Source organism: Ixodes scapularis, unplaced genomic scaffold (assembly GCF_016920785.2).
Source record: "Ixodes scapularis isolate PalLabHiFi unplaced genomic scaffold, ASM1692078v2 PGA_scaffold4__175_contigs__length_147842914, whole genome shotgun sequence".
Lineage (NCBI taxonomy): Eukaryota > Metazoa > Arthropoda > Arachnida > Ixodida > Ixodidae > Ixodes > Ixodes scapularis.
The window spans coordinates 125,488,073-125,560,161 of record NW_024609879.1 but is presented as its reverse complement, the minus strand read 5'-3'; the positions used below and the strand labels follow the sequence as shown (position 1 = coordinate 125,560,161).

The 72,089-nt window shown below is 44.9% G+C and overlaps 1 protein-coding gene across 1 annotated transcript; it reads left to right on the top strand.

The window, feature by feature from the left end:
- The first annotated feature begins 22,654 nt into the window (after positions 1-22,654).
- Positions 22,655-65,147, top strand: LOC8036162 (thyrostimulin beta-5 subunit). Its single transcript, XM_029991772.4, has 2 exons — positions 22,655-22,868; positions 64,745-65,147. The coding sequence occupies exons 1-2, from the start codon at positions 22,662-22,664 to the stop codon at positions 64,958-64,960; spliced, it is 423 nt and encodes a 140-aa protein (XP_029847632.1). The 5' UTR covers positions 22,655-22,661; the 3' UTR covers positions 64,961-65,147.
- The last annotated feature ends 6,942 nt before the right edge of the window (positions 65,148-72,089 follow it).

Genomic DNA, 72,089 nt, shown 5'->3' with positions numbered 1-72,089 from the left:
CCGTATGCACGTGGAGCTGACGAAGTTATTTCTAAATACCTTCCGTATTTGCTCAGCCGATGAACTGCGCAACGAATCTTCCTCACTTGGAAAGTTTGAATTGCCGCCGAACATTTGTCCCGAATCCCTCGTTTCCCTAGATAGGGAAACTCGTTGGGGAAAACACAATGTTGCCACACCAGAACTTGCGTCAGTGGGGATGGGAAAGGGTAAGCTGCGATAGTTGGCAGCCTTAACGATAGGTGGCGGTGTTGCCCGTCTCGCGGGTTGGTCAAAATCGCTCGGAGGTGCGCGCGCGTTATAAAAAAAGAACGAAAAAAAGAAGAAAGTCCGTAGCGTGCGTCAGTCTTTGTGCGCGTGGGACGACGCTGGCTCCGGGCGAAAGTTTGCAACTCACCGACACACGAACGCACACAGTACGCCCGCCACAAACTCACCGGTGTGAGCATCGCGTGGGCCGCCTCGTTCGGCCAATCAGAGAACGCCTCGACGTACGAGCCCCGCTCTCCCTCTCTCCAAGACCTTCCAACAAATACTCTCGAACCCCCCACCCCCATCGTAGGGTTTCCCCCTCAAAAATCTCCGTTCAACGGAATATACCAACCCCGCAACAGGCGGCCGTTGTTCAACGCGAAGAAGCCGCCACGCATCGCCGTCAACTTTGAATTAGTGAAAAGAAGAAAGAAAACAAAAGAGTTGATGTCGCTGTCGAGTGAGATTGCCGGGAAAGTTGGGAACCGTTGCTGATGTCGTTCTCCAGGATTTGTGTTTGATCGGCTCCTCGAGTCTTTTGGTCCTCTGGCGGTGCGTGTTGGAGCACTTGACCAGTTGCGCGTCGTGAAACGACTTGGTGAAGTTCGTGAGAACTTTGAACGCTTCGACCAACTCAACTGAGAAGTCCATTCGATTATCGCCGAAGTGCGGTGTCTTCTAGTTACTGGCATCTGACGGACGTAAGTATGTTTCTTCTCCTTCACGTATTGCTCAATCTATATGCCATTCTCGCTTAAAATTAACGCTCACCGTTAAAATGGCTTTGCATCGTTATATCATTTCTGAATTGATTATTCAAATTATCCGGTTATGATCACCTTTATTATAAACTATATCGTCCTCCTATAAACGTACTTCTGTTGAGGTTCATAAACTAGTATTCAAGACAGCTTAGTATACTTGTTCCCGAAAGTGTGCCATTGAAATTAACTGTAATTTTGAAGTTCGTTATGTTATTTTCATTATAATATGAATACTGACTGTTTTGTCGGTCAGAGCACATCCGGTTTGTTATACATGTATATGTGTTTATATAGCGCAATGTTTCTAATGATTTAATTTCTGTATAAGGCGCTGCAATGAATTCAACAACGCAATTCTCGTTGGAGACATGGGTGTTTTTCAATTGTTTTCGCAGCGCATTTTATTTCACAAAAAACATTTTGTGCTGGCGTCAAAACCGCGACGAAGTTCTTGCGCCGTGAAAACGTATTTAAGAAAAAGAAGGAAAGTTGAGCGGTAATAACAATAATAATAATAAGAATAATAATCCTTTATTTGTATCATGCCCCAGAACAACCTATTGGTTACAGTGTGGTGGCATATAAAATGTTTAATAAAAGGGAAAAAACAGACATGAAACAGTAAACAATCTCAAACGACATATGCTCTCAAAATTAAAACATTTCACAAATCAGAAACCAAAAATATGCATATCAAGTAGTCGTTTGAACGCAGCCAAATTAAAAAAAAAAAAAAAAATGTCTACAGGAGTCGGAAATTCATTTAAACAAATTTTCATTCAAGCCAAAGGAGACGGTATCGTTTGAATAGGTGTATAAAACACACTTGAGTTTCTAACGACACGGACCGGTACATAAAAAGTTTAAAAACGACACAAGATTGCCATCTCTTTGGCCGTGAACCACTCTGTATAAAAGTATAATGTCACGAGCAATCCTTCTTTTTGACAGGTTCTGTAGTGAAAGTTCTCTAAGAAGGTATTCGTAATTAAAATAACATTTTCAATCAAAATATCTATCGTAAACAAGGCGCAATATAAATCGCTTCTGAACTCTTTCTATCCATCGTTTCTAAAGTAAGTGGTATGTCTTGCATGATCACTATGAATTAGTTTTTTTTTTCTGTTTTTGTTGAAGAAAGGGAGGATAACTGGGATAGCTTTTCGACTGGCTACTGCTTTTCGAAGGTAATATGGAAAAAATCGAGCTAAAAAACAATACAAAAAAGAATACAGGGTAGATGTTGTCCACACTCGCATAAATCACACGCACACATACTCTCATGCGTGACATTTTTGATCATAAACCTAACCTAAAAACTTCACAAGCGTTTTTTTTTTTGTTTTTTTTTTAGCAATTTGTTTGCGTTGACATGGTCGTGGGCGAAGAAGCTTTATTCGAGTGAAGAAACGTGAATTTAATCGTTTGAGGGTATTTCCAAGATATCCCACCGAGCTCTTTAGGTCTTGCTCTCCATTCCTCGTAGGCATCGTTTAATGTTCGGGTCATGTCACTTTCCCGCTTACCCGCATTTAGATCATGGCCCTATATTAAAACGAGATTAGGCGGTTTATTGATGATCTCGAAGTGAACGAGATTTAGTGAAAGTACTGATCTTCCGAATTTCGACTTCTTTTGAGTTTGTTGCAGTTCCCTCACTCGATTGACTCCGTCGGATAAGACATATCATCGTCTCAGGTATATTCAACTGTCTTAGTCATGGACAACTTAAGAAACACCGAGGGTCACTTATATATATCTTCACATCTTATTGCTTTTTGATTCGTTCATCGGCATTTCAGTGTGCCTGGAACGCGTCTTACCGACTGGGGTGTTTTTTTCACCTCGGCTTAAAGACACCTGGACCCTCGACTTCCCCCTCATGACGTATAAGAAGTGTCGCGCTGTCGTCAGCTGCGATCCTGGCGGTGTATAACAGCAGCGCTAGTGGTTGTTCGTCGCAGACGCCTGTGTTCCGCTGCATGACGCGATCGCTCTCCGGCTGGAAAGTCCACGGAAGCCTCGGACGTTGCCCCTTTGGAACCACTTCCGGTGTATGGGTACATATGACGCGAGACACACCAGTCGGAGACGCGCGTGTCAGGTACCGTGGTTACGACTAGAAAGTCGGTTGGGACTCGCGGCAGGCCCTGAATTTATTAATCCGTCAGTGATTGGAGGGAATGAATCTAATTGAAATCGAAGACAGTTCTTACGCGATAGTCACGAAAGCATAAGATGATTTTTATCGCTACCTCCCAATCCCGAAGATTTGTCCGCCCGTTCCTCAGTGCGATCTACGCTAAATTTAGCGGTTAAAGTAGCATCACGTGATGTCGCGTGACCTATTCATATTGGGCAAATTAATGGGCCGGGGCCTACGCGTGAACTCAGTTTCCCCGCTAAATTTAGCGGGACATTTTTGTGTCTTGTGGCAAAAAACTTTGATTCCGTTTCCCCCCGCTGAATTTAGCGGGAAATTGACGTCACGGGACTCATACACCCATTCAGTTACTGGCTACATGTAGCGGGAAATATTCGCGTCTCGAGACTCGGACACAAATCCAGTTTTTTGCCGCTAAATTTAGCGGGGGAAATCAACGTCGCGTGACCGGACGTTACGCAACCTATGTACGCGATCATTCAGTTTCTTCCCGCTACATTTAGCCGGAAAAAAATGGTCTCTGTGACACACCGATTCCCCCGCCAATTTCCCTAAAACGCACTTCTGGCATTATATGTAACTTCGAATGCAAAGGTCTAATCTTTTCAATCAATCAATCTTCGGTCTAATCCAATATAGTTGATCTCGTTCTAGCAGCGCTGGTAGATTTAAACGAAACCGCGTAAATAAATACCGAAAACGAATTTCGCAATATACGCCGTAAAAAAAAAAAAAGAAGAAAAAAAAAAAAAAAAGGCACGCAGCTTTACAGTCGAGGACAGCTCGATAAATGCGGGGCGTGGCCTGTCCCGTGCATCTCACTATCTCTCGGCAGCCAATCAGATGGCGGCATCGGCCGATAACGAACGCGGAATTATACCAATCACGAAGCAGGGAGGATGAATGTGAGGCCACGCCCCGTGTTTATTCAATTGTCAGTGACTATATAGGCTGTGAACTTGTTTCGCGCGAATATCGGAGCGAAGTCTTGACCCCCTAAAATGTGACGGCAGACACTGCATGGTTTCGAGATAAGCTTTTTCTTTTTTTTTAAAGCGCAGTTTTTAGGTGCCCGTTTCCGGCTTGAGCGCCGTCACCGTTGGCGTAACCGCGCGTTGCATTATGGGACGTTTCCCATATTGATGTCACACGTGACGGCAACTCTGACGTCAGACATGACGTCAAACGTGACCCTCCCCTCCTCCTTCTCAAGAACTGCGCTCTAATTCGGCATTAAAGATAATTGTAAACGTCTTTCATTTTTTTAAATATATATATCAAAGTAAAAAAAAAAAAAAAAAAACTTTGATCCCCCTTTTTCGGTTCTTCGAATTTGTATGCGTCTTACTTTCAGATATTTTTTTTTTATTCTCAAAGTGCGATTTCACTAGACCGCGACTGTGTAATTCCTCTTTGTGTAATTAACGACAGACGATTTCGTTTTTATAGAAATGACTCTAAATAAATTCCTTGATATCCCGCAAGGTTCGTCGCACAAAAACTATCTCCAGACGCGTTCGAAGCACACATATATCTACGAAGGAGACGTGCTTGGAAAACGCTCGAGGGGTGATAGCAGATAATTTTGGCGTCATATCTGCTGGCGACCGCCACGTCTTTTGCACGATGTTTCAGCAGCGTTATACTGCGCACATTTAGGCTCTTTGTTAGTAAAGGTTGAAATACCCAGTGGAATCTCGTTAATTTGAACCCAGGGGGGGGGGGGGGGGGGGCACAGACCTTTGTTTGAATAATGCAAAGTTTGAATAACCTGGAGTTTCCTTCCTGGAAACAGATCGGACGGGACCTGCGTGTTTGTTCGAATTATCCGCGAATTCGAATTAAGAGACCTTTGAATTAACGAGATTCCATATAAACCGACGCATAGCAGGGGGGGGGGGGGGGGGGGGGCGAAGCTCGCCACGCTATCGCAGCGCACACGCGGATGCTGACTGGCCGCACGATCTCGATCACGCGCACGTAGTAGGCCAATGAAAGCCCGCGCTCGTTGTTGGAAAATAAACGAGCTTCACGCGGCGAGCGAGTGCTGTCAAAATATACTCCGGCCAAGCGGCAAAACGTAGAGGGCGCGTAGAGATAACGTGCGATGACGGGGCAGCCAAGCTCGACTCGCCATTGGTTGAGGTTGGGGGTAAACAAACGCACAAGGTGCACAAGGAGCGCGGGCCGACTTGCACGCCGTATAGTCAAAACGTGCGTTCCTTTTCATTTTTTTTTTCCCGCAAAACGAACAATGGTATACTCAGCTGCCGTTTTGTGGCATTGGATACTTCGATACTTTTGCAGTTTCTTTTGAAATCTGTGGAATCTTTCTAACCTCATTGGCAGAAAAAAAGAAAAAAATGCCACATTTTTTAGTCTGCGAGACGCCCACATTTACTTCACCTCGCTGTATCTTCGCTATACTGTGGTAAACCTAGACTCCCCGATTCTTCGACAAGAAGTGGTTTACGCTTCCGTTCAGTGTGCATTGATGGGCTAGTTGGTTCATGACTAGATGGAACAGCGCGGAACATAGGACAGAAAGATGGAACAGCGCTCGTGTTGTCCTGTTCTTTCTGTCCTATGTTCCGCGCTTCCGTTCATATCTGAGGCGCACGTTTATCTCGAAAAAATGTGAGACTTCTCCGCGACTGAAATGTATGAACGTCCGCGGGCTACACAATTTCACACATGGAGTTTTTTTTTTGTTTTTGGTGTGCTTTTTTGGGGGGTAGTTTTTTTTGTTTTTTTTATTCTTTGCCGTCTTTTTCATCGCGATGGATAATAAAAAAATGGTCCTATAAAATAACTAGGCAAACGAGATCTCAGCCAGATATATTGGTCTAACCTTTCCCGAGAGAGGAAGAGGGAAATACGAAACATCGATGTCGTCGGGGAGTGCAGACCACATCGATCATGAGTAGCAGCAGCGGCAACCATCCAGCTCCGCTTTCGAACAAGCAACTGCGCACTCTCCACTAAGCAAAGGGGTTAAAGCGCGAATATTCCACAGGTGTGGGGAATAGATAGGTAGTAAAAAAAAAAAAAAAACGACGACAACAACAACAACAAGACAAACATCATAGCCAGGTCTTAATACTCGTCAGTATTCCGGATTTCTCGATCGAAAATCTGCGTTGGGTAAAAGTATAACAGCTCGGTTCCCGCGAACGCCTTTTCAAAGGACAGCGACAAAAAATAAGTATTCATTTCAAAGTTCGCGCGTCCTTTTTTGTTTTTACTTTTTTACTTTAGTGCACATGATAGCACGGTACATCGGTCGAACGGACTGACCCGAGAAAGAGATATTAGATTTCAAGAAATATAAATTTTCTATCTTTTTTTTTTTTCTTAACGTGGCTATTCTATGAGTGAAATTGGGACGATAGCGCAGTTGTATAAGCACTACGTGTTTAGATGAAATTCGTTAGATATCGACATCGACGCTCAAACTTCATTTGTCGCAGTTTTGTTCTTGTTTTTCTTTTTGTTGCTGTTTTTCTATTTTTGTTTTATCTTTTCATCGAGTTTTGACAGTCGATTTACTTTATTTTCTTCACACTTATGTGGTCCGTGTCCGTAACGCCGGGATGGGGTGGTAAACCGGATGTACAATTTCGGATTGAAATACGCAAACATTTTGGGCCTTCTCGAAATTTGCAGTGCTATCTCCGAGTTGCTGTTGTTGTTGAGGTTCAAAAGCGCGCGGCCGTCTGACCGTGCACAATTCGTAGAACTCGCCGGAATACTAATAATAAAAAAAGTGTTCACATCAAAGGAGTGCGAACCTCTTCAGAGGACGAAATTGCGGTGTAGTTTTTATCCATACTTGTAAATGCACTTTTCGCGGCCTCGATATTTCACAAAATTTCGCCCGCACGAATGTTCGCGATTGCGAGTGATGTTGTGTACTCAGTAGCAAACTATCGAGGTAGAGTATTCGCGGGTTAACTTTTTGCAATGTGGTTTATAAAAAAGAAATTGCGAAAATTTAGTCGTTTTCAGTATACAAAACTGCATGTTCTTGCTGCGAATTAAAAAGGAAATAAAATATAAAAATAAAAAGCAACCCACATAAGCGAGGTTCTCATTGTCCATTGAATAAAAAAGTTGGGCTTCAGGGTCCGCCACCCTGAGCGTAACTTTCGACAAAAACAGGACAATTATGATAAAGCGACAATAATGTCACGGAAAAACAAAAGCACGAAAGGAAGCATTTCTGTAAAAAACGCAGGTATGAAAACTTTTATATCACTATATATATACGTACTATCTGTGAAGTATGAAGTTGCATGTAGCTCACATCAGGCACGCAGTTTTTGCTATAGTTACAAATAGTGTTCTGAAGACGTTTTAGGTACCCACCGGGCAATGCAGTTTAGTTTCGTAGGTTGCGCCACATTATGCGGTGTTTTATAACCACATTTCAGCTGAAACCCAGACCACGGTGACCCAGATGCAGTCGAGGCTACAAGCGCAACCTCCGGGCTTTCAGCGTCCCTGCTAAGCACGCGCGCTCGTGCAGTGCTTGCGCTATTCAGGCATAGCCTCCTGTATACTGACAAATCCTGGCAGATAGCCACAGAAAGCGGCCGCCGAAATGGAAAAGTTGGAGCGGCAGACAACGGATGAGTGGAGAGCCACGTGATTGGCGCCCCGCTTCGGCGAGACGCCGAAACCGACACTTCTCCCGAGCCAACAAGTGTGGTTCGGGCCCTTGCCGCTGCAAAAGCTGCGCGCTGACGTCCAGGTTCCCCCGGAAATAGCTGTTTGATGCTCTGTGCTACCAGACCCTCGCGCTCCAAGTCTGCGACCGGGCACTTTTTGCTTCCGTCGTCGAACTGTCAGGGATATGGTTCAGGGTCACATGCTCGTGCTGGTACCATCGCCTGCGTTTGAACGTAAGCTGACACGAAAATATAGCAACTCTGAGACGGCCCGCGGCCGCGATCAGTGGACGCGATCTCGAGCTGAAAATCTCCGAGCACCCTGCCGAACTCTGACGCAGCGCTCGTTCGTGTCTATATACCGTTCGGTGGCCCAAGGCCTTCCCAAGGCTGCCCATATTCGGCCAGCTGCCGCGCTGACCATGCGGCGCGCAAGTTCGTCTGCTTCTTGCACGGGGGTTGCTATGATGTCAGAATGCCGACCTCTTATTGGCTGATTGAACGAAATAGACCTCAATGCATCTAGCATTGAGGTCTACCTAGGGAGCCTTCATGTGCGCTTTGCTAGGGTGGTGCCACCCTTTGTAATACCACTCGCCGACAAACCAGGAGCCATTTTGTTCTCGGCGATAATCCGTGGGGCTTATAACCCACCCGGAAACAAGCACTTTATCTCACGAGTTGGGAGCAGCGTTGTGAAACCCACGGAGGGAGGATTAGCATTTCCCTCCTCGGATGGAGGGACCGATGGACACAAAGGCCACTTTCCGGTGCACGGGAAACGCACGGGGAAACAATGAGCAACAAAATGGCGGCGGGGGAAAGAGAAACAGGCAGTTGTCATCACTCTATGCGAAGCGCGCATGAAGGCACCCTAGGTCTACCCACTGTCCTTTCAATTAAAGCGTATCAGAGCTCGGCGCCATTTTGACGTCGCCGCAACTCCGGCGCAACAAGCAGACGAACTTGCGCTCCGTATAACCTCTGACAGCTTACGAAACGCAGGGCGTGGCCAGTTTCGAACATCTCATTATCACTCATGGGCCAATGGGGGTGCGGCATCGGCGGACAACAAGAGCGAAGAACCAATCACAAAGTGTGAACGTCGAAAGCCACGCCTTTCGTTGCTTAAGACGTCAACGAATATGAACACCGGTCAGGATGGCGATTTTTAGGGACAAAAATTTATATCACTGGCCGTTACTATACTTCCGGTGCCGTGAGTTGCGTAGTATTGTTATTGCCGCAGCTAAACCCGTAATATACCTTGACCCTAATCCTCCCATTAAAGGGACCAGAAAAAAAAAAAATTGCTAGTCCCCATTGAAATGTTTCGTACAAAAAAGAAGGACAACAGTTGGCTCTCATCCCAATATAACCTAAATCTGCGGACTTAAAAAAAAATAATAATAATAAAAAAGAGAGAGAAAAAAAAAGATTGCACAGGAGACAGCGAGGCGTGAAAATCGTAAATTTCACCCCATAGAATCCTCCTCTTAAACAGGGATAGGGAAAATAAAGGCAAACGAGGCGTTTGCCGTTATTTTCTTTATAAGAAAAAAAAAAAAGAAATATTTCCCGCTGCGCGCAAAGTCATCAACGTTAGTCTGCTCCCGCCTCTGATATATATATATATATATATATATATATATATATATTTACTTATCTCCCTTTCTCTCGTGACAATCGTAAGTTGGCACGTCACGTGGTGGGTATCGTGACCGCTCTTTCCAGGCTGTTTTGTTTTATTGCTATTGTTGTATGATAAAGCCGAGCTAGCGGGTTTAACTTAAGCCGCCTCCATCAAAGCGCGGCATCTATCAAAATAGTAAAACCCAGACGTAAACGGACACACACAGGCACACACAGGGAAAAAAAGAAAAGGGAGGGGGGAAGAATACAGGAACACGGGGTGAGCTCGTGTTTTTCCCATTTTTTTGTTCACCCCTGTTTCTTTCCGGGATTGTGGATTGTGACGATGCGGATAAACTGACGTCGTTTGTTTACCGGCTGATAGGAACGGCGTTTATTCGGGATAATGGATAAACACGGGCGTACGTCCCGAAACGTGACGAAACAGCGAAACTCGCGTGGCTGCAACATCAGGACTAATGGTACGTTTACACTTGAAAAGATGCCGCGGGACCGGATTCGCTCCCGGCGGCGACGAGCGGGTTGTGTTTACATCTGTTTTTTCGAGCGGCGGCGGCGGCGCCGGCTGCGGCAGCGGTTCCCGTAACATCCCGTCAAATATGACGAGAAGGCGCGAGAGTCCCCACCTCGGCTCTCTCTCCCGGTCACTGCCGGAAACGCAAAAACAAGTATATATATATATATATATATATATATATATATATATATATATATATATATATATATATATATATATATATATATATATTTTTATCGTTTTGCGGAGGGTTTGTTGAAGGTTGTTTGTGTCCAGTGTTTGGGCGGGGGGGGGGGGGGGGGGGGGGGGAGGCGGCGGTTGCGGTGTGTTATTGTTGAAATGCCATGCGCTAAGGAACAGAGGCCAGATTCACGAAACGATCTTATGCCAAAAATGTACGTATGACAACAGCTCCGGAATCGTCTTTCTGTGATCAAATCAACATGGCCGACAACGTCGCTCAGTTACTTGGTCGCGACGACCAACGGACATTTATTTTTCTACGTGCTCTTCTCGCGGGATCCGATATCAAGCAGCAAGAAAAAAGATGGAAGTACTGGAAACCGGCCACGACGAACACAAACGCTGGATCCACAAACACCCGGGAAAATCTACGACGGCAACCATGACACCGACCGAGCGACCTCGGCAGAATTTAGGCTTAGCCGGCACTCCGACTCGGTGCAGCATTGCTCCGTCGGTCCTTGGCCAACACCGCCTTCCCATGACCGGCTGGTTTGCTGAATGGAATACGCGCCCGCGCAACCCTTGCGGACCCTTCCCGTATTATAGTTTGATCACTGACCTCAGTTTAAGGTTAAGAGGTCAATCTCTTCCCCTTGTCATCTCCTTGTTTTCCGAGGCAGCGGTGACGAACGCTGTCGTAGAAAATGGACTCTCATCGATTCTATCTCCTTGTTTTGTGTGATATGGAGCTAAAATAAAGGCCGTATGAATTACCTTCGCAACACGGTATGTATATACGTACACTTTGTTCTTAGTATGCCATTTTTATTCTGACATGACTGCACGTCACTGTCGAGCTATTACAGTTCGTGGGAGCTATACGCAATGCCATTCCCACCTTTCTTTGCCGAGGGTCACGTCAGTATCGAGTGGTAATCGTAAAACATTGGTCCCGAAGCACTTCGATGAAACGCGCGCGTCCGCTCCGAGTGTGCGCAGGTATTTACGTGGCTCTTGTTGACGCTCTCGCAGTTAAAAATTTTAACGTCGGCTCGCTCCTGCATCTCCGAAACCGCAAAAAACGCCGCGGCGATATGTTTCCATTTACGGTATACGTCGCTCTGCAAACGACTGGCACGGGCCGTATTTTACTACTCTGTTTCACCTTGTGCTGTATCGCAGGAAAGGCTATAAGCGCGAGCTCCTTACTCTAGGGCACATCTCGGCGACACAAGCTCTCGTACACCGAGGGCAGCTGCCAACGTTTTGAGCTCGCGCCTCTAGCCGTCGCTGCGGTACAACATAAGGTGAAACGAAGTATAACTATGACAGTTATGTTGACTTCGGAGGAACGAGCTGCGAGTACACACCGAAGGAGTGCGCGAAGTGAAGGCAGTGAAGAGGTGAAGATGTCAAGGTAACAAAATAGGTACAAATAGCTCTATTTTGACGAAAACCGGGCATGCGTCACAGACGTCAAACTAATACGCTGCTTTTTTTGCTCTGCCCCGTATCGACCTCCGAAAAAGGCGTCCCGTCTCTCCCGGGCGTTGCTGCTCCCGGAAGAACGCGTACTCGTGACGTAGGCAGCGTCGCGCTGCGCAATAATGACACTTCCGGTCAGCGAAACGCCGACCAATACGGCTCGCCGCCGCGTTTTCCGCCCAGCGTTTCGCCCCAGCGGCGAAAGCTGGGAGGATTCGCTAGCGGATCCGCAAGTGTAAACGTACCTAGATAATCTTTTGCTTCCCGAAAACACCTGAGAATTGCCATAAAATTAATATCTATATTTCTTTTCTTGACGCGCAATTGCGTATTTTTTTTTATAAGGTTCATTGTCAACTCTGTGGCACTACGTACGGTGAAAAAAAGTCATACAGAAAGGGACTTTAGATCTACGCTTAAGTGTCATCCACTTTATGCCCCCGAGCTCTTTCGGTAGATTTCAGCAATTTGGTCTCCCAAGCACTCTTGGCGAGAAACTATAGGCGCTCCAGATTTTTTAGAGTATCTGCGCTCTCTGCCAGTGTCGCCGATAGCTTAAGAAACGCAGAGCGTAGCCTATTATTTTATTTATTTATTTATTTATCTATTTCGAATATAATGCCGGCCAATTTTCGATCTATGTGTTCACGCCTGTAACGCTGCGTTCACGCCTATCGCCTAACGCCAAAGTTTCACTGACTGCGGAATGATATTAAGATGTCCAGGATTCTATACGCCCCGCGTTTTTTAAGTTAATGGTTACTCTAGTTATTTCATGTTTTACCTCGAAAAGTAAAAATATAAACAACAACAGCAACAGAAGAGCGTCAGGTTTTAGCGACGACCGTTAAGAGACGGTAAACACAACGTACCACAACCCTCGCCCTCTCGCCTTCTCAGTTGTACAAACCAGCTGTCGGCCTTGGTTCCCGGACAGCCAATGCTTTTGTTCTATATCTTTGTGCCATCCGGCGACCTATCTAATGATTTGTCTTCTTTGCTTGTTTTTGTCAGCGGAATATACCATCTCTGCATTTTTGCGACAGTCCAAGACAACTAGAACGCCATGCGACTAAAAGTACATCGGTATAGAAAATAATCCAAACAATACTGAGTTATAGATATCGTACGAGTTATGGTTTTATTAGAGGATACGACTATACACAATAATAAATTTTTACTGTCAGTTGTGCACGGTTTTTTGTTTGGTTCATCAGTAAATGAGAATGCGATAGACGTTTCCATTGTTTACGAAAATCACAGTCCACGCGGGCTAAATCACAGTCCAGCCTGCGCTCGCGCGCAATTGCGGCCAGCCACAAAGTGCGCGTGCATAATATACAAGCACAGCAAGGAACGCGCCCTCGAACGCTTTAATGGAGAAAAATGTAATAAATCACACCGAAAAAAAAGAGCAGCGAGCTGGTGAATAGACCGATCTCACCAAGCGTTCCGCGCATGTGTGACGCCGCCATCACTGTAGTTCGTAGGAGGCCAAGGACGTTTAAACAGACAGGACCCGGCATGACGTCAGCCTGAGTGAAGCCGGAAGAGGCGTTTAATCCCAGACTGCCTTGCGCACCCGTTCCGAGGCCGTGGGGTTGCGCACCGGCGGTTCGTCTGCTTTCTAATCTGCTCCGGCGTGTGCTTCACGAGGCTAACTTTCGATGCGCTCGGCGTCCGCCGTGGGTGTCCATGATGCAAATGCTTTGCAGCGTGAGTGTTTATACTTAGTTCCACATTATGTGCGAGCGAAGTCAGAATTGGAAGCGCGAGCCCGTTGTTCTTTGCGCTCCTGGCTTGCATGCGCGCTCGTGCGATCTGCTGCTGCTGTTTATTAAAAAATGCTTTGCGCACCGCCAAGTCCTTCACGGTGCGTCGTCGAGAGCGTCTCAATTCTACTCACTTACTTTCTGCGGGGCAACCAGGCGTTCGTTTATAATAATCTCATCCAATTCCGACCATACCGGTTTAAAAGTCTCCCGTTAAGCGCTGTTTCAAATAACGGTGGGTGCCGCCATTACTTTCGGTGCACGCAGTCGTGTTGCCACGGAAATGTCATGGCAACGCGGTTGTTTGCACCGAAATTAATGGCGGCGCCCACTCACTAGGCTTCCCATTGGTCAAGAAATGTTCGTTGCGGCTCGTGGCCACGCCTACGTCCGTTGTTACACTTCGCTCCATGCATTGGGGATAGGGACGCCACCTCCTGCCCATTATAACCTCCTTGTAGGAGGCAGACGCCAGTTCACGAGATAGCTCATGCCGCCTCGTGCTCTGCTCGCGCAGACCTCCAGCAGGGTTGTCGCGCGTGCAGAAAGACTACAGCTCCCACGATGCATGGCGGCAGCGGTGGCGTATAGACCAGTGTCCGCGCCAATTCCAGGGCGCCGCCATGTTTATCTACGCTCGCGCCACCACGCGGAGAGAACTGGCAGGCAGGAGGGGGGGCTGCGTTGGCGGCGTTGCTTTGAGGAGCTGGATGCGGCAGGCTGTCCGAATGCACCGGCACATCGTGAACGATGTCTTCACCAGAAGCCTCCGCGGCCCGTTCTTCAACAGATAAGATGTCGTGAACATTCGAGAACCCATCTGAATCAAGAAAACAAGAGAAAACCTTTCTTGCCTTAAATGTTCTCGGTGTCTGCTGACCCTTGACATCCGCGTTTCAGTCCGGGTTCATTGCGTAGTAAATATTTCGCTACCGCTTTCTTGTAGCTTTCAAATGCTTGATTGTTGGCTTCTTGTATACGACATTACGTTCGTGGCACGTTTGAGACCGATTTTCGCGATCTGCTTGCCTTTCTGCGGCAGCGCGGCTCTGTCGTGCCGAAATAAGCGGGAGGCGTTCACTTGATCGAACGCCGTTTTAGCGAATGAAAACGAGACCACGACGTTTCATCGAATGACTAGAGAATGGGTCTAGTTACATAGACAGCTCGGATTAGCTTTCTTTTGGAATGTGGCGCCTTGTCTGCCGCTGCGAGCGGCGTAAACGAGGTCTCCGAGTATGTTAGCACGCGTCCCCCCCCCCCCTCACACACACACACACACACACACACACTGCGAGCGTCTGGGTTCGAAAATATTAATTGCCAGTTCTAAAGGGTACTTACTTGAAGTGGGAGCTGGAATTCTACGAGGTAACAGGAGACACTTACTATCGGGCAACGAAGCACGGTGCCTGTGGGGGCGGAGTCTAGGAACGCTACTGATTAATATTGTGACAGGCGATCAGTTATGATAGCAGACGAAACTTCGACTCGTTTGTTCAGAAGTTCGCGGTGATATTTTATTAGCCCTCGTTACAGCACACCAAGGATCTTAGGCAGTGAAATTCACATCACGCAGGCTAGTCCGTCGTAGTCAAATGAGCGCAGTCCCCGATGAGGTGTAATGAGCTACTGAGCTTCACAAGGAAAATGCGCGTGAGAAAGAGTTTTGAGGAAGTCCAAAACACCGATCCAGCAGATGCACGTACGTACGTTTACTCCGGACTTCATGAACCCGACGGCGCAAGATCAAAGAGCACCGCCGCCATCGCCACCCGGTTTTCTCTGCACTTTGCGCGACGACGGCACTGCAACGGAGGGCACTCGTCGGCGTTAACAATCCGCGAAATAGATTAATTTCCCACTCTTGAAGCCATTCCAAATGATAAATAAAAATACCTCGGCGTTGTTGAACATCTGACGACACAAACAACACAACTGTGCCGCTGGCTGCGTGAGCCTGACACAACTGTGCCGAGCGCCTGCTCAGCACCGTTGTTGCTTATGAAGGCCTGCTTATTTGTAGTTGAGACGATGATTCCACATCTTTAGTGGTGCTTGCAATAACTTCGAAGGGCAGGGGAACCTTCTCACGAGGACGTTGAAGACACTCAACACCGGAGCCACCAAAGCAATCGCACAAACCGTCGCCATGTTTGCTTCTTCTTCGTCACTCGCGGCGCGGTCAACTCGTCGCGAGATGTTTTCTGGCTCGGCTAGATGAAAACCAACAGCGGCAAAGTGGCGTATGGACACACGGCTCTCACATTACGGGCACTATACTCGCATACTGCGGTAAACAGGACCGATGCCGGCGAAACGACAGTCGGCACACCACCGAAGAAGCCCTCAACAGGAAGCGGCGGCGCAGGCCGACGCAGGCCGACGCAGCCGACGCAGCCCCCCCTCCCTGTGAGCGTCTGGGTTCGAGATTATTGTTCGCTTTTGCTCCTTGCGGTCGAGGCTAAAAACAGCACTTCCGGACAAAGGTCTATACTCAAACTAGCTAGTGAGATCGGTCTATTGGGTCAAGTCGTCACATAACTGGTCGCTAGCATCCTCACGTGGTCACGTGGCACTTTGTCCTGACGTCACGTCTCTTTCACCACCTCTTTCGCGTATGCTCTTCATATCTTTACTCGATCCTGGGTTTTCACAAGGTAAAACACCCACTTTGTTAACACCGTTTTATTTATCTTTTTTCTTTTTCTTTTTTACAGCGAAGCTTTTATTGACTTACAGGTCGGATTTTTTGAATTTTTTCGTCTCGTCGTCCTTCGGAAAAAAAAAAAAAAAGAACCTTTTAGCGATTGAAGCGTAAAGTGCATATCACGCATATACAACATACAGCACAGCATTCATTTCAATGAAAAACGAGCACAAAACAACCATCCGAACTAAACAATGGATGATAAGGTGCTCCTGATAACAATGCGAAGCACGTAGCGCTCACCGCATACGTTTCTCGGTAAAGATTATTTTGCGCAGGCTGCCGCGGCGACGGCAGCTTGCGACGTGGGGAGTGACGTCACTAGCCTTTCATTTATAACACATTTTGGTACAGTGCATTTCCTTTTCTTTTTGCTGTTCACAAACATGAACTGCCGCTTGATTTCCCGAGCGACTTCCGGTAGCATCGTCTTCGCAAGCCTGTTGAGCTTGCTTATGTCACCAGTGCTAGAAAGCCTAAATGCTACACGGACAACAAAGTTGGAGATTTAAAGAGGGCCTTCGGCTGTGCAATATTACATCTTGAATGAGGCAAGTTGGTTTGTAAGAATACTCGAAACACTTAAACAGATCTCGCACTCCTTTGTTCTTTTGGACTTCACCAGAAGAATTGGTGGTTAAGGCGGCGGTCCCACGGCCCCAACCATAGGATACCGGTGACAGTTGTGCGAACGCTCCTGTTTGTGGTGCGAATGACACGTCCGTGCGCGTGTTTTTGTAAATAAATGGCCAATTCATCATCAGTGTGTTAGCGGAGAATGAGACATGCATTTGTCAAACCTTAATGCAAAATAAAACAAAAGTACAAGTTTTGACATTTTCAATGCTTGCTAAGTGCTAGACTTGTAATGCACCCAAGTCGGGATCTTATTTTTTAATGAATAGACTATGGTTCTTTACTTATAGTTTTTGAAATAGTACACTCACATTCTTTTATATATTTATTAAAAAGTATTTTTTATAGGATTTTGAAGTATAGTAACTCTGTTTCACATCATAATGAAGCAACGGCATTTAAGGGCACGCTCCTTGTAAACATAGGAACTCAGCATAAAAAAATATTAAAGGTGGAACTCCAGGAGCTTTTTCGTAAATACAACTTGAATATAATAAAATTTCAAAAAATTCCTTTCATGTGTTCTTGGTTTTCTAAAATAGCATTCTAGCATCTGATCTACTTCTTTTTCTTTTCAATTGTATGCTAGTAGAATTTAGCTGGTTCTCTGTAGGACTGGCTTGGTTGTATTCATATTCATATTTGTCTAAAATAATTTTAAATCATGGGGCTATTTCGAAGCTCGACTCTACGCAAGAAACCGGTTTTAAAGATGACAGCTATTGAAACAACGATTCTTTAATTCGAGCTTTTCTCGTTTTAATCAGAATCACTTTCCACGATTTTAATTTTTTTTAAAGCATACTGATTGTCCTAAATATCAAAAATTACTTATGTTAATTGTAGCAGACGACGCGCACTTGCGCCATCTTTTGAAAGGTGGCTGAAATTCGAGCTTGAGAAGTTTAGGGATATTTGTCTCAAATATTTTTTCGCGCTTCTTCCTCGTTCTTGTGGAAAATAACAATTTGTCTGGCGGCAAAAAAAAAAAAAAAAAAAATTACGTGAAAGGGGCGTTATAAGGGTCAAGAGCAAGTTCTCGAAAACACATTGTGCCTATAAATAAGCTATTCAATGCTGCCCGCCATGTTCCGACAGCACGAAACGTGCAAATATTGAACTACATATGATAGAGACGACGAGGTAGAATTTTTTTCCATTCACTCTGAGATAAACAAATACAGTTTTTTTTTAATGTTCCTGCTTTGCAACCGCGCCGGTTCTGTTTTGTGCACTATCGTGCAGAGATTCGAGATCTTAAGTTTTAAGGTTACTCTGCTCGTAGACAACTTACGGAGAGTGTTATGTCCAAATCGCGCCGTGACTGGGCCTCACTGTAAAGGCCCCACAATCACATTTGCGTTTGATGAGAGCGTTTGAGTTCCTTTGACTGCTTTGCGTCGCGATACGAAAGCGAGTCACCAGCACATCTATGCTTCGTATGAGGCGCAGAACCCAATGTAAGGGACAGCTTGGCACGCAACACAAGACGCAGGGGTGTCCTGGTTTCTGGCAGCCGCGACGAAGTCAAACGCACTGAAACGCAACTGTGCGTATAGGGCCTTTAGGGAACAAAAAGCCAGTCATCATGGCTCAAATCTGACGCTCAGGAAAGGCTATAATAATCCCCTTTCCCGTGAAGCGCGCTAACGAAAGCGTTGCACACTGGCCAAAACACTCCCTAGGTCGTCTCTCTTTGGATAAAGTTTTATTTCGTTCATTGGAATAAGATTAATGTCAGACGATCAATGTTCACGGTATTGGTTTAATAATGTAACGACTCCCCAAGCTTCCACTTTGCGTTTTACACCCACCATGACTCCCGTCCGTTGCAACTAATGATAAGCGGCCTGGGCCGACTTGATAGAAACAGCGTCTCAGCTGAGACCGGGGGAACGAAAGCAGTACCAAAGTCTGAGCGGGGCTCAAGTCGCGTCTCTAAAGCCCCTGTATACTGGGAAAACTGGCGCCATTCATTGTTCTGGAAATGCTCGAGACACGTGCGGCGCACCACTTCTGGGAAGAACATGGCGTCTGAAATATATAGTTCAGTGCTGCGCTGTGCCTCCATGATCTTCCGAAGGGCTGCACGTTGAACGTGCCTCGTGCATCGACACACCTTGCGCTACTTTAACAGCATGAAGGGGCTTTACGCGTCTCAAGACGCTCGCGCCCCCCAGTGTTAGCAATGCTTTCCTTCACCCAGCCTCAGCTGAGACGCTGCTCTGGCAAGACGACTGAGGATCACAACTCGTTGAGTTTCCTCGCGCTTCTCTTTCGTTCTTGCAAGTGCTCTCAATTAATGTTGCCAAATGAAAACAAGCGAGACGCTCAGTGCTGCCCTGGAATGTTCTTCTATGGCCCAGCTAGAGAATGGTCTACATGGCGGGCTTCGCTCTCGCCTAGCAGCGATGGGACATTTTTAGCCGCGTAAGGGCGCGACCACACTACTTTGCCCTAAAACCCCTCTATCCTGAAAAAAAAAAAAAAAAAAAATGGCGCCATTCATTGTTGTGGAAATGCTCGACACACGTGCCGCGCGCCACTTCTGGGAAGAACATGGCGTCTGAAGTCTAGCTCAGTACTGCGCTGTGCCGCTATGATCTTCCCAAGGGCCGCACGTCGCACGTACGTGCCTCGTGCATCGACGCACCTTGCGCTACTTTTGAAACATGAAGGCGCTTTATACCTTGCCCAACACCACCTGAGCCATCCCGAATAACTGTTCCCCGACCACTGCGATTGAAAATATGTGCCATTATACTTACTTGATAAGTTGATATAACTGTAGGGAGTCGATTGAAACAAGTTTCGGCTTACGATAATTAAATGTTTGTCTATACAAACTCGTTTTTGAGGAGACAAAAAGAATGAGGCGTTCCGCATAAGTTCCTGCAGACAGACGGCCTCATGACTTGTGGGTCTAAATACTATAGAAACTTCTCCAACTCAATCCAGGATCAAAAAGGACAACACGGTGAGGAGGTGGGGCGCCTCAAAAGGAATTAAAGCGCTGCATAAAAAAACAAAATTGCAAAACAAAAATACAGAAAGCGTGCCGTTTGCGTTCTCTTTCATTGCAAGAATAAACCGAAAAATGACATATTTTTGTAAAAGTGAAATTGTCGACCCTACAATTGTGCTTGAATTCAGATGAAAACATCCAGATACTTTTTACACTTTGATAGCACTATGGTATGCAGCGAAGTATCGAGTATAGTCATCGGAGATATCGGAATGATCTACTCGAACTGCCTAACTTAGACCTCACCTAAAAAAGTACAGGTGTCTGTAGGTACAACTCGTATCAAAGCACTTTAACTTAACCAGTATGCAGCGCCTTCCCGCGAAACAGTGATTTTAGACAAAACTCCGAGACGACACAACAGACAAAGTCCCTCGTGTTTTTTCTCCAGTCTCCGGGTTAGGGGCGGTGCAACGATTTTATGATTAAAAGAATTTGCATCTCGTCATTTTTACGTTGTTTATCGTGTCCCGGAGGATAGAGAAAACACCGCCTTCATAAAAAATGTCGCGATTCCGCTGCATAATCGCAAAGCAAAAGTCGAGCTCCCCCCCCCCCCCCCCCTGCAGCCCCAAGTGGCAGCCGAAGGAACTAAGGCGAAAATATTACGTGACCTCGGTCGGCTCTAAGCTGCAGCATAACGCCCGCTAATGTCAGCAGAGAGAGGAAGAGGAAGCGTCCTCCGAGAGAGCACGCGGGAACCTACACGGCACTCCGAATGACGTCACTAGGAGGGGGACCAGGTGTGACCCTGAAGGCTGGGAGTGAGTTGAGGGGTGCCCGAAATGCCAATATTTATCTTTTCTTTACGCAACAACTAGGACACGCAGGCGAAATCGGTTTTCTGTTCTTTGCTTCAGAAGTGTCAGAGGGCAACTTCCAGAAATCTTTGACCGAAGTCCGGAAATCGTTGCACCCCCCCTTTAAGATATGTTCAACCATCCCCAGCTGGTTTGAGCCCTACACTCTCAGACATAGGGGGTGTTACATGCAATTTGGTATCTTCGGTTCAACGTCGCGGTGGACTGAACGTGGAATTGTTTTTTTGGGGTGTTACATACGAGACAAGTTGTGTGCCCCCTGTACATCCTTGTCCCCATATGTAACTCCCCAAAACAATAATTCGACGTTCAGTCCACGGACGTCAAACCGAAGATAACAACTTTCACGAGCGGCTTGATAGTCGACCGGTACAACTTATTAAAATAGCTAATGCAGTTATTAAAGGCTACAGTAAGGCACTCAAGGTTTTTTTGTCCTGCTGCAAAAACCTCAGTGTTTTTTTTTTGTTTTTTGTAGTCATTGATACGGCACATTAGCTATATATTACGTTATATCCAACAGCTACCAAGCTCGCAAAAGTTGGTATCGCCAGCTGGACGTCAGTGGACTGAACGTCGAAATGTTGTTTTGGGGTGTCACATGTGGGACAAGGGGTGTACGCCTCTACACCCCCTATTTCGGAGGATGTAAATTTTTGTTAATCGAGACAGTATTTTATAACACCCAGTCGCTTTTCAATTGTTATCTTGTTGATTAAATAAGTCAATGACCAAGCGTCGCTACCTTTCTAGCAGATGCCTTTGTCAACCAGCGTCTTAAGGGAGCCTGCAAAACGTTTATGACAAGCCATCTTTTTTTTTTTTTCACCAAAAATTGACAAGTATATTCGCAAGATCTTTTTCTTACTTTGTGATGTTACTGCACCGCAGTTCAGAAGCCCATAGCAGAGAATAAAAGCCACCCTGTTTGGTGTCCTCCTATAGATGATCAGGTTGGACTAGCTTGTTTTGCTTAGCAGCCGAGTAAACTAGGCAGCGCTAGCACCACGTGACGCGGGCGAGATCACGCGGTGAACATCGGTGCCACGAGCCATACCACAATTTCTCGGCCACACGGATTGGTCGCATCTAGGAGTTGAATTTTAAGCTTCTTCAAGATAGCGGCCGTGGGACCTCAGCCTTGAACGTGACTTTGTTCGATATTTTTATAAAACGGAAGTTCTCTGGGACGTTAATGGCTGGAACACCACCTGGTGGGGTTTGTCGTAGGAGGGATCTATAGTACAGGGGGAAATCGTTGCAGGTGATACCACAGCTTTGCTGTCCAACTATCTTCACAGCGTGGATTCGAGCCCCCCCCCCCCAACTTTTTTCCTTCTACTTCTTTCTCAAATCAACGCTCTAAGAAGATCCAGTGCCCGTAGTGTCATTTTCCTTTTCGTAAGGTACTTCAGAACGACAAATGTGCGGAGGGGAGTTTGTGGAATGACGAGGCGAAAAACAAACCTAACCCTCCCCCCTCCCCCCGCGAAAAAAAAAAAGAAAAAAGAAAAACAGTTTTGTAAATGATTGGCTGCACCAAATGCTCTGCGGGGAGTAGTCGCTCCAGATTTTTGAGAATATGAGTAGATGACACGATTCGTTCTCCCCCGTGCCTTACAAGGAAGTAGAGACTCGTCAGATTTCTTACGACTCAAAAACACTCCTTACATCATGTACGAAAGACACTGCGTTCGCAGCAGACACAATGCCAAAATTATCTGCGAACTCGTCTCAAGAATGTTTCAAAGCCTCCTTACTTCATTCATGACCATTGTGACAGGAGCGACATTAAAAAGAAAACACAACCCATACAGCGACATACAGGCTAATTTTAGTGCGATGCCTGAGCGGTGCGTGATCGCGGCTTTTGTAGATCGAATGCACCGGCGGTTCTCACACTCGCTCCGCGCTCCCCGCAGACTCGGCAAGGACAGGCGAGCCCCCCTGCAGAGTCTCCGAGGAGTGAGCCCGAAGCCATCGGGAGACCCATGAGCACCAGCAGGATGCTACGCGCTGCCCTCGCCGTGGCCGTGGTGGTGCTCTGTCCCCTGTTCGGGGACGCTTCGGTCGGCGTGGTCGACACCCAGACGACGCTTGACTGCCACCGGAGGGAGTACACCTTCAAGGCGACGCGCGTGGACACCAAGGGAAACCGGTGCTGGGACGACGTCACCGCCATGTCCTGCTGGGGCCGTTGCGACTCGGGAGAAGTGAGTCGGAGCTCGTGGGTTCCCTTTTAGAGCGCAGCTCTTAGGCGCCCGTTTCCGGCTTGAGCGGCGTCGGCGTCGGCGTCGGCGTCGGCGTAACCGCGACCCCCCCCCCCCCCCCCCCCGAGAGCTTGACCTCGGGTTCCTTCGGGAGGACCCCGGGAGGACCTCGGGGAGGGGGGGGGGGGTCACGTGACCTCCCCAAGGTAACATGACTCTCCCAGGTTACGCGACCCTTCCCCCCGAGGTCACGTGACTCCCCCCCCCCCCCCCCCCCCCTTAGTACCTTTCCCTACTTCTCCGAAAAGAGCTGCACTCTAATTCGGCGTTACAGGGAGTTAGTTGCAAACGGTTTTCACTTTTTTTTGGCGATAGTCACCGATTTTTGAAGACAAAGTTAACAGAACAGGCGAGCTGAATGAAACCGAGATCACACCGGCTGCGGTTTTTAGAAACCCAGGGTTGTAGCGAGTTCCCGAGCATCGCATTATCGCTCTGTAACCTATAGAGAGTTTGCGTAGATTGTTACGATATCTGCGGTAGCGATACCCGATAACGTTACGATGCGCGTGCAACGGCGTCGGAGGAGTATCGCTGTACTAGTTAACGGATTTATCGAAAGGATCTTTATGATGAGTTTGAGAGCCCTGGTTTAGTTGGTGTTACCAAACGCGCCAAGAGGATGAGCGCCGATGGTTGGGTGGATGGATGGTAATGGCTATACCCATTGTAACGGGCGGTAGCTAGCGCCACCTAGCCTATGTCTGAAAAGCCCCAAAAGTGCATCGCCGTGACGTTGCCCTTTTGAGGCTGCTGAATTGGCTCCATTGGGTTGTAGTGTACGCCACAGTCTGACTTGGAGTGACACCAAGTCCCACCCTGGGGTCTTTCAGCTGTCGACGTCTATGAAATAATGAAAGCCCGTGCACTGGAACCTTAACGTAGTCAAATTGAGATTTTTATTTATTTATTTATTTATTTATAAATACTACATACTCCAATTTGGAGACATGGTAAGAGTGAAACACTTCAAATATACAGAAAACAACAGTCCAACAGCCGACAGTGCCTAAAAAAAAAAAACAAAGAACAATGGGCTCTCATGTAGATACAGCTAAATGCATAAATACAAAGATCAACCACGCCAATCATATAATAGAGCAACAAGGTACACAAGAAAGAAACAAAAGAATAGGGCCTACATATCACAATCACAGCTCCTAAACATAACACACACTGAGCAGCGGAAAAATAAAATTAAAGGTAGTTGTTTAAGCGTTTTACAAATTCTGGCGAGCTGCAAGAATTAACAATTTCCTCGGGTAACTTGTTCCACTCATTCACCGTTCGCGGAAAAAATGAGTACTTAAAAGCATCTATTCTGCAGCTAAACTCGGCGAAGGCTCTGATATTTCGATTTCTGGAAGGATATCTAGGAACCCCAAGTGGTGTTATGTACAAAGTTTTATCCAGGTTTACATGACCGGAACTTAAACTGAACATAAACTTCAATCTGTCCACCTTACGTCTATGCTGCAATGTAGGCAAGCCTGCAAGGTCATAAAGGGCTGAGACTGAGTCAAGACGACCATATTTGTTAAAAATAAAACGGAGTGCTCTTTTCTGTACACTTTCAAGTAAGGAAATATTTTGTGCAGTGTAGGGATCCCATACGATTGCAGCATATTCGAGAGTAGAACGAATAAATGTCTTGTAAGCGGTCAGTTTAATATCCACACTAGCTTGTTTGAAATTTCGACGCAAGTACCACAGTTTCGACAGCGCCTTACGCACTATGTAGTTAACATGAGCATTCCAACGTAAATCGTTACTAATTAGAACTCCAAGGTACTTATAGGACGAGACTTCTGAAAGGATATGACTCTGCAATGCGTACTGATAAGTTAGGAGGTTGCGTTTGCGAGTGATGTGCATGTAGACACTTTTTATGGGGTTTAGTGACATTTGCCAGGTCGAGCACCATGCCTGAATTTTGCAAAGGCAAGTATTAAGTTGAACTTGGTCATTTACATCACGGACTTCAGTGTACAATATGGCGTCATCAGCAAACAAGCGTAATTTCACAGGGATGTTACGAGTAATGTCATTAATGAAAATCAGGAATAAGAGAGGTCCAAGGACGGACCCTTGCGGAACGCCTGATATTACCGAAGCATATGAAGATCGAGAACCGCTAATTTCAACAAACTGGGATCGTGATTCTAGGTAGCCTCGTAACCAGTTAATTATATTATCATTACTTAAGATGGACTGCACTTTTACAAGCAACTTCATGTGAGACACCTTGTCAAATGCTTTAGATAGATCAAGAAATATTACATCAATTTGCCCGGTATGGTTAAGAGAGGCACTAAATTCATGAATCGTTTCAATAAGCTGGGTCGTGGTGGACAGACCTTTACGAAAGCCATGTTGGTTGGGACTAAAAAACCGGTTGAACTCCAAGTGGCTTATGATGTGTTTAAAGATAATGTGTTCCATAAGCTTCGAACACGAACATAAAATAGAAATTGGCCTGTAATTGCTAACTAGTTGGCGAGGTCCATCTTTATGAATGGGAATGACCTTGGCTGACTTCCAGTCATGTGGCAACTTTCCTGAGGACAATGATTCTACAAAAAGTTCATGTAAAAACTTTGCACACCACTCAGCATAGCGGACAAAAAAAGCATTGGGAATGCCGTCGACCCCAGGACCCTTCTTAGTATCAAGGTTTAGAAGATAAGATAAGACGCCTTCGTACGAAATGTTAATATCTGGCAGGGGGTCAAAGCTGACGGCATCTGTCATACAGGGGGAATCACCGTTGTCAATGGTAAAAACAGTCGAGAAGTAATCATTAAAGCATTCCGCGATTACGCCGGGTTCACTGACGGTGCTATCAGATATGGAAAGAGAGCTGACAGAGTGTTTCTTCGGCGATAGGTATCTCCAAAATTTTGCTGGTGATGACTTGAGGAAGTTGTGCAAAGTAACGCTGAAAAATTTATCTTTTGCGTTTGATATCATGAATTTCAGTCTGTCATTCAAGTCTGCAACAGGCGCCGACTTCTTTTTTAATCGTTTAATTTGTCTAGTCAAGTGCAAGATTTCGCGGTCAATCCACGGGTTACGTTTTCCAGACACAACCCTACGAGTCGGCACAAAGGTATGCAGACAGTGATGAATAGTGTCCTTGACGAAGAGCCACAATTCGTCAATACTATAGTTGTTCGTAGAGCACATATTTTCAAAAGAGTCAAAGGCCAGTTCAAGAGTGTCAAGGACAGATTCGTCACTCGCTTTCGAAAAGTTGTAAACATAATGCTGCACCCTTGGAGGCACAGTTGCGGCTATCTTGTTAGGCCAGATACACTCAAAGATAACGATTAGGTGGTCCGAGATACCCTTGAGTACACGGACGTCATATTCGCAGGATGCAATCGGCTCGGAAACAAAAATAAGGTCTAGCAGGGATGATGCAGTTTCCTGTACACGTGTAAACTCTGTAACAACTTGCTGTAGGTTGCAACTAAACGCCATATCAACAAGTATATCAGAACTAGGACAATTGGTGTCTTGAGATAAAAGGCAAGACCAGTCAATCAGAGGCAAATTGAAGTCTCCAGCAATTATTAGGTGGCTGTGTTTATCCTTGAGGGTGCACACGTAGTCACTTAAAGCTGTAAGGACAGCGTCACTACTGTTAGGGGGGCGGTATATGACACCTACAATAAGTGCTGGAGAGTACGATGTGACCCTGATCCAGAGTGACTCAGTGCCTGGAACGTCATCCAGGAGCTCAAATTTCAAAAACTCCTTAACGATTAGGGCGACACCACCACCCCGAGTCAGCCTGTCCTTCCTAATGATCGCAAAGCCAGGAGGTACAATTTCAGAGTCATTTATTATATCATTCAGCCATGTTTCGGTGATTGCAACAAAGTCCGGGTCGTGTGCAAACAAAGTTGCTTCCAGAGCGTCGACCTTGTTAACAACACTGCGAGCGTTTATGTTCAGAAGCCTTATAGTAGAATTTTTCGATGGTTGAAGTCAATCCGATGCAGGTTGTACTGCTTGGGGGCTCGGAGGCCGATTGAGACGCACGCGACTTTGCAAGTTGTTGTCCCACTGATACGTTACATTATTTATCTTTAACTTGTTGTATGAAAGGGTTACTTTATCACCCCTATCTCTATCAGCCTGCGAGCTGTCCCATAGCTTTTGCGTATTTGACGCAATTCGTAGGAGTAGTCTTCATTGATGAAAACGCCCGTCCCCTTTAGTTTTTTAGCATTAGTGAGAATGCTCATTTTCTCGTTGTAATCTCTGAAGCTCATTATCACGGGTCTTGGTCTAGTTCCTTGATTGCGTCCTAGTCTATGGATCCTCTCGACAGTAGAAACGTCAACCTGAAGCTTGGTAGAAAATATATTCGTGCAAACTTTTTCTTTAAGCTGATCTGCCGTTTCATTGACATCACATTTAATTCCATGAATGATTAGGTTGTTTCGTCTGCTCCTGTTTTCAAGGTCGTCGATCTTTCGTTTAAGATCCCCGATCGTGCTAGCAACATCCGCTAACCCATACTCGCAGCCTTCAACCCTTTCTGTGGTTGACCTAAGTTCGTCAATAGATGTCTCTATAAGACCAAGGCGACTATTCACACTAGCACACCAAGACTTAGTAGACTGCTGCTCACTCTTTATGTCGGCAATGTTTTGGGATATTTCTTTTTGAGTTGCGAGCAGTTGCTCCAGTAATACCCTAGTAGGAACTTCATCTGGCCCTGGATTGGATTCCACATCTCCTGCCAACATAAGCAACGTACTAACATTTCTACAGCACTCGACAAAAATAGAATACAGGGTGCCTGGGTTTGGCAGTACGATAATACACACGTCATTGCTTCTGAAACACCTTACATGAGGTCTACTAACCTGCGGAATGATCAGAAACGGATGAGTCGACATGCCCCAGTTCGCACTGCCAAACCCACTGAAGAGATTCGGCTGGGTCGCTGCTCTTATAGGCGACGGCGCTGTGGGCGGCGCATGAGCAGTGGTTGATGACGTCGGAGCCAAAAAGGAAACCGCTGCCACGTCAGCACAGGCATGTAGGACCGGAGGACTGAAGAGATAAGCTGGGTCCGGGGCAGGCACGTTGATCTGGTAGCCGGTGACCGACAGCAAAAGCTGCGGAATGATCAGAAACGGATGAGTCGACATGCCCCAGTTCGCACTGCCAAACCCACTCCGTCACCTACTGAGACATCATATCACGCTGCGTCACATATTGTGACGTTACAGTGTCCCTTCATGGGATGTTCTGAAGTGACGTCCCCGACGTCGCAGTCATTGATTTCTCAAGCCCGTCATAACGAGGCTGTAGACTTTTGTTTTTAACCAAAGAAAACAGACACGATAAAACATATCCGTAGGTGCAAAAAATACAAAATCTGCTAAAACCGTAAAAAAAAACCACAAATGTTTGGAAGTTTTCGATCAGCTAGGACTGTTTTTTTGTTTTTTTTGTCAGAACTTTTCCTTGTTGGTATAGACCTTTTTCGCAAGGACGCCGCCATCTTGAATTGTCGTCACTTCCAGTATGGGCGAAAACATTGTTTTGCCGTCGCCACGCCGAAAGAAGGCATTTAGGGCATAAACGTAACCGTCACACATTCTAGTTTTGCTTCCCCTCTATCTTTTTACTATTTGCAGGTTGAATTCGTTTCGATATTTTTTCGTCGCCCATACCAGATATGCCTACTTGGCGGTCGGGGGCGAGAGTAGGCGGAAAAGGTCTATACAAAATTAGTTTTTAATTTTTCTTTCACCGATAATTTTTTGTTTTTTGTTTCCGCACGACACGATGTCACCAACATACTCGGATATTTTAAGAAACAATTGAACACACACAAAAAAAACAACAAAAAACAGCCGCCGACTTTAATTAGAAATATTGACCGGGAAGTCTACACCTCTGTCATAACCGGACGCTAATCATGCCCTTTGTTTATTTTTAAAGTTGCTGCTCCGAACCTTGTACTTTTGATTCTGCATTGTATGAAAACACCTTGTATCCATCCCTATGTCCTCCAAGGTCGTGAGGTTATTCAATAAAATAAATACTCCCTTATTCCGGTAATTGCTGGGTCGGTATTTTTCGGGCACTTGCGAAGCAATATAAGTCGCAGCAAAGAGAATATCAACTATGAGACGCACAAGCCTCTAGCTAGTTGTGACTGAGCGCATAATGATTTTTTTTTTCTTTCTAAACTAGTTGGTTTTCAAGTATCGCGTAATATAGATACAATTTTAGCGATTACATTCTTCAGTTTTTTATTTCATTAAAAGTTATTCATAATATGTCCACCATGTCAATAAAAGTATCTTGAAGATTCGTTGTAAAAAAAATTATAAATTCTATATCACTTTTAGAGCGTGTTGTCTTTCGGCTTCTATGGCGACGAGGATATCAAAGTCCGTCCATCGATATAAACCAAAGGTATGCTAAAGATGGGCGATGCATATCCTATTATACCTCGATAGATGTTTTAGCGACTTCCGGTTGTGAATTTCTGTTTCAACGAAGGTTATACTATGAAGTTTGTCCACTCATGTTGATACAAAGTAGATAAAAAAATGGCCGATAAAATTATATTCCTTTTGATTCAAGTTTTTAACGCCTTCGGTAATACGAAGAAACATATGTCTTAGAGAACTTTACGAGAAATCGACAGAAATGGGATTATAGTTAAGGGGGTCGTAAAAAACCACTATAGACTATCCAATTTTATAATTTTTTTTTATAATGACGTGACTGAGTGTTTTTTTTTTTTTTTTGTTCTCCAGGAAAGTGAACTCGAAGACGCTTGTTCGAAGTGCCCTTACGACCTTCTGAAGCTTGAAACAAGAAAGGATCCCTCTAAGAACACCAAAACAAACGCGCGTGAATATTTCTGCTCGCCGGTGTTTTCTTTTTAAAGCCCTTTATAATATACCCACAAGTTCTTCGCCCCACTAAATGTTAATGAACTGCCAAAAAACTGCGGTTCTTGCCCGATTGTCGAACGACGAGATTGGCTGTTTGTCGCGCAAGTGGGAACTGGGGAATACGTGTTCTGTAGAATAAAGGGTATCCCATAAGTTAACCAACGCCCGCCCCTATAATATAGATCCGTCTCTATCTGGATGACCATCGTAACGGCCTGCGGTTGCGTATCATTACTACGTCTAGGCTATAGAAGTGGTCCTGCACTGATTAATTTTTTTTTTCTTCTACAGCGGAGACATTAGGCGTTGATTCGGGCTCTTTATAACTTTCCGTTTTCGAAAGGAACTTACCACAAAATTATTACTGAAGACGTCTGCACCGACACACACGTTTAAGCCTACCGAAAATAAAAATGTATGGCAAATAGCTGGACAATTGTGTTGCATACGTGATACGTTATAGCATCGCATCACGTGACATCTGGTCACGTGACGTTGATGTCCCCGCTAAATGAAACGGGGAAACTGAATTTTTTGGTGTGTTGGACTCGTTACGTTAATTTTTCCGCTGAATTGAGAAGAGAAACTAAATCGCCGTATTGGTCACGTGACTTAAGGTCACGTGATGTCGATTTCCCCGCTAAAGTTAACGGGAAAACTGAGTTGGTATGTAGGTCACGGCACATTAATTTTCTCGCTAAATTTAGCGGGAAAATTGCCGTCCCATGGCCTGATGTCACGTAACCTATACATCAGCTCAACCTCCCCGCTAAATTTGGCGGAGAAACTGAATTGGTGTGTACGTGTGTGACATCCGATAATGAAACGCTGCGCGCTTTGCATTATGGTACGTCACAGGCTTGTACGCCAAATTCAAGTTCCCCGCTAATTTTAGCGGATAAACAGGACTTGCTGTAGGTCTGGGACGCCCCGCGATGTCACACTGTGCTCGTGGCATTATAAGGAACGTCACGGGCTCCGGCTTCAGAAATATGCTGCTTCACGAAATTCGGAGCAAGTAGCCAAAGAACACTCCACGTTTAAGGAACACCTGTGAGCTCCACGTCACTTCAAGGGCCGCATGCATTAAAAGGCCGATTGCTAGGATTACACTTCGTTTCAGCGTCGGTTGAAGAAGCCACCATAGGCTGTAAGATACACGAACGCAGATGCGCGGACTAAAAGTGTGAGGTTTGCGGCGCATTTCCCGAGTTTGATTGGTTTAGTCGATGATAAAGGCCCGTTCACACTCTTGCGACCGAGTACGACTGAAGGCCCGTTCACAGTCTTGCGACCGAGTTAGACCGAGATAGACCAGACCGGTTTTTAAGCCTCTTGCGACTTCTTAGGACCAGCTCCGCTGCAGCGGATCCGGTCCTAAGAAGTCTCTCTCGGTCGAAGTCGGTCGCAAGAGTGTGAACGGGCCTTGAGAGAGACGAGATCTCTTAAAACTTCTTAAATGTTTTTAGAATGAGGGAACACACTGGCATTGTGGCGCCATCTATGCGGTGACCCTGGAACTGCATTTCACAAGAGCGAAGCTTTTGCGGGATTTCCGAGGTCAAATGTGCGTAATACCCATAGAAAGGCTGGTTTATAACATTGACAAAAGTGTTTCGAGCCAAGAAAGAAAGGATAATGCGCGAGAAATAACAAAAAAAATATGCCGGACCGCCGAGTTTACACTGCTTCCCAATAGATGGCGCCAGTGTGTTCTCTGGTTTAAGAAGTTTTAAGGAACCCAGGTTTAAGAGGTCGCAAGAGTGTGAACGGGCCTTAAACGTACGCCCAGTACGACGACGAACTCAAGGTCATGACGTCGCTCTTTTGTCGTTGCTCGATCGGCCCCGTCTGCCTGCTACCATAGAGTTATTACAATAAACGCTAGAGGTTCAGATGGCGCTAGTGTGCTGTTGCATTTTGAAGCAGACAGCGAGCAGTCAGAAATTGACTTACGGTAATGCATTTCTATGGGAAAAAGCGAGTGAATTTTCTTTCTGCGTTCGATCATAAGGGAAAATATCACGAATAATTTGTACATACTAGGCACATTGAAACATTTCTCAGTCACGCAGACGAAATAATTGGTCAGTTACAGCATTTTTATTTGAAATTTGTGTCATGAAAAACTGTGCTAAAACCGCTTTGTACATGTATTTATGTGCACTGTCGGACACTGTTAGCGCGAACACGTCGTCGACGCTTTCCACCATGGGGGATACACGTGCCAAAAGAACGAAGGACATGTGGAAAACCAAGAGAGACGGCAAGATTTAGGCAGTAACACTGGATAAGTAACTCCTTGTGCATGCGGACGATCAAAATAAATTGAAAGCCACGTAGTATAGTCAGATCTGCAATAAATAAGTACTGCTTTATTCTCACTGCTCATGAATATGTGCAAAGATGCTTGTTCTGTGTTCAAATCCTTACCCGCACGCTCCAAATCTTTGCAAATAGGAAGAGCCAGAGAGCGGGTGCCCGACAAAAAGTGCCCGACATAGGAAACAATAGAAAGACACACCTTTCGTAGATCACGTGCTTTTTTTTTTGCGTTCGAATGATTCTTTAACCGATCGTAAACATGCACGACAGAGTCATTTTTATCCAATGACAGGACGGGCATATTAGCAATATATAAGCATCACCGAAATGCTTGCAAACCTCGAACACACTCTACATTCCTTTCGATCGTTAGTTTGCTTAGAATCGTCGCTCGTTTTTCCATACCTTCCTTGCAACAGAGGTTTGGCTCTGAAATAGAGCTAAGATTAACATCGTTCAGTAGTAAAGGAAAATGCCGTAACTAAGGCAATTACACTTTCACAATACCAACAAAGGTACATACTATCCGGTACAACCGAAATGACAAAAGTTATTCATGTTACTTTCCGGCGAAGAGACAAAGTTCAAGCGCGTTTTCCCATAGGAATACACAGGGAGGCTGGAAGTGTAGACTGCATGCTGTCTGCCTCAATTTGCAACCGGAAGTCCGGTAGACACAAGCGCCAGCTGAGCCTCTAGCGTTTATTGTAATAACTATATGCCTGCTACACTCCGAAAAAAAAAGTAAAAAAAAATAGTTTGGAGAGTTATAATAATGAGGAAACGTGATGCTGCGACGCAAAAACAAAATAGCACGTAGGAAAAAAAAAAAGTTAATTGGAACCGACCCCTATCTTGAGAGCCTTTTGCTCTGAAGATAGGGGTCGCAAGGAATGCTGTATAAAGGAGCGATCATGCAAAGCACAACCGAAGCGGTTTTGTATTTCAACAAAAACACTTAAATCGTCCTTATTCGGTCTCCAGAATTACGAATATCAAAATTATATTTTTGATTGATGCCCCTATAGTGGCCACAACAGTGCTTTGAAACTAAGTCCAAAGCACCGCATCCTTCTTCCCGACTCGTTGGGTGGAAAAAGGGAATCTCTACGTTATGCCGAGATCTACGACGTGGCATTACGACGACACCATGACTTCACGTCACGTGATGTTACGCCGCGTGACGTAGGGTTATGTGACGTCATTTGAGGCAATATTTAGCGGGAAAATTCACGTAACCTGATATCACGTAACCGGATGTCGTGACGTCAGGTGAAGTCAATTTCCCCTCCAGATTTGGCGGGGAAATGCACAGACGATCGAACGGACGGACGGACAAGTGTCTGGGATCAAGGGTACTGTTAAAAAAAAACAAAAAAAAAAAACAACTCAAATACAGGAGTGGATGAAAAATTCCACTTAGAGTGGACCTGTGGCGGTTTCTTGAGCCACCCAAACTAAGCATATTTTTGAGAATAACGAGGCTTTAATCTTCCTTGCATGCTATTCATTATTTCTAAATTTAAACTTTGGTATTGAGAACACGGTCAATGAAGGTTTTATCGAAAGGAACATTCAAGTTCCTTTCGTTTTCACGTCGCCTGTTGTGTAACCCACAAATCAAGCCGGGACTCTAGAAAACACAGTATTCTGAGTATCTCTTTTCTTATTTCCCTTCCACAAACTCATAACACATTAAGTCACGTTATAAAAATCCTAAACCTCTCGGACCCAATTTAAAAATTAAGAATCTTATAAAAAATTGATGCGACTTGCAGTTTAGCTTACTAACTGCCTCATTAATCTATTCTAACTAATTTTGAGGCAATTCACAGACTAATAAAATTTCGCCGAAGCAAAACAATCTCACTCGCTAAATATTGCCTTACGGAGCTCACGCAAGAGAAATAAAATGTTTATGGGGCGTGGCTTATACTTTTACACGTCCTGATTGGTCCTTCCACGTCTTTACAGGCTAATGCCGTGCTCCCATTGGCTGCGGAGAGATAATAAGATGCTATAGGGACTTGCCACTCCCCCTCTGCTTCTTGCGCCCTTTGTATGGAACGTCCACGTTCCCGGAAAGCACTTAGAACAGCCGAACGTTGCAATCTATACAGGGTGTTCCCCCCAAAAGTGTACGGGGCTTATTTCACCGCAAGTATAGATTACGCATCGTCTAACGCCCATTCTCCGATCAAATGTAGCCCTTGCGGTCCGATCCCAGTTGTCCAAAGTGTCAGAACTGACCGTTATCTTAACCAAGAGTTATAGGTGATTTTCTGAACATTTTCAATGGGAAAATGGAGACCGACGGAGCTCCCGGATAGATGGAGGTGAATGACGCCAGTCATCGTGAACGGTTAGTTACGAAACTTTGACATCTGGTTGGAACCGTCAGCTCAAGATTTGAACGTAGAATATGAACGTTCAGCGATGAGTAGTTTACTTTCGATGTAAAAAAATGCAAAAAAAAATTCTGTAAATTTTTGGGGGGATGGTTTCGATGACTTCGATAACGGTACCCGATACTCCGCTGACGCCTTTGCGCATACGTCGAATCCTTATCTGGTTACCGTTATCGGTAACCCGGTAAGGGTTACTGAACCTGTCTGCCAAGCCTGACGTTTGACCTTGCCAACGTCAAGGCGCCGACCACTAATAGACGCGCGCCCCAGCTTAGAAACCGTGTGACGTTTTTCTTTACGTAATCGGGGTGACGTCAGTTGCCGCAAAGAGAAGGAGTGACGCAGAACGACTCCCAATTTTAACCTTTTCCCCTTTTTTTTTGTTGTCGCAGTGATATTTTTTATGTTTTATTTCCTCAAGCTTTCCCCAATCTTCGTGGATATCGAGTCTGTAACGTGAGGGAGGGTTTCAGTTTCCGGCAGCACTCCGTTTCCTCTTACGAAGGACACGCGGAGGACGCTATCGAGCCGTCTGGAGCTAATCCAATGTCACGTGACCTTTCGGCCTTGAGGTCACATGAGTATCACGTGACATCAAGGCTTTCCGAGAGGCGCGCGTCTCCGTTTCACCTCCCGATGGTCTGCTGCGGAGGCTGCGGGCCATCTTAGCCCATGGAACGCGGCGAGATTATACCACGTGACCTACGATGCACCCCGATCCTCCATTTAAACCGCAGTAAGACTGCGCATGCGTCGTACGAAAGACAGCCTGTAAACACGAGTCACCACAATATCCGTGGTTCGAATGCCGCTTGCCAGTCTTTATCATTGAACTCTTTGCCATGCGGCATTCGAAGCACGGATATCTCGATGTGACTCGCATTCGAATCTGTATGCAGTCTGTTTTTTTTTTTCTTATAGTGTATAAGCAGTTTGACCCCGGCTTTCGGATAAAGTAATTATTGAACTCGACGGTCGTCAGGCTACGAGTGCCACGTAATCCTTTGGGTCCTTGTTCTGGCGTCTTTTTGTTCCGTTACAAACATGCAGGCAACGAAAACAAGAAAACGAACCTTTCATATAGCTGCCGTCGAAATTGCAAATGCATCGTACAAAAGAAAGTCTGCTGGCACTCCCTGAAACGTGTGTCTTCTCTGTCCGAGCATTCCCAAAAATTTGGGCCATCGTAGGCTTGCGCCATCTCTTAGCGGGTTACGGCAGCGCTCCCATAGAAGAACATGTATTTATTATAACACCGAAACATTACGCTTTGGACAATTTGCCATGTAACTACTTCATTCTGTCATATACCGCTACTCTTGCGCTAAGTTTTCAAGATGATGTGTAAACAACAGGCTCCTCAGTCGAATAAACGTTTTGATGCATTGCAACTACGTATGGATAGTGTCCAAGTTAATTAAAGTGTACATTTTATTCTTGGGTATAAGGAAACTCGTTTTGATTTTATAAATTAGTTAGAACTTCTTCCAATAATAGGGCAAATCTTGTAGTGTCTCAGATGTGTATTACATCTGTAGAAAAACAATATTTCGGAATATGTCATACCAACTCGACCAAGCTGCAACTTTAGCTACCTCAAGCAAAGTTTTGAGAAGCAGCGGAATTCAAACGAGCGCAATTTAGGTATACAACGAAACACCAGTTCTGTCATTCAAATGCAGTCAAGCAGAAGAACCCATAATGTGCCATAATGTACCGAGTACATTTTGTTTCATCTTAAAATTATTTTCTTGGGTTCCTGAGACATTTGCCAAATAAGGTAAATTCGTCATCGTTTAAATGGATGTTTACCACCATCTTCAGTACTCAGGAGCTGAGATAACAAAACGGTAAAACAAAAACAGCTGTTTTAATTACGATAATCTAAAAATTTTAAAAAAGTTTTTAATATTATTTAGCTAATTATTAATGTTATGTGAATTATGACAAGGTGATTTTTATTGTCAGGAGTAAGAGCACTGTGGTGACTATCTGATTTATGAGTGGATGATTGTCCTAGTGAACTTAGCATTCACATGCCAAAAGTAATATTTAATCGCGTACTAAATGTTTACAGTAAATTAAAAATTCGAATCGCCCTAAACACACAAGAGGAAAAGAAAACAAAAATCGGGAGAAGAGCCTATTGAAATATCTGATTTGATATCACATTCCTCAAAGAGGGCGGAAGCCCAAGATTACGAAATAGCACTGGCTTGTAGCCGGCGGCCTTAAAATGTTATATTTCGTCGCCCGTTGAGTACAGGGGCTTTCCCAGGAATTGAAATTAGGAGGAGGGGGGAAGGCGGCGAATAGAGAGGTCGTTGCGAATAAATCGGGTGCCTTAGAGAAACAAGGGCGGGGGGGGGGGGGGGGGGTGTATGGAAGGGAAATCACTGGTCGAGTACTCGATCGATCTCAATACGTGTCCGGAAAAGGCATGGGTTCCCCAAAATTCGAAATGATGAACGAAAGCCTGAAAACAGTTGAACCATAAACCCACTTCGAGACAAGTGTTTTTTTTTGTTTTTTGTTTTTTGTTTTTTCACAAAGATGCGTCTCATTTGAGAAGATTGATACCATAACAGCAGCTTGTAGTCGAGGTCCCTAAATTTGTATTTCGTCAACACTTCAAAACTCTGCCGATCTCGAAAAGTGCTTGGATGAGGCGCGTTTGTCCGAACGTGGAATGATGAACGAATGCCTGGAAATACCTAGTCGAACAATGTCAATTTCGAGAGAAACGTTTTCTCAAAGATGGGTCCTTTTAGAGGTATTTGCTGTAGCAGCAGCCTGTATTCGAGGGTCCAAAATTTTGTATTTTCTATTTCGTAATCAGTTAAGTTCTCGGTCGAACTCAAAAAGTTCCCAGTGGGGCGCAAGTGCCCACATTTTAGAAAAGATTAACGAATGTGTAGAAACGGTCGAACCATCCCCACTTTGAGACCGTCTATCTTAAAAAAATGACTCACTTTGAAGTCTTTGCTCTGGTACCAGGATGAGATCGAGGACTCTAAATTTTATGTTCCGCATTTCGTTGGAAACTGGGTTGTTCCCCCCCCCCCCCCCCCCCCCCCAAAAAAAAAAAAAAAAAAAAATCTCTTGTGAGGCGCGGGTGCCCAAATCTCAAGAGATGTTTGAATGTGTAAAAACAGCCAAACCATCCTCGGTTGAAGACGGGTTTTCTCAGAAAGGATCCATCTTGAAATATTTGCCATAGTACCAGAACGTGCTTGAGGGCTTCATATTTTATATTCGGCCTTTAGTTGGGGACTGAAATGCCCTCACAGTGTTTTTCTGGCGAGGCGCGGGTGCCCAAAATTAAAAAAAAAAAAAAGATGAACGAATGCGTAAAAGCGGCTGCGACAGCTCCACTTTCCGGCGATGCTACTCGTTGTGCGTTGATTTTTGATGATTTGGCACGATGGCCGGGGATGAGGACATTGTCATCCGTGTTTTCGCACAGCCAGACTTGCGCCTGTTGTACGAGCGGTGACCTCGTGTATCACCGAGTTTCCCACGTGCTGCGATTTTGTTTTTTTAAATTTAGTGATTTAGACGTTTTTCGATGACTCTCAGCAAGTTTCACATTTTAAAAATTTGTTTATATTTAGTAATTAAAATTATTCAACAAATTTTAGCTAAATATTCAACTCCTCGTGACGGCTGTAGTCGACCTTAGATTTCTGGGTGCGTCAGGATTCGTTGAAGGCAAAGAAAGTCGCTGAGTTTGGAACGTCCCCTTTTAGCTTCCAAGGTGGCTAAGGTGTAACCAGTGTTGTACGGAACGGCGTTCCAGGATCGCGTTACTTTTAGGAGCAACGAAAGAACGCCGCCGTTTCATTTTACAACTGGAACGGGAACTGGTTACATTTTTACACGAACAGAAAAAGGAACGGCATTTCTTTTTTTCGTCCAGTGGGGTAATTTTTAGTTTAAAATTTAAAAAAAACAATAACTTTACGAAGAGCAGGACCTGGTTAACTTTTTGGTTATTTATCTTATGGTTTATTTTGTGTGGTCCTCGCTTGATAACAGCCGGGTGCAGAAGAGCTGGTGGACATCGATTCTTTTTTCAGTGCCCGAGACTGCGGTACAAAAAGCGAAACGTTTAGCCGAACGAAAAGATACAGAAATGGGAACGGTTAAAACTCAGCGACTTTGTTTGCCTTCAACGAATCCTGATACACCCAGAAATCTAAGGCCGACTACAGCCGTCACTAAACTTCCTCAGAGAGACCTACAAATACAACAAAAGACACCCTTGTATCCCAAACATTTATCACTTAAAATATACAAAAAATAACCTCTATTCCTTCTCCCCTTGTCCCCCACCTTCAAACTGAAGAAAAATAATTCAATCTTTATGAAGAAGGGCTTGTAGTTTTCAAGACTGATCTGCCGAAAGCCCTAGCCTCTTCTTCACTTGCTCGTCTTGCGGACAGCAACATTGAGAAGCAATTGTTGTTAAGTTCGAACAAGGAACTTTGTTAGATTCGAACGTGTGAGGTTGTCGTAAAACGGTCGCGCAATGTTGGGTAACAGTACATTTGGCTCATTTGAATCGCTCACCACAAACATGAATATGGTGAAAAGCTGAGATTTTTAAAGATGAATTTATCAAGAAATGAAACCTTGCTTCCGCTTGTTTTCTTCTCCTGGTGCTTTTCCATCACGGCATTCAAATTTGTATGTTCCCATTTAATGGTATATATGCAAACTTTCCTCGATCTAACTAAATATGGTAATCCGCACAATACAAATGTAACGTATATGTAAAGATACGTTCCAGATCTTTAACTATAACTGAAACGAATCCCTTTTTCAGATATGGAACTTGTAACGGGAACGCGTTCCAAACATCAGAAGGAAGAGGATAGATCTTTGGTTTCTGTTTTTGAGGAACGTATACAACAATGGGTGAAACGAAATCTAGGCGATACTGCCTCGTGCATGGTGGCGGAGTTCGCAACGCATGCTGCTGTCACACAGGGGAGTGGGGTTCGAATCCCGCTGGGCCCGGATCCTTATTTTACTAAATTTCTACTCGTCTAAGTAATCCCAGCCAATTAACGGCTGTTATCGAGGGTCCTTGTTCACAACCTTCCTGAAGGCGCATCGCATATGAAAGTAGCGATGTCGCGCGACTTCGGGTCAGTCAGCCTTCCGTCGCCGACGCAAGAACCGTGACACCTTTTTCTTTTGAAGGCGCAAGTTCGTCCGATTAAACGTTTATTTTCCGTTCTAAATTCATCTGCAATTTTTATTGGTGACAATATTGCTCCAGCCGGAAAGAGGACTTAAACCAACGCGTAAAAAAGCAAGCGAGTGAAATCCATAAGCTAACACTCCATCCTTAGGCACGTCCTGTATCCGGAATTGACGACTGATAATGGCATACGTTTAATGCCCTATATTCACTGACAACGCAGTTATATTTGAGGGTGCCTACCTATATCGCACTCCAAGTCAACTATAAAAAAAAAAGACATATAAACATGCGTGCGATAAATTCTGCGAAGTCGTTTGGAAGTTCTGATGTCCTTCCTTTGATCGCAGTATCGCCACATAATAATAACGGAAAACGATACAGTTATCAGTAGGTTGCCACCGCAAGACACTCGTTATCTCATCCTTTCTTTTTATCCTTAAGTTACTGGATATTTTTTTTTTTCACCCTGCACGCACTTCGCTTCGGTGGCAATCTCGGACACGGCGTAAACGTTAAAGTTGAATACGCCACAAAGAGACAGATGCGTGAACTAGAAGGTCCCTGTCGTAAATTTCCGGCCATGCACGCCTGTGCCATGGATCGTGGCAAAAGCGCCTGTGTACACACATGTTCGAAGAGTGTGCATATATGTACGAAGCAATCATGTTTAGAACAGGCGTGCTGGCAGATAATTCCGTCATGTTTGCAGACCGTGTCTTTTGTACGATGAACGAGCAGGCGTGACCTCTGTTTTCTCTGAAGGTCACGCGTGACGCTCGCACGGTCTCGTGTAGCGCCGTCCGCTGTGGTCCATCCTATAGGTGGAACCGGGAGATACATATACGGCGCACATCGGACGGAAAAAAGACGAGTCGTAGTCTGTGGAAACCGGCCCGGATGGGGAATCGCGTTTCGCGGCAATGATTGTCCCACAGTCGGACCGGTACCCACCTCCATCCACACACATAACGAAACGGATATCCCATTGCGAAACATTCGAAAGTCTTACGTAAATGCCAAATTTGCCTGCCGTTATTGTGATCCTTCTTTGTTTGTTTTTGGCTGAGCTCTGTCCCGGGTGGAGGAGCTATTCCCGCGTCTACCAGACCTGTTGAGTCAGTTGGTAATCAGGGCGTGACGTGTGGAGCGCCGAGCTCCACACGTCAGAACGCCGTGCTCCGATTGGGTCCGATTGGAAGGATAGTGGATAGACCTCAGGGCAGTTATAGCATGCAGGTCTTTCAACATATCCTTCCAATCGGAGCCTATCGGAGTTCGCCGTTCTGACCTCACGGCAACCCCTGCGCAAACGAAGCAAACGAAATTGGGCACCCGTGCTTTGTGTTCGCGTTTCTCGCTTTAGGATTCGTCATTCGGCATTCTTATTGGCTAATGACGCAGCTTTATTTGCGGCGGAGCGATGATAACATGCTCGGGACGACTATACAGGGTTAAACTTAACGAGTTAAGTCAACTCAAAAAAGGTACAAAAGGAAGAGACAAGCCGTGCAGGAGAAAGCGACGTTTGTCTCTTACTTTTGTACCTCTTTGCGCTGTTTTATCTCGTTATGTTTAACAACTACTAACTAGCCCAGCTGTCAACCTTATACAGGGTGTTTTATTTTAATGCGAACATATTTTTCCTTTTGAAAGGACGTCAGGATTAGACGAGTGCCGTCTTCACCGTGGATTTTAAACAATACATTTTGATCAAAGAGAGTGCACCAAGCCCGGCCTGCCTACAATGACGGTCGGAAGAGTGACGTAGTCGATCAGGTCATGTCGTCGCTTGTGTCGTCGGCGCGCCGACCAAGGACGCGCCGTCAAGATAAAGACATGATTGAAATGACGACGTCACTGTTCCAAGTCAGAAATCTCCAACTCGTACCCGAATTTCTAAAAATTCGGCTTGAATTAAAATAAACCCCTATATGCGCTATCCCTCACGACGAGTACGTAGAGTGGTTGCCTGATGTCGTTCTCCTTCAGTGCCGTGCTGAAAATACGCATGAATAATATTCTGATTTTTGTCGCCTGTTAAAGACTAAAGTGTGTTTTTTATTGTGAATGTTATTCTTTGCAAAAATCTTTCTCAACCTTTTGATATCCTATTCGTTGAATAATTTTGTGAAGCTAGATATGAAAGAACAATACATTGCACCGTTTTACCTGTTACTAGAAGCTTTCAACCTTTGAGTATTAAATTATCGTACACTTTGTTGTTTTTAAAAAAAGATTTTTTATGTTAAGCAAATTGTTAGCTTGTTTTGACAACGTGGTTGGTGAACGACTTTCTTACGCGTTGTTAAAATTGTTGTTGTTAGACAAGTCGCTGAACGCGCGAACAACTGAACAGAAAATTGCAGCATTAGCCTGTTCGCGCGCCTTCTCTTATCAGCTATTAGAAGTCTGTAACCTAGTGCAACGGTCACTGTAAAATACCTTGTTTGTGAAAGGGTATCTGTTAAACAACTTGTTATTTGCTTGTGAACCATATGGTTGTTAAACAACTTGTTATTTGCTTGTTAACCATATGGTTGTTAAACAACTTGCTATTTGCTTGTTAACCATATGGTTGTTAAACAACTTGTTGAGCAAGCAAACAAGTGAACAAGACATCAGACTTGTTTGCCTGGTCGATGGGCTGTCTCGTGAAGTTACTAGGAGTTCCATACCTTCAAGTTTAACGTTAAGAGTAAACTATCTTTTAAGTTATCTGCAAAATGTTTTTTTTTTTGTCAAAAAACTTGTTGATCTTTCGGTAACAATATGGTGGTTACAGAATTTCTTAATATAAAAACAAACAAACCATCAAGAAATTTACTTTCTTTGTTCGTTAAGCGCCAGCTTGAAGGGGTACGGAAACAAAATTCTAGAGTTCATTTCTTTGCTTCAACATGACGCAGGCAGAAGTAGAACCTCAAAAACATCAATATGTTGTCTGAAAAAGCAAGAAAACACTATTTAAACGGAATTAAACGGTAACCAAAAACCACCTGGTTGTTGGTTACGTAGCTTCGATGGAATGTCGTCACTGCATCGGCCTCCGACGGGAGCTCCTCTTAATGGGAAGTACGCTCATTAGTACAGGTTTCCTAGGCCAGAACGTAATACGGAAAGTTTGGTGAAGAAAGCCAAAGCACAGCTGGCAACCCTGTATTCACTCCGCCAGCCAATCGCTTCCACTCATTCTTTGACGTCACTGACATCAGAGGCTGATGAACCATATTTTGCAAATGGCGCCCGGTGTTTTCAACGTTGCTCTCCCCGAGAGACGCCGACCTCTGAGAGGGACGTGGGTTTACGTCGCAAAGCTGTGCCGGTATCCGCTTTCGTGCGCTGTAGTTTCTGTTCGACGACGTAAGAATTTAGCGATCGCCTCGCCGTCCAACTTAGCTGCCGTCGACATGAACGATCGGGTAAGCTTCGAAAAATCGCGTCCCGTCGAGATAAGCGAAAGCTTCTTCTACGCCGATGCCTTCCCTTCGTTTGTTTAGTGCGCTCCCTTGTGACAAGAAATGTCGCAAAATCGTCATGGTGTACGCGCGTCTTCGCGGTGGCGTGGCAATACTGTGGTCACACCGCTATCGATGCGATATACGCTGCGTGAAATACTCGAGTGATGCCACCGCCATGCTGCCTCTCGGCCTGCTTCCCTGTTCGCTCGAATAAATGAAGGATGCCAACTGGTATATATGACGCCTTCAAAGCGATATTTACTTATCCGTAAAGCTGGCGCCCTCGCCGAGTCTGGTCGTTGTGATCAGTTGGTGGTAAAATCAGGGAAGCGGCAATTGCCTCGTCCTACCAATGTCACACGTGATCCTGCCGTCACCTTAGACAACATGAGGTAGGAAATCTGCCAGCATCTCGCGTCGTGAGAGATAACAGAGATACTGTAGCCGCCTTGCGACGATGTCGTCCCGTTTAAAAGAGCAGCGAGCTCGCGCCCAAAACCGACGGCCGATGTCGCCATGTCGGCCTAGTCGCGACGCAGACTACGCGCTACGTGCTGTCAAAGAGCGCACGACTCCGCAAGCTCCGTAGTCTCCGGTGATATATATTGACATTTTCATTTTGGTAGTTGCCTGACCGGCAGGTAGAGGGCGCTGACGCACTCGGCGCCGTCAGGTTGCTCCAGTTTGTTTGTTTACGGTTTGAACGTTCACGCGACTGTGTTTGCTGTGTTTGCCGTTTTGGCTTGATTTCGTGGTACAAAAGTGTCCCTTATAGCACTAAACCAACGAAACAGTGGCACTAATCCACTTTGAGAAGCACAAAGTAAATTCAAGCCTAAATGCGTATTTTTGTTTTGTTTTTTAACGAGCATTTATGATGAATTTTATTACGTTCATAATTAATTTTGGCCATGTTCGGCGACAAAACGATTGAACTGATGCACAGGGAGGATTACAATTGTCTACTGCCGTACCCGACTTATATGTTCATTTCTGCTCTGGTCTCAGGTTTATTCAACATAAGTCAATCGCTCGAAGGACTGCAGACTTGTGACCGAGCACGGTATACAGTTTCTTGAGATCCACGGAAAAATAAACCGATCAATCGAATGTTTATATTACATAAACAATTGAGAACGTCAAGGCACATGTAGGCGTGATATTATGGACAAGCAAATAGACTGATGTTGACGTACGATTATTTCTAATATTAGATTAATGGCAAAGTAAACCTTCGTCGCGTACCTTCGCCACGAGCTCCCTCATGTGATCAAAAGCAACTAACTGTTTTCTGCCTATAATGAATACAGAGGATGCTTTCGGGGGAAACAAAAAATCTCATAATCGCCATACGCTATTTTTGTCACCTTCCTAGATCTGCGATCATGAAGATACGCGCCTCTTATTGCGATTGTCTCTTGCTCTTAGTAAGAGAACCTGGGTCGTCATAAGTAATCGGCCTTCAAACTGTCGTGGTTTCTTTGTCTCATCTACATATTCAATGTGCCTCAGTCCTAACGCTGATTCCTATGCTTCATCTTCACACGTATTCGGCACGCCGACGGTGAAAATGGTCAAAACGCGCTAAAGAATGAGCTGCAGAACTTGTGCACATGACGATATGTACTGGGGTTAGGAAATACGTATAAGTATTGGATTACATTTTACGGAGCAAGGCAAGAAGACGCGGTGAAACGCGTCGAAAAAGGATACAACGGATCCGCCAGAGCGCAGAGGGAAAGCCTGGAGAGGCGAGTTGAAGCAACCTGATGGTGGCCGCGTCACATGATTGTAAGATGGCCGCGCCCATGCGACGGAGGGGGAACAAGGTCTCTATGTTACAGCCTTTGGGCACTCTGACTGAACCAGGTAGTAACGCTTTGACAACACCGTGTGTCGACGCTCATAGCTACGGCACGCTTGGCCTCAGGGAAACCGATGGCGTCGAGGCCAAGTCGCTGGCCAGACGGATATCCCGAGACGCACCGTGCTTTTCGATGACTCATTTTGAAGTGCTCGCCAAAATCGAATATTTAGAACGATAAATACAACGATACGTTTGAAATAATAGCGTGTGATTGTCATTAGCAGGCAGAGTTGATCAACTTATTTCTGAACGTGGAAGGTATACTTTAAGTTTCGATTCAGTACCCATTTGATTAAACTATTTGATGTTGCGAAAGTTGGATAAATGACGCTTAACACAAAGCACGTTCATAATTATTACATTATAATACCTGGCAACCTATTAAGTTATCTTCTGAGTTTTCTTACGAAACAACTATTTCGGTTATATGAAAACGAATGAAAGCGAACTATACAACACCATGCAACTCGGGTCAATACCGCCATTCTAATCAAACCACGTGACCTCCAGACTTTCCAAAATTTTGTGTGTTTTGAGAGGAAGAAAAGAAAACTGCCATATGTTTCTTGTTTTTTTTTTTCCCCCAAGTTTCAATCAAAAGGTCGTACGCGGAGAAATACCTCGTTGTGTACAGTGGCTTAGGTCAATTTGGGATAGAGCAAAATTTTCCCAGCGGCTCCCCTCGTTAGAGTAAATCCGGAAAGCCACCCTACACTACGTTCCTTAAAGAAAAAAAAAAATCAATGCACGTCACTGTGTTTAGGGTTCGTTAAACGCACGAGAAAGGCTTCACTGAACATCATCAATAAGAAAAAGAAAAAAAAAATGCTTCGTTAGTAGTTCACGACGTAGGGCTTCTTCCGGGAATTCGGAAGTCAACAGTACTCAAATATCCGAGTTTAGAGAGCTTCAAGAATAGAGAAACTACAGAGCCATATAGATTGATGGGTAACGCATGATTTAAAGGGCCGAAAGGTCAATCAGTCGGACCGAGGTCAGTTGTTGAAGTAGGAAATGAGAGTATCTTTCGAAACCACAAGTTATACTTAGTTAAAGAAGCCCCCCCCCCCCCCCCCCCCCCCCGGCCACTTTTTTTAAATTTTTATTGGAACTATTACGCCCGGACGTCATTGCGCAGATGAGCGGTAACGCCTTTGCCTTTGCGGATGTTGACTGGGAGTGGTATCTTTTTTTTCCCCAGATGGAGTTTTTTCAGTGGTTGTTCAATCAATTGCGTTTCAACGGAAGCGGATGCATACCTGTTGTAATGCGTTTTGTACGCAAAGTTGGTTACTAAAAAAAATGTTTTATGGTTCCCTTACACATTAAACATGATGTCCCACTTTCGGGGCAAAGAAATTTACACAGTTGAGACCAAAAGTAAGTAAATTTCTTGGGACAAAAGAGGCTGATCTATATGCGGTGAGCGAGTCTGTCAACTCCAACTTTTTTTTTTGTCTATCGCGGCTTTACACAGCTAGATAATATTACTATTACTATTATTATTACTATCAGGGGCACGACGAAAATGATGACCTAGGAATATAAACTAAACGCAGTTGTAAGCTCAAAATAATTTTAAAATAATTAGTGAATCATCACGCCTCTGACAGATTCCGAAACGGCGAACTATATACATCAAATTTCATCTATTTGTCAGCTGAGTAGAATAAATAATATGTTCACAAACAACAATTCCCTAAGGCGTTTTTAAAGCTGCCGATCCTACCACAAAATGTCGTATACAAATATTAAATTATGATTCTTTTTTCCTTCGTATATCTTCGAAAATACCGATCCACTTATCATTGAAAAGTTCAATTGTTTATTGTTCACTCGTTTATTAAAACGAAAAAAAAAAAAAAAAAACAGCAACACGTGCTTGATGTACTCTCGTGAACTGCCTGTGCAGGAACGCCAGAGCGCGTGGCCTTTGATAGGGGCTACCACGAGGCTGATAAAACAGCGTAGTAAAGTTTTATCAGTCTCGAGGTAGGTACCAAGGGCCACGCGCTCCGGCCTTCTCGCTCGTGGGTTCGCGATAGTAATCATCATCACCACGATGCTCCTGCCCTCCGAGCAAAGTTACTTGACCCCTACGGTCTTGCATCCTAAACTGAATCGAACATTTCGGTAAAAGTATAAGAGCCAAATGTATTATTTTTTTCTTCCGCTGAGTGGAATTGGTCCCTTCGTCGCTATATATACGGAAACAAAAGCGAATTCTTTTGGCCCTCTCACGAAGCGGTGCGGTTTCCCCCCTTCCCTTTTGTCGTCTTTATCTCAGATGCGAATCGGGTAAACTATATATACACGAGGGAACGGTACAACTTGCAGTCCGCCTCTGCCTGCACAGTTTGGTCTGCGCCAACTAATAATAAAAAAAAAGAACTTGACCCCAAAACACACACAAACCACCGCTCAACCACACGGGCCATCCCCAAGGAACCACCTCAGGAACAATGCGAAACGGACGATACAGAGTCGACGAGAAGAAATGGGAAATGAATTGCCTTTCAATCGAAACCCCACGCGCGAGTTCCAGGTAAGACTGGAAGATGTAAGTGAGTTAAGGGGCACCGTTTATTTATTTATGTATTAAGTTTGTTTGTCTTTTGTCGTCGGGAGTTGCTTAACAAAGTTGGAGGGCCGTCGTTGCTAAGTTTCTATCAGATCGTCTAGAGAGAATACACCTGGGAAGGCTTGAAACTTTCTTCGTGGGGCGGACTTACTTGCGTTTATTGGGGTCGACAGAATAAAAAAAAAGGAAGAAAAGAAGGTATACCATGTTCTATAGGTTCCGTTTTGGGATGGAATTTTCGGTTTTATATTATACTCTATGGGGCGGGTTCCTAATTGCGCCTCGTCGAGGACTCGATACATGTACAAGTGCATATTGTACGAGAAATCGAATTGTGTTTCCGGAGATTCGGCCGCCACAACCAATTTTGGTTGGAGTTAGCCAAAGAGTTGTCCGCGAATTCTGAACATCGGGATCTCAACGTTTGTGCGGAGCATGTGGTGACATAGGGCGGGCAGGAATTATTACCGGTTAATTAAACTAGAAATTAGCGCACATTTTTGGCTCATAGTGGCTGGTATATTGATGAAAATATAGAACCCTAAACCCACGGTTTATGGATTTATATCCTACGTACAAAATAGACGGTGCTCATGGCAGACGTGTTGACAGAATCGCCGGCGGAAGCACCCGAAGAACGCCCGAAGTACGTTTTTCTTCACACATATGTTTTGAAAATGTCAGCCAACAGTGTTTGTGTGAACAATGTGACGGGTGTAGGTGTAGGAATGCGCTAGTGTAGGAATGCGCTGCATGTAGGAATGCCTTCGCATTCCTACTCGTAAGCTGTCCTAAGTGTCTTTAGCGTACGCTATAGTTTTTTTTTGTATGACTTTCGCATTTTTTACTATGTGTGAACAGCATGCCGGCCCAGTCTCAAAGAAAGCAGACGACGACTCACATGATGCGCCCCTTCATAGTGGTTCGTTCAGAAACCACGAGATGGCGGTGCCGCTCAGTGCCTAATAGTTGAAAAGTGCGTTTACTCATTAGAACTTTTGGCGTTCTGATATTAAATAACAGAGTGTGTGAAAAGAAACAAGCTTTATTAGTAGGGGCTCATCTTTCCAGAAGCAATGAAGGGAATGTGCCCCGAAGCAAAAACTACATGGCGTAAAGCTAGTAAGGCAGTATGGCAGATTCGACTACCAGTCTTCTTCTCCCTTTAAGTCGCCATATTTCATAATTCAGTGATGATATTTTTCCCCTTGATTGCCTAAACACGCCGAACTATAAAAAGGTCCTCTGTCAAGTGCACTAAAAAAAAAAGAAAAATAAAGGGTCAGAGATGAAAAGTATTTGTGTATGAGAAAAGACAGCAGCATATCAAACGAAACAAAATGCAGAAGTAAATTTTCACAACCCACACTGCGTTTTTCCCAATCAAGCCTTTGAAAGTGGTTGACAAGGCAAGTTCAGTGCACGCTATATGAAGTAACACGTCCGATAAAAACATCAAAAACTAGAAAAGAAAGAAACACCCACTTTGCCCGACTTTCAATGTGATTAGACCGACCTTTCCAATTGAATATTTTTTTAATACAGTTTGTGCGTGGTAGAGACGAAGTACGTTTGCATTGGGGGAAACATTTAATTTTGGGAAGATAGAGTCAGCGCTACGGTAGTCTCGAGTAAAAAAAAAAAAAGAAGTTGATTGCATTGGCGTAGAATGAAGTGCGTTACGCAAGATGTGACGTCACTCGAACTGCAGTTAACTTCGTCATTGTCCTTGAGATCTTGAAGCGTACAATCTAAAAGCGAAAAAACAAAAGGCTATTTTCGGGGATTCGCTTTGGGAGGTGATAGCAGAAAAAGACAGGCAGGAGAATGAACAGCTTTAAAGGGTCATAGAAAGATCTCTTGGCGATCAATGCGATATTCATTCAGACGAGGGAGAAACCAACGGACCTCCGGAGCCGCGTGATGTCCACCGGCGAGGTACTTCTCCTCGCCTCCGAAGCGAGTCCCGCGCCCTGGGACTCGCTTCCCCGCATAACCCTGCTTCCCGTCGCAAAGACCGTGTCACTCAAGAACCACCACTCCCGCCGCAAGGCTCACGCCCGTCGGGTACTCGACCGTGCACCACCAGACGTAGACGTATACTATATACACAGACGCGAGCCACACACCAGCCGAAAGCAGAACGAGTCGGATCCCGTCCCTCTCGTCCCGCGACCAGGTATATAGGTGTCCCATTCCCGAAGGCCGCCGCAATTCTCGTCATCGCCGAAGCCATCATAATACACACCCGGTCAACCGATCAAATTCTCATCCGTACGGACAGGCAGGGAGCTTGCAGCTCCTTTTGAGACGACGACCCTATCGTCGCTCATATCGCAACTCCAACGCCCATAGGTGGCGGAGCGGTAGTTCCAAGATGGCGGAACAGACGGGGGGTAGATTCTCCAGGATTTCCCGTGCGCCTGCTCGCTGACGCTGGTCAGTGCGCTAAAAATGGTTTATTCGTCTGCAAATGCAAAGTGGTTAGGGCAGGATCATGTTACACAAGACGGAGATGTTGATGCGTGTTAGCAAAACGAGCATGCTGATATTTACAAGTTGCAGAAACCTCAACTTGCCAAGCTTTTTGGTAAGCGAGCGCGTTTTAGGCACCGGCCATGTCACTGTTTGTGGCAGAATATTTTGGAGGGTGATGAAGATATCGTGTTTGCGCTTCCATTCGTGCCCTAAAAGGTGTGCTGCGGACGCCGACCGTCAAGCTTCGGAAGAGCAGCGTTATCACAAGCTCGCAACTCGCTGCTCACCGTCTCGGTTTTAGTGTATTGCAACACGTGATCAAACTGCTCTATGGTTATTGATGGGAAGTTTGTTCCCGCGGGCTACTGTGCGGTGCAGCATTACAACCGGAAGCTCGCGCTGCGCCTTTGAAGCACAATTTTCAGTGCGCGCCAGGAGCTTTGCCGTGCTCACGGTGGCCTGCGGTCATGCTATGTTAAAACTCCCTCTTACCATAATCGGCGTGTTTAGGTGTTTTTATTTTTTGCTCTATCAAAAATAAATATTTTAATATGCCGTACATTTTTTGTACCCTGTTACTTGCAACGTTGCGGCCCCTCTCGCCAAAACTGCCTTTTCTAAGCTCTTATCACGAAAGGCGCGCTTAAAATGCTTCGGGCATTTCTTTAGTTACTTTGTTATTACCTGCAAGCAATTACGCGTATTTTTTTTTTTTTTTTAAAGTGCTTGGAATGAATGGTCATGTTCATTGTAACGGCCTTAAAACACGAATCTTTTCCCGATATGTATTGTTCGACATATCGTTGCGCGACCAGTTTTTTCCTACTTAGGGCAAAAAATTGAATTTTTCGTAGACCGTATACGCTAGAGCTATACATTACTAGCGGGAGCCTTTGCCGCTACTTTGAGCACAGATTGAGCTGGCGGCCATGCACAAGACCAGAAATCTGCAGCGTATGCGATATACGAAAAGTCCCTCATGAAATTAGACATCCCGGTTCTTCGTGCAACACTGCTGCAAGGTGGAGCACAAGAATTCCTATTTTAACGCGCTCACTTTTTCTGTTAAAACTGCTTCACGCATCGATGCCTACAGTCCCTGCCACCGTTTCCTCGCCAGCGCCACCGCTGCCGTCCCCGTTCCTCTGGTTCTCCGTTCGTCCGCGAAAGGGTGAGCGGCGGGCTGGAGATGCAAATAGTGAAACATCTTCACGAGCATCTCAACCCAAATGTTACTATCGAATGAGGTACCGGGCCACCAGGGCCTGGGGGGGGGGGGGGGGGGGGGGGTCAAACAGCCCACGCGCTCTCCCGACCGAAATCTAATCCGGGACCTCCCACACCCTGGCCAGAAACCTATGATCCCAACACACACCGACAACAAATTCGCAAGGAATGCACAGGTATATACTACTTGAACTAGGAGCACACATAACCACCCTACACTCTTCCTCATTCCGATTTAACCGACCCGACACCACCTTCATCAGACGCGCGCAAACACAAACACTCATGATACCGCATTACACCCACTTCTTCCGAAGACGTTCAGACCGGTCAATATGCCCACACCGTACCGGCTACCCCTTTGACACAAACAATACCCGCGGAACTGTACCAACGGCCGTCTTGTACGCGTGAATGGAATAAAGGTAACCGATAAGAATTACAATTACTTTATTGAAAAATATAGCTAATTACATTTATCAATTACCTCATCACAAATATAATTGAAAATGAAAAGGGAGTAATTGACTACTTTTCCCGTCACTGTTTTAAAACTTTTGATTACGAAATCGAAAATGCATACATATGGCGAGAACAAGATGAGCTATCGCTGGTAGAACTCGTCACTTCCTTCAGTAACAGCAAACAATCACACGCTGAACTAGTAAAAAGAAAAATTGTAACTCTATCGAGATGGAATTGGGCTGGTGTTTGTCGTGGCTAGGTGAGGTAAGTGCAGAACACAGTCGTGTATGCCACTTGGCTAACCCGGATCGTAACAACTCGTACACAGGAAACGGTGCGGTCTCCACAGCTCGACAGTCAAAACGTCGCTAAGGGCTTCGACATTTTAATCCTTGTAGCATCTTTTTTTTCCTAGTAATTTAGGGTACCAAAAAAGTGTCCAACGTTGGTGCAACATAGACGAGTGACGCACAAAAAGACAAAGCAATTTTGTACGTAAAAAAAAAAAAACTCAGACAAATAGTTATAGCTTTTTTGGAAACATAAAATCGATTACTTGTAAATTGTAATTGGTTACAGAAAAACATAGTAATTAAATCACAGCGAACGTTACCGGAGGAAAAGAAGTAATTGAAGCGTTAAGGAAGTTACGATAAAATGTAATTGATTACAAGTAATCGGTTCTATCTCGTAACTCGTTACGTACGAGTCTGACCAACGCCCACACATCACACAACCTCCTCTTTTCTGCCCTCTCCCCCTCCCCTCCCCTCCTTCCCCCTTCCCCTCCCCCGACGCCCTCGGAGCTGGAGACAGAGTGGGCCAGCAGGGTGCTTGAGACCACTGCTTTCCTCTCCTTGTCCAACACGTCCAAAACGAACTCGGCGAAAAGTGGTAGGCAGGCACAACGAAGTTCCAGACAGGAAAGTAAAAAACAACAACAAAAGAAATGAATGTTTTCTTTTTTCTTTTTTCTCTCTTTCTTTTTCTCCAAATGCTTTCGATTGCCGGACGCCGGCGTCCTGCGTTCACGTTTGAACGCGTTCGTACGCCGAGTAGAGACAAAAGGCAGCTAGCTAGCTCTGCGTCTAAATCCACTAACATAGCCTCTTTAATACCGACAAAGCCTCGCAGATCACCACGAGAAGAGGCCGCCGAAATGGAAAAGGTGGAGCGGCAGACGACGGATGATAGTAGAGCCACGTGACTGGCGCCCCGCTGCGGCGAGACGCCCAAACACACTTCTCCCGAGCGAACAAGTGTGTTTCAGGTCCTCGCTGCTGCAAAAGCTGTGCGCTGACGTCCAGGTTCCGCGAGAAACGGCTCTTTCATGCGTTGTACCACCAGAGATCCTCGCGCTCCAAACTTGCGACCGGGAACTCTATGGTCTGTCGTCGAACTGCCAGGCTTTGTGAGTATAGAGGAGGCTATGCCACTAATCCTTCCAGTAAGAGCTCGGCGTTCCGTCGTCCCCGCGCGCTCTCGTCCCCTCCTCTCCTGCTGTTTCCTCCCGCATGTTCAATGACAGCACAAGAAATGCAGGGCGTGGCCTATGATGTTCACGACTCTCGCCTCGCGATTTTTTCCCCTTGCCATTCTCATGGGCTAGTTATGTTATGCCTCATATCTAGTTATGCACAGGTTGAAAGTGTAGTCCAGGCCTGCCCTGATAGGTGGCACGGGTGTGCCAGGAGCACGAACTCAGTTCGAGCCCCCCTATTCCAAAGGAAAAGAGCTGCAACAACATCAGAAAACCGTAGGAAAAACCAACTAAGCGTGTTGGCTACGTCTTCTACCCTTTGAACGATTGGTTCGTCAACGTTTTGATCAGCTAAGAAATCTAATTTTTCCCTGGAGAGAGCGATATTACCAAAGCTGCTTGGCTGAAGTTTGCAGAAAGAAAAGTACACATTGTGACGTTAGTGATTTCATGTTTAGCTTTTCTTCTTATGTATCTAGAAAAATAGCTTTCTTCAAGTTGGCGCTCCAGGTTCTAATAGTTGCACGTAGGGTTTCACCATATAGGTTTTGCACGATTTCACATCTACATCTCGAGATCTTACGCTTTTGCTGGACGTCGTTCATCTTAATCCACGGGTTGGTTGCATTATATTTTTTTCCTTACGAACACGTTGGTCAGTTGACAAGTGGTTAGCGCGTTAAACTTCACCTATATTGTGTTTAACGTCATTCGTGGGGTCAAGACTCAATTGCCTGACATCGTGGTAACATATGATTCTAGTTTGTCTAAAACGGCAAAGAGTCACCTGCATGATCAAAATCACTGTAGCTTGAGCGGACTAACGGCTCAATGCCATATGACGAGGACTCAACGATCGAGTGATCAGAGCTAGGTGCTTCAAAATATGTTTACATCTAAAAAAAAAAAAAAATTCGAACTATGCCGCTGATTATGGCGTTCATACTATCTTAACTGTCACAATAAGAACTATTTTCTTTTTAGTCCAAACTTTATTTAGTTTTTTTCGATTGGACGACTCCCTGCCGTTGACTGTAGCAATTGGAACTTCCGAGTGCCTTTAAAAAAGGGTGGACGCTCCAGACGTCTTAGGCTGCCGTTCTGTTCTCGAAGGACCGTTCGGCCCAGCCCCAAAGAACGAAGAAGGATAGATGACTGGACTACTCTGCTGACCTGAGATAGAACAAGCAACACGAAACTCGCATATTCGCTCCGCTGTTCAGAGCACCGGTATATGCTTCTAGCAGAAAAAAAAAAGGCTCGAGGTACACCGAAGCACTTCTTATGAGTTATGCAAGCGAAAGCATGTACGTCGCTATTCTGCTCCCTTCTTTCGTCTGCGGCATATTTGCGTCGGCGGTCGAGCGCGCGTGCTGTCCTCGGCGCGCTGACCGTGGGCGTGGAGCGGTGGAGCCGCTGCCTTGCGGACACGCGGCGCCATGGGGTGGCAGTCATTGAAACTGACGCGCAGCGGCCAATGGGAGCCTCGTTTCTTGAAACTGTGACGCGCGCCAGCCAATGGGACCGAAGCCGAAATCCATCAGCTTCACTCCGCTCCTTTGGGATCGGGGAAACTAGGTGCCTTTTGGCTAGGCTGTTCGCGTGGTTTAATAGCAGGGAGCCGGCTTCACTTAGAGAAAGGAGTTCAGGTGCCCTTTGGCGCGGCTTCAAAGCTGATGACGTCGGCTCGCTCCATGGGCAGTTTATGCTTTCGTATTAATAAAGCCGCGGTTCCAAGCAGGGAGCCGGCTTCACTTAGAGAAAGGAGTTCAGGTGCCCTTTGGCGCGGCTTCAAAGCTGATGACGTCGGCTTGCTCCATGAGCAGTTTAGGCTTTCGCAATTATAAAGCCGCGGTTCCATCGGTCGTACACGACACAAAATACTCGCGCTGTTCGCTACAGAGAGGATGGAAAAAAAGTTATCTCCACGTGTCAAGCATGTTCCAAGCATGTGGCTGCATCATACATATGTAAATGCTTCGAAAAGGTGTGGAGATAGTTTTTGTATGACCAATGAGACAGGACAGTTAAACAAAGGAAAAAACACGCTTCAAACACTAGGGAGTTTTAGGAAACCGTTTTTTTTACATCCGATCAGGTATGATGGGCCCTCCGGCAGCACAGTTCCCTAGAACGGTTCCCTAGAACTCCCTAGTGTCTGTAGATCATCTTTTTGCGTGATGTACTAGACGTGTGGCCGCGGCTGTCAACAAAACAAGAAACACAAACACGTACATTTTTTTTTTCATAAAAGATCGTGTCTGTCTGCATCTCGTCCTCTTTTTGTTCGATTCTTCCCACTAGAAGTTTATGGTTATGCCAGCGCGCTCGTCACGAACAACAGCGCTATGCTTTGTTTCGCGGTAGTTCGGCAAACGGTCGAAACGCCGCGTCCACGGCAAGCCACTCGAAGCGTCGAAGCCCAAGCCCGTGACAACAAAGTTCCGGAGGGACGGCTCTCCGAAGCACTGTCACGTGACTTGGTCGGAGAGCTCTTATTGGCTAACCGTGGCGGTGCAGGTTTCGCCCCGTGCCAACACGTCGTCGAGCCGAGTACGGAAGGAGCAGGTGTACCGAACGCCGCGTTGAGAGGGAGCCTCCAAACTGAAGTTCCACCCGTCACGTGACCGGCTGTGTTCACGCTCGCCGCCGCTCCCCAAAACAGAAAAGGGACACAAACGCAAACCAACTCGAGTGTGTGCGAAGCCAGCAGACAGTTCGCCGGGACGTTGAATGTACACACGTTATGCAGACGCTTTAAACGCGCGCCAGACTGAGCCGCCGTTGCCGACCTTCTCTTGACTTACCGAGACGCCAAGCCACTGAAGCGGGCGTTGACGACTCTGTACAATAGCCTATGCTTGAAAGAAAAACACCGCAGGGCCTAAAGCGGCAATAACCTGTCTTGTTGTGGCATTGATGAAGTAAAGTGAACGCAATATAAGGAAACAAGAACTGAAGGTCGATTATAAGCGGCGCCCTGAAAGCGTCTCTATACAAACACACCTGTGACTTCTGTTTGGATGCAGTACGCAGCGGCTCGCAGAAGGGACTTGCAGCACCGCCGCATAAACATCGGGCAATTATTTACTGTAGGCACTACTGCCAAGAAGTAGAGAAATGCTTTACCTTTTTATTAGTTTCTTAAACGTAATGTACGGTACTTTTTCGTTAGCTTCGGGGTTCTTCATTTTCGGGTGTTTATTTTTGTATACCGAATATTTTAACGTCCGTTAAATTTTATCTTGTTCCGATGGTTGTGCCCCCATTGTCTTCCGTCTGTACTCATTTAAGGTTGCCCTTTTTTTTTTATTTCTCCTAGGTCAGGGGTTCCAAGCTCCCAAAGCTTTCAATGGGTTTTCCCCGTTCCGGAAATGATGTCATGGACGGGAAAATAAAAATAAAACTCGAAAACAATGAACCCTACTTATTATAAATACTATATTGATGGGTTTCTGTTTTTCAAGTGAGAGTCTTTGCATGGGGAAAAAAGAGGTGCTATTTTGTAAAAGTTCAGCGCAAGAAATCATATAAATTAACGCACAGAAAGAAAAAAAAAGTTTGAAGCGTTTTTTTTTTTTTTTTAAGTTTTGGGAAAACGTTGTAACGTGTAACGTAACTACGCTACCAGTTGCTCAAAATAAGTAACGTGAGTACGTTATGCTTTACCTATTTTAATGTAACGCGTACGTTACCGCGTTACGGAAAGAAAGAAACGCGTTTCCACCAACACTGCTTTCACGTATATTTTCGCCAACGGGTATTAAAGGTCACCGGGAAACTTTCCCTTCAACAAATTTAACATTCCAGCAGCTCGCAATACGCACGGACACCGAATGATCTATGGTGTACTGAAACAGAAATCTAAAACGCTTTCGGCATCGTTAGAAAAAAAAAAACAAAAAAACATTCGAAATGACATTAAAGTTTTTTCAGTACGAAATCAGTGCGTGAATGAGAAATTATTATTTGTACAGCGGATCCATAGTGGTGCCAGTATATCCCCTCATCCTTTAATTTACAAAACTTGGAATCGATCCAAGATCAGCCAAACAGGCTAGGAATAGCTATGTTTGTTTTAGTGAATCGGAAGAAAAAAAAGAAAAGAACCAATAAAGGGGATAATGAATTGATTGCTAGAATAACGGCCCGTCTTTCTCCTTTCCTCTCGGATTCTCACTGGCTGATGTAGATCACGTGACAAGTTGGCTCTTTTTGCCTTCCGGTATGTCTGTAACAATATTGACGGAAGAGTCGCAGATTGTAATCCCCTCCTAACGACAAGAACGTCGCCATACAGACAAAACAAAATTAGTCGTTTTCTCGTTTAGACAACGTGAGGCCGGTCTGTCCCTGAGGTATATGGCGACGCTTGTTTGTTTACGCATGATACGATGCTCATCCAGATCGAAACGGGCAGAGGTAGGGGGTTGAGCCCAGGATCCCTGCATCAGGTTTCGGTTCACCTGCTGCGAGCTTCGTTGCTTCGGCTGACCCGGCCACCGATCCCCGTCGCGGCGAAACGTTTATGCCATCGTTATTATAGTCGGTTGCAGGTTGAGGGTTCCAGGGGAAGCTCTTCTCACTCCTTCCCGCATTAACAGAGCCAACGATGGAGAGGAGGCGGCCTCCTCTCCTGTAATAAAATGCTTAGATGGGCCAGTTGGTACATCGGCGCCCTGTGTCGTTGTCAATCTACCCTTTGTCCGTGGCGCCCTGTGTCGTTGTCAATCCTACCCTTTGTCCGTGTTTTTTTGGCGCTTATTTTCCTCTCCTGTGTTCACACTGCTCTGTTTATTATTTTTTTGGGCTTTTAGCAGTAAAAGGCACTTTACATTGTAGCAAACGTTCCATACTTGCGTTCATCGAAATAAATTTTCGGAACTGTGTAAAGTCATGCTAGTGTTTCTGTCGCACAATCATCGCTTGATATGGGTATATGTATAATGGCACCAAAACAAAATAACCGCTCTTTTATTTCTGTATAGTCGGGTTTGGTGAGGACAATCCCGGCATTTACTAGTAATCAAGAATCAAGAATAAGTTTTATTAGGTGTCCAGGAGCGACCATGCGGTCTTGGTACTGGCCACACCGAGACTTACATACTACAAAAAAGTGGGGAGAAAAAAAAAGGTAAAAAACTCAAAGCATCGAGTAAAAGGTATGATACATATAACGCATGCTGACACTACAATACGATATACACAACAAGAAAGGAACGGAACACAGGGTACGAACGCAGAGTTGAAGACTACCACAACAACTAATATACCTTATTTAAATAATATATCATAACATCACAATCCTGACAGGTTCAGCGAGACTGATACAAGACTGAGAGATCTGACAAATTTAGTCACACAAAAAATATCAAGATCACTTGCAATGCCATTATATGCCCCACACATAGGAAACATGGGGCCCAGGATATTTAACGTCCGAGGAGACTAAAATACGTTGTCAAACGGGCCACTGCCCGAGGAACTCGTAAGGATATCTGTGAGAGCAGTTATGAACAGTCGGCCATGCCATGAAGGACCTTGAAAAGGAAAACCAGATCTGTCTTTTCTTGACGGTGGTATAAATTGTTCATTTGTAGGACGTCCAATACACTGTTACTCTTTGATAGAGATGTTTTACCGCGCAGATATGGATATCGATAAATAGATAAAAATTTGTTTTGCACTCGCTCCAGTCTTGAGGGTAGTTTTACAACTATCATTCCATACAGGAGATGCGTGTTCGACCTTGTCAAAGAGAGGTACAGGGATACAAACGTTGCGTGTCTCTTAAATACTCTAGTCGTTCGACAAACAACACCGAGCGCGCGCGCAGGCGCAGGCACTTATACGAGCCACATGGCTATCAAATCTCAAGGAGATGTCAAAAAGGATTCCCAACTCCCGCGCTTCATTAGAACGGCACTATACGCCTGAGCGAACACTGTAAGGGAAAGACGTTGTTTGCGTTTTGCGACTTTAGGACATGACCTTGGTTTTTGAGCTGTTTAGTAGGAGACCGTTCAGTGAACACCATTTGCTAAATGAGTTCATGTCCTCTTGTAGAAACTTGCAATCTGAGATAGTTTTGATCTTCCTAAATATCTTAATATCATCAACATATTGTAAGAAAGAAGAGTTTACAATCTGCTTACACACATCGTTCACAAAAATAGAAAAAAAAAAGAAGCGGGCCCAGAACTCATCCCTGAGGTACCCCAGACGTGGCCGCCTACGTAAAAGAATACGCACGAGCAGCACATGTTCTATTAGACAAATAATTCTGAAACCAGTAATGTAGCCCTCCACAGACACCAACACCACAAAGTTTTGATAATAGAATGTCATGGTCAATGACATCAAGGGCCTTACTCAGATCAAAGTGGACCACGTCAAGCTGGCCTCTGTGGCACACCGCTTTGGATATGGACATAAATGAAATCAGATTTGTTGCTGTCGAGCGTCCTGATACAAATCCGTGTTGGTTGGAACTTAATACATTTTTTTAAACAAAAGGACAATGTTTTGTGGACTGTCATTTCGAAAAGCTTCGAAAATGTACACAGCAGAGACACTGGCTTGTAGTTTGACGCAGTGGTACGACTTCCAGACTTGTAGACTGGGATTACGACTGACTTCCTCCATATGTCAGGAAACACTCCTGCTCTTAAAAAGTTGTTGAAAATATCTTTCATGAAATGCTTTTACAAGTGTTGCTGGAATACCGTCGTGACCTGAGGACATGGTAGGCCTCAGTGTTCTTATGCATTCCTGAACCATTCCCTCATCCACAGGCAGGGAGGAAATTGATCCGTTCATACCAGGAGATGGCGGCTGTTGGTACCCACTTCTATTGTGTTTATATACAGAACTGAAATGGACGCGCTAATATATCGCACACACTGGACGTGGTCACATTCTCCTCGTTTAGCATAATATCAGGACGTATCAGTTTTCCGCCTCGAGGACGAACATGACGGTAGAGCTTTCTTGGATTTCTCCTCTATTCGGACTCCACTGACTCCAAATACATCTTATGATCAATCCTATGATGTTGGTTACAAAGGCGTCTATATTGAATGAACTCAGCCTTCCACCTGAGACAACTACTCGTTATAAATTTTCGGTGAGCTTTTTTTCTTCAGCAACTTTTTTTTGTAAATACGGAGAAAACCAGGAAGGAAATTTTGAATTGGTATGGTTCTTTAGAGGAATGTAATGATCCATTCCCTCTTGCACCGCCGTGGTGAATTGAAGAACCTGATAATTGACGTCAGATGCATGATTGCAGGATAGGGGACCAGTCGAACGTAGAACAATGGTTATATAATCCCTCATGGTCATCAGCAGCGAAGTTATGCAGTTTTCCTAGATAAGTGAAACTAGCAGCCGGTATACGGCTGACAGGTACATTCAAGGTTATAGCCACCTCAAGGGCAGGATATGATATTTGTCTGTCGGTACTAAGGGAAATCAACTCTTAGTAACAGAAACGTTATCAATGTCTGAGAAACAAATGTCAAGGATAGCGCCTTTACTATTTTTTACCCTGCTAAACTGATTCAGGCCCATGAAAGATGCAAAGTCAACAAGATGATCGCCCTTCTTTGCACCATAATAATTACTTGAAAAAACACTGTGAGTTTCCCAGCATACACCTGGTACATTAAAATCACGGATTACTCATAGTTTGCATTCACCCAGTTTGTCTGGTATATCCTCAATTTCAAGGAGACAATCATTAAACTCCTCAGGTTCAATTTACGACGAAAAAAAAATACACAACACTTCTAAAAAAAGATAGAAGTGGTGGAATGTCATTAACTATTAGCCGGATTAAACAAGCATTTCTATAGCATTTAGACTAACTTTTCCACCTACTGTAAAACGACATAACTAATAAAAATGTTAAACGGCATAAAACAGTAAAACGTCTACACAAAAACATTTCGAGCAAGAAGACAGTAATAACGTCATTCAGTATATAATTATAGCAACTTTGAAATGAGGCAGGAGAAATTCAGGTCAAAAGCGATGTATAACTCATGCTTCTTTCTGCACCACGTGCATTCGCAACATTGATTATGTGTATGTGATTCGCGCACAAATTGTGGTTTAGTACCTGTAACATATATTATGTCATCCCTTATAAATGGGGTTCACAATAGACATGTCCATGTTGCTATATTATCGAGATCTCCGTTACGCAACATAATGAGTGAAACGCAGTGACACTGCGTGATCCTGTTGTAAGGTGTTGCCTTGTCTTCCAATAATTTGTTTATTCGTAGTTTTTTATCATTGCACTATAGTTGCTGGTATTGCCTTTTTAATAAGTACGCTCTAAAACAAGTAACAAAACAAAGGTCAAACACAAACAAGAGTTGTGTTTTTCCTTTGTCCCTCTTGTTCCCCTTCTCCAGGGTTTACTTTTCGTCTAGAAACAAGTACTCGTTTTATTGTGTGTGTTCTTAACATTTTTTTTTTTTGCGTTATGCAGTATTTCCGCCATTTTCTGCCATTGTGTGAGGGAGATATATGTTGGAGAACATAATAGCGCTTCACGACAGGGACGAAGAGTAGGAACGAGACAACAATATATGGTCTCGTCAAGCTGGAAATAAAGCAGCTTTTTGCTTTGCCTTCCTCCTTTTGTATGCTATGCAAAAGGAAGTAGAAATAATATTTATTTATTTATTATTTCTTTATTTATGTGAAGTGGAAACGGATGTGTTTAGCCGAAGACGCGTAATTGAGCTAAACCGAATTTGGCTTTCTTTTTTTTTTTTTTTTTTACACCAAATCAGACTAAACGTATTCACTATTATCAAAACTTTGGTTTGGGCTAGTTGGTCCATGGTAGGTATAAGGTTTAAAAGCGCAAACAGACCGGAAGGATAGGAAATAACGCAAACGACAGGGACAGGCGCTAAAATTAAACACAAAACAATAAATATTTATCGTGCGTGAAACGTTGGCAATATGAGTCGCACGTAGCACCTTTTTTTTTTCTCAAACCCAAAAACGGCTACGCCGTCCAAAGATTAAAACAAATGAGCTTTGGGAGCATTGCTCTGTCAGCAAAGGGCACTCATCGTTGTCGTGTAAGTGCGCCTACGCCCTCATAATTAGACGGGGCATGGTTTTGTCGGGTATGATTGGAATCGCCGCTGCGGTACATTTCCAAGTGGAACACGTCTTCTTCGCACCGTGGTACATACCGGCAAGAGGTAACCGTTAATAATAAATACGATGAATTAATACGGTGGGGAACCGCGCGACAGACGGGGCTATGATTTATTCCACTGAGTTTTGGAGGGTGAATAAACGTACTTCGTCTTCTTTCGTAAATTCGTCTTTTATTTCGTGTGTGTGTGTGCTTGTGCGATGAGTTATGGGTGTATACAGAATCGCACAAAATATATTGCCCAGTTGGTACGCAGTAAAAAAAGATTAAAGCTGCGAAAAAAAAAAAAAAAAAGAACGGCGGAGGAGGGACTTGCTTAGATATTTATTGAAAATAGCCTCCACGCCTTCGTGGTTTCAGAATTGCCGAGTTGCTGGAATAGTAGCACGTACGATCAAGACAATTTTAACGACGAAAAATGAACAATAATAATTAAAAAAATATATAAATGTGAACTTCAGAAGAACAACTCGTGTTCCAAGGTTGCATATATCTCGCATTTTGGGAAGCTACTCCCGTTTTAAAATAGTAATGCATAGTCTTCTTTCGTTATATTTCAGAATTTCTCTTGACGCTCGCACGCTCGCGCACACACACACACACGCACGCACGCACACACATATACACACATACAAACCCCCACACATATATATATCCTGGTTCTGCCGTTTAATCTGTCGTTCGGCGGATTTGTAAAACTGATTCTTTGGTTCATTGTATTAAGTAAGGTCCTTTCATCTGCATATGTTGGTTTATATATATATATATACATAAACAAATCACGCGCGGCGAATGGTCCGTGATTCTGAACTTTCTTTTGTGCGTGTGTGCGTGGTTGGCTTAGTCGTCGGTAATTAGAAACGAACAAAGACGACGAGCGCCATTACGATGTATTTCTTTTTGGCACTGCTCGATTGTTTTCGTCGGATCGTAGTGCGGGCTACGTTCGAACTTAGACTGGAAGTGGGCATAGACCTTTGCAAAAATCGCCTTCTGCGCTCTGCCATCTTCGTCTGCTGGACTGTGGAACGCCTTCTGAGCACGCGTCGGACATCCGCTGTGCGGTCTATTGGACGCTGCGCATACGTCCACAGCTCAGTGACTCGGTATTTTTCTCCCGGATGATAAGCGATGGAAATGTTCAATAGCTCGCATATTTTAGATCACGCGATTTGTCGAGCTCCCGCACCATATATTGCAGCGACTGTCTCTCTCCCAATGGCGCCGAGGAAAAGTTGAAGCCCCAAAAGTTTCTTCTTAAGAGTGTAGATTCACTGAGAGCTCGGAGCGTGGCATAAGTTTGGTCAAGTTCCCATGCTTCGTGATTGGTTTTTAGCGGTTCTGATCGGCGAATGCCGCACTCTCATTGGCTTAAGAGTGATCATGATATGCTGGAGAGTCGCCACGCCCGGCGTTTCGTAAGTAGCGCAAGTTCGTCTGCTTCTTTTGCGGGGGTTGTGGTGACGTCAGGGAGTGGAGCTCTGATTGGTTCTGATTGAAGGATAGTGAGTAGACCTCAATGCTAGCTTCCCCGAGGTCTACCTACTATAGTCCCGATCGGAGCCAATCAGAGCTCGGCGTATTTATGACGTCGCCGCAACTCCTGCGAAAGAAGCAGACCAACTTGCGCGTCGCACAGGGTGTCTGAAGCGGATTTCCGCTGTAAAACGACCGGGAAAAATCGGCTCCTCCGCGTAGAAGGTTCAAACTTTCACGGAATGTACACAGTCTTATCGTGTGAAATATCGATACATTGTTTTTCTTCTGCAAAAATTTTCCAAGGTTCAGCTTAGGCTCATTCGCAGACGACCGGGTTACCAACGCTATTAACTTGTGGCGATATCTCGCTATAGGCGTAGCGAGCAGACGAAGCAATATATGTTGTCTGCTCGCTGCGCCTATCCGTAGATGGCGCCACAAAACAAGTTAATGGCGTCGCTAACTCTGTCGTCTGCGACCGGGCACGGGGACTTTGGCAAGTAGTTTTATTCTCATTTTTCACAGAAAAAGAACTACGACTTGAGATTTCACACAGTAAGACTGATCTACTTCGTGCACATTCGATGAAAGTGTGAGCTTCCGGTGAGCAGGCGTCAATGTTTTCGATTTGTTTTAGAGCGGGGAAGGTTTACTTGGTAAGTTCACGCACCCCAATCGGAGTTCTAAAACTTCTTCGCAACCCCCTTTGCCACGCAGATCGCCGACTGGCGCTTCCCGTTCAAGAAGTCCTTCCATCCGGTCTGCACGTACGACTCGCGGAGGCTGGTCACGACGCAGCTGCGCAACTGCGAACCCGAGGACCTGGACGAAGAGGACGAGCTGAGGACGTACGACTACTTCGAGGCCCTCAGCTGCTCGTGCCAAGTGTGCGACTCCACCTGGACCAGCTGCGAGGGCTTCAGGCATCCCTAGGCTCAGCTCGAACGGCCATTCCTCCCCGACGACCTGCCCCTCCACCACGACAACCACGTTCCAGTCCTGGACGACGACAACGACCAAGACCGCCCGGAACCGCTGGGAACGCTGGGAAAGACTCTGTTATCGTCCTAAAAGAAAGAAAACCGTACGATGCCACATCGTCTCCTCCCATGACCTGCCAGACGGAATATACCTCCTCTCCCATTTCTTTTTCTCTTTTGCTGTCGGGCTTGTTCTGGTTTATTTTCGACGAGCCACGCATTTAATCAGACGACGCAATGCGTAAAGCCACACTTTTCGGGCATCATACGCAAAGAAAAAACCTTTTCGCTGGAGATATGGTGATAGAATACATGCGGACACTTGTCAAATGCGTTCAAGGCAAGCTTTACGCTTTGAACATTTCAGCAGACAGTCTTCGTATGATCAATGTGAAAGGACCGTCATGCAAAGAGAAAGCAGGCCACAGACAGTGACCGCAGACTGTATTTAGTGTTAGATGTCATAGCAGTGTGACGGCGGCTTAACGGTCCTGCAGTTGTGCCCTGCCGGTAGTTGACGACCGTACCGCTGACGTACCACGTGAGGTCGCGGACGTATACCACAGACGTGGCCAGCAATGTAACACAGACGTCCACGGGCTTCTCTGAGCGTTCAGAGACCAGACGGTCCGGGCGGCCATTGGACGTTCGCAAGACGCTTGCGTACTTCTTTCACAAAGCTTCTCTGAGATATCCGAAGTGTCCGCTTCTGCCAGATGACGAAGTAAAACGACCCAAGAGGCACTGTTAAGGACCGAGAAAGACAAAAGAAAACTGTATATTGCTTAAGGTAGAAGAATGCTATAGATTAGTCGACTCGGAACCATCGCTGCAGATACTGTCTTTGTTTTTACTGCAGTCTACTGGAAGTGTTAATATGACGCCCTCTGTAAGGTTTGTCTTGCTTCGGAGTTAAAGCGTTTCGTTAGCCGTCTGGCAATGTTGAAGCAAACGTAGGGTAGTACGAATAGCCTTCTTTACAAACAAATGTCCGAATTAATTTTTGTGACGGGTAAAACAAACCGGTGCCGCATACCCTGTAACCATTATTTGAACCCGGATTCATTCCGGCAACCTCGACCAGGGTGGAGCGCAGCAGTTAATGGCTTTGACAGGGAAGCAATATATGTAACCAACCTCATATATCTGGTACATCATGCCCACGCGCAGTCGCAACCGTGGAGTCGATACTGTTAACATCGGGTTAGCCTTTCCTCTAACTGGAACCCGATGAGCATCCGGATCAATTTGGCGCATGAAAGAGGTCATCTAAATAACGTGTTGGAGGTCCATCTACGAGCGAACCAAAGTCACGTGACGTGTTAGGGCCTCGTGAGAGTAGGGTACGCCAAGTTGAATAGACTACGCCTGCGCACGAACCTTGAGGGGGTCACCTGCCCTTCGACGTGCTGTCAAACGCTGTCGACAAAAGAAGGCGGTGCTCCATTTCATAAGTTGGGTGTAATAAAATTAGGGCTCCGACCTATTAATTTTAGCACAAAAAAGTTATATTAAAAAGAAATATATATTGGCTGATGTATATTCGATGAAACTTAGCGTGTTAAATGACCAGAAATGCAATGATGCATAATATATTACATTACCACCGTTCTATTTATAAAATTAAGAAAGTTCCATAAGTGTCTTTGCATACTTATAACTAACCGTATACCGGCAAAGTGAGGCGCATGTATTAGTAAACAAAATACGCTTAGACCGAGATGGTAATGCAACAATAATTCTTGTTATGTTGCCCAGATCCCTGTAATATAAGCGCACAGAAAGATGTTAGTTCGGAAAAAGATATTTGATTATTTTATATTACGCTATGATCATATTTTGTTTATTTACTGAGCCAAGATTTTTGAACTAATAAAAAACATAAACGAGAAGAATAAAAAGGATTAAGTCTAAACGCTCGCTAAATCTAGACGCTACAAAAAAAAAAAAAAAAAAAGCATCCGGGGAAGTGTGAATCTCACCGAATTTTCATTAGTTCCCGATACCAAACCCTGCCTGCCTTTTAAACGTGTTCCATACAAGTAGAACATAAAGCAAAATGACTTTTCCACTTCCTTCGATTGATAACGAGTTCATATTGTTAAATGACGCCAGAGCGCAAACGCGCGCTGTCAACGCCCGATTAAAAACCGCCGGTGCATACGGCCCTAGAGTCACTGCGAGCCTAAGAAGCGGAGAGTGCGGTTTGCCATGGTTCAAGCTTCTCGCTTCGTGATTTGTTCTCCAGCGTTTCCACTGACGAATACTGCCATAGGATTGGTTGCGGAGCGATAGTGAAATGCTCGTGATATGCCGCACTCTGCGCTTCGTAAGATGTTAGTGACTACAGTAATTATGAGTTCAGTTTGGGGGCGCCCATAAAATAAATAAGGACTAAAACCTTTTTCTTTTCCCATTTCTGTGTTGTTTTTTTTTGTTTTTTGTGGTTAAAAGAATACGCCGTTCACGAAAGGTTGGCTTATACGTACAAAATAGTTTCCTTTTTTTTTCAATAACCATATAGCCTTCAGAATTGTTATGCGTTTTGTATGTAAGATCACGTAAGAGTTATAGTTGCTGGAACGTTTACTGAAAGAAAATAAAAAGGTAATTTCACTTCGTTGCATTGAAACCCAACGATTAAAAAGAAAATCTGCAGTTAATGCGAAATTGCAGATGGCCCTTATATTTACGAAATGGAACTGGAATCCGTTGCTTCAGACTTCGCGACTCCTTAGGCTTTTGTTTACGAAATCAAACATTATGTAAATAAATATATAAGAAATGTCCTCATAACAACATATCGTCATTACGTAAATAACGTTTCGTGAATCGTAAACTGATTTTGCTTGTCTTGGTTTTGAAAAGCTCGATCGATTTACTCTCAGGATAAAACAAATATACGCTAACATTAGTAAAGAGGCGAGTAATTTGAGTACGTTTAGGATCGAAATTTAATCTCTGTGATTAAATTGATCCTCATCACTCAGGAATATTATACTGGGTTACACGCGAGAAACGAAACCCGATATACATATCTCGTTGTTATGATAAGCTGCGACTTCTGTCTTCAATCAATCAATCAATCAATCAATGTTTATTTTTCTCTTGTGCTAACCAACAGCTCGAAAGCCTACTGGGTTAAGCACACACAATTGAAATACACCCAAAATACAGAGTAGACAAAATAAAAAGTTGTGAAAAAACAAAAAAAAAAAAAAAACAAAAAAAAAAAAAAAAACATGCAAGCACACAAACGTGTATATATGCCAATTAAAAACACATGCATCAAAATTCAGAGGAATAGCTTGGGCTGCTTCTGAATATTCTATCGTTCCGGTAAACTGCGCGTCAATTTCTTATTAAATAACTTTAAAAAAAAAAACATATCAGGGAACGAATGGAGTTACTAAACAAAGTCACAACTGGTTTAATTATTCGATTTTTCTGATCCCGTTAAGGATGGTTTATGCACTCGAGTTCGCTCATGACCAAGTGCGCATTACAAAATGCTCCGATCTCTATAAGGACGGGAGAACACACTGGCGTGCTGGAGCCATCTTTGAGGTAGCCCTTGTACTGCATTTCACTTACGCGAAGGCTTTGTAGTATTTGAGAGATCAAATGTGCGTGCTACCTATGAGAAATAATCGTTTACAAACATGGGCTAACGATCTCCAAACCAATGATAAAAGAATGATTCGGGAAAACATGGAAATATACGCTAAAACGCGAGAGTTCGTTAATCCGGAGATATCATTTATCTCCTTAGCCTGTTTCTAGATTCCGCTGATGCAACCGGAATCATTCTTTTCGAGAAGCTGACTGGCGAGAGACAGTAGTGGCGGGGCAGAAGAGACTCTCGAGAGATCGGAACGACCTTTTGGGACAAGAGTTCAGACTTGCTTGTTCTCTCGCAGTACGAGGTGCTAGTCACCGGTTCTCGAGAAACATGTTTGATGTCAACCCCTCCGATATAGCTCAACGAAAACATGCACACCGTTTCGTAAAATGTTCGCACAAAATATCCGTAACAAGGGCGTTTCAAACTGAAGCGTCCCCAGCCGTTGACAGCGATCATCGATGCGCACTTCGCGCCATTGAGCTGCCCATCGAAACTGAGAGGGCCTGGTGGTACTCAGATGTTCAAGTTAGAAACCGCCAGTCAGGATTCAGGTTGATCTGATAGCATGCGGGTGATTCAGGAGATTTTTTAGGATGCAGCGGGACAGATGGCATCGTTCAGGTGGACTAGGAAGCAATCCAGAAATACCTGACAGGACAAAGAAGACATCTATCACACTAAACAGAAAGTTTCACTCGACGAAATTAGACAGGACCTCACCAAACGAGATAGGTTCAGCAGAACCTAATATAGTATAAGCTGGTGAGCTGGTTCAGTCTGACGGAACTCCGTGCCAGGTTAAAAGACTGGTCCCTGTCAGACTTATCCTGGTTCCATGGTCAGAATTTGATTATTGCATGGTTGTGCTGAATGCTCTAGAATTCAGCTGAACCAGACTGAGCAAGCCGACGTTTGTGTATCCGGAAATGTCTAGAGACACCACAAGCGTAGTTTGAAGTATAAACCTGCCGACCAATCTGGAACATCCGGGGTCTGGAAGTGTACTCGTGTTCCTAATGCCGCTAAACTCGTTCGCCCTGAAAAATGTGTTGCTGATATGACTCGTGGTATTAAGTATGACATCGGAGGAGCTCCGAAAACGCCAAGGCGCTCAGCTGGTTGCTGTCAACGACTGATGCCGGTTCAATTTGAATCAGTCTTGAAAGCATCTGGAGAGCTGCTGCTTCTACCACTGTGTCACATGAGAATAAAAGAAGTCTACGTTTTAAGTTATTATGCTGTCCTTTGCCGAAGATGTTGACTCACCCAAGTTTTGTTTGAGTAGGACCTGCTCCAGCTTTTGCTGCGGTATATTCGAAGGCAGATTGAACTTGGCCTTCAGCGAAAAGGTGGAATGGAAGGGCTACGTGTTTCATTTTGTTCGTTGAGCCCGTGGTACATATGTACATGCAAAAGAAAAAAAAAAAAAAAAAACAAACAAGCTTAGCACTGTGTTTTATTCATGACAGCATCTGACCTTGATGCAGGAGACGTTGGCGCACCGATTGTGTTCTTTACTGTGTATAATCTCTGTGTACGTTATTTCTCGTCGGCTCTCTATGTCCATCACTGGAGTGTTCACAAGGCACTGTCGCTGATAGCGTGAGATATTCTGTAACTATAGCGATCAAAATAAAACATTTCTCGGCGTACTTTACTCGGACAGTACCTGTCTTTGTTCGCGGCTATGCGAAAAATCTCGGAACCCAGGATTGTATATGTATGCTTACGGTGGATAAAATTTGGTACCTATTCATCAACGATAGACGTAAGAAAGTTACGGTGTTTTTCAATGAACAGCTACTCTTCCAATTGCTTCAGCTCGATGGTGTCATGAACCCCACCCTTCACAAGCGCTTATAGTTAGTAAACCACATGATAAAATTAACATTTCATTGTCATGAGCTGTCTGGGGCGTGCTGAATCCGATCCATTCAAAGAACTTACATGACAGCCTCAAATGCGTAGCGCATAGACGCAGACGCTATAGGGAGTATTCACTGAACGCCATATTTGTGGGTGCTGTTTAAAGCGCATGCTCAGAACGAGCTCACATCAATAGGCTGCTAAGACCGGCACTCTCGATGGTGCGGAATGCACGTTGCAAAAGAACTGTGGAAGCTCGCCATCAGCACGCGCTCAGCATTCGCGCACACAGCTATGGCCGTTAGTGAATACCCCCTAATAGCGGCGAGAAGTTATGGTAGCGCCCTCCTACGGTTCCCCCTTGTGACGTCATTACCTTGCGAACAAGTTCGATGGTGTTTGTAAATAGCATGGTGAAAGCTTGAAATCATTGCGCTCTCAAAGGAACACTGCCAACACCGTCAAAATTAAATTTCTTTCATTCCTCTTATTTCCGTCGATGGCCAACCCTTTCCGACGTCATAAGTTAGCGTTCGGCCAATCGTGGAAGGCCGACCACAGCGATAGCGCGTTTTCGGGTTTTGGCTTTGTTCTGGGCATGACACCACTGTTGTAAATAACATTTTCTAAACAGCGACGCTTTCGGTCGCGCTCGTCGCCAATTCGTAAGTCTCCTCAATGTGACGTTGAACAACTATACAGCGAACTAACTTCTGAATGCTCAGGCTACCCACTGGTTTCTGTTTTTATATTCTTCCTTCCTCAGCCATAAAAAGGCCGCCCCATTAGCACGTAGAAATTAAATTCACTAGATGCTGGGGAAGTAGCGCCAAGCTCCCTGTATGGTCGCCATCTTGGTTGAAATCTTGGTCCGTGAAATGAGCGATTTCTCCTTCACCCTTTGTTCTTGTTGAGTCGATCTAAATCTGCTGGTGACGGCCAGTTTTATGGAGACGTTTCTTGTATACCGAGATTTCGCTATCCACACACCGGCGAAACAATCGTGCATCTTCGTACCACCACCACACGGGGTGTCGGTGCTTGGAGGCACTGAAAAATAATTTTACTGTTTTTAAATACGCAGGAAAAACAATATAATTGTCATAGATCTGTGAAGATGGGCATGATTGATAAGTTGATTGCATACAAAGTGCCAAAGACGCCTATATTGTTGAGGAACGCTTCGAGTACGATGATGCTCCATGGTGGTCTTGGCGCGACTGGTTTAGAACGACCCTCAGGAAGCCCGAGGATTTCAAGGTATCGAGATGGTGATTTCTATGGCAACGGAGACCGATTAGCCAATTGCTTTGCGAGGTTTTGGTCATCTGTATGGTGGTATCTCTCTGTGTCCGGCTAGCAGGTAGGGAAGGCAATGCCTCTACTTTCCCAAGATTCAGTGACTTCAATACAGATGATACACACTTAGGTGCTGATAGCTATCGAGGTCCCCAGACTGAATTTCGGAAAGGGTCTATACTCAGCAAGTTTTTTTTTCTTTTAATTTGCTAGATGGTTTGAGGTGTACCAGCAATTTCTGTCAATAAAGCAATAAGAGGTTGGCGTTCTGATATCGGCGAAAACCCTATGC

What these genes read in the sequence shown, in the direction of transcription:
- LOC8036162 (XM_029991772.4), top strand. Translation starts at nt 22,662, where the DNA reads ATGCTACGCGCTGCCCTCGCCGTGGCCGTGGTGGTGCTCTGTCCCCTG. An exon ending in GCCGTTGCGACTCGGGAGAA is followed by an intron (nt 22,869 to 64,744) that starts GTGAGTCGGAGC and finishes TTTGCCACGCAG; the next exon opens with ATCGCCGACTGGCGCTTCCC.